The sequence below is a fragment of the Lactuca saligna genome, chromosome 3 (assembly GCF_052625555.1).
Source record: "Lactuca saligna cultivar CGN05327 chromosome 3, ASM5262555v1, whole genome shotgun sequence".
NCBI lineage: Eukaryota > Viridiplantae > Streptophyta > Magnoliopsida > Asterales > Asteraceae > Lactuca > Lactuca saligna.
In genome coordinates, this window is record NC_136419.1 from 33,017,770 (window position 1) to 33,085,688 (window position 67,919).

Consider the following 67,919-nt stretch of genomic DNA (forward strand, 5'->3'; position numbering starts at 1 on the left):
TTTACTCAAGTGTGGACCATTGCATATTTCACATCCAACTCTAATACCATGTATTGACTGGTCCATCTTTGTCATCTGGTCCATAGTATTCAACGTTGCTAGCACAACAGCCATGTCTTTTGATGTTCCACAACCAATTCCCCTTGTCCCATCATGTCTTGGATTATGGTACTCACGAGAATGCTTGGAGAATTCTTCAATTAACATCTTGATTTCACCCGGATTTTTCTTAGTAAGTAGTCCTTGGGAATCAAGGAGTTACCTCATCATGACATTCATCCCATCACAGAATATGGGCACTTCTTGTTATATGTTAAGGTCATTTTGAGGGAAGTTTCTTAGTAACCCTTTATATCACTCCCATGCCTCATAAAGTGACTCATCCGGTTGTTGCTCAAAGTTGGTTATTGCCTTCTTGAGTTTAGATATCTTTGATGGTGAGCAGAATTGTTCTAGGAATTTCTCACACATCTGTGCCCAAGTAGTAATTGCACCGGGTGGAAGTGCCTTCAACCAATCCTTCGTAGCTCCCTTAAAAGTGACGAAAATCATCCTTAACAAGACAGTCTCTCTAAGAACATTCGGGACATTAAAATAGTCTGCAATTTCATTGACCTCATCTAAGTGTTTGTAAGCATCCTCATGATCCTTTCCAGAAAATGGTACATCCTTTAGCACAGTAAGAATGTGTCCTTTTATCTTGAATGTTGTTGCTGTTGGAATTGCATGTTGTACTAAACTAGGACTAGCATCGTATCTTATTTGCTTCTTATATGCTCCTATGGAGATATCCGTAATGTTTTCCATTTTATTTCATAGCTCGTCTTTGGTTTCACTCCTTTCTAATTCGAACTCGGGTTCGGATTCTTGTGGACTAGGTATTAGATCAAAGCCTTCAACCTTGCTTTTGTTTTTCGAAGGTGTACTTGACTCTCCCACGTTCTTCCCTTTCTTCTTTCCAAATAATGATTTAAGATCTTTGAAAGCTGGTGTTTGGTTTACTCCTTCGTCCTTGTTCTTCTTTTTGTGAAGGGATGACTCAGGATCTTCAAGCGGTGGTACCAATGATGTGTTGGATCCTCGGGTCATGAACTGCAATAAAAACAAAAATAAAAACGTAAATAGGAGCAAAAACTAACTAAAAATTGATGGGTTTTGGTCATAAGACATCCTATGTGCTCATACAAACCCTAATGCTTGGATCTAGGTTTCTCTATTGTACATGCTTTGAATCCAAGACTATAAACCCTAATTCTAGCATACAAGTAATCATATTAATATGTAATAGGTTTAAGATCATACCTTGATTGTTATGTAGCAATAACAATCGCAATTCCTCCTTGTATTGACTTTGGAAGGCTTAGAGTCACAAGTGTCACTCCTCTAATGGCTTACAAACACCATAAGCAAGAGGATGAAGAGGAGAGAGGTTGGAGGCTGCCAAAAACGTGTGTAAACCCTTACAAGAACATTAGCCACGTTTTTTAGCCTTAAGGGGTCTTTATATAGTTGGGCTATTAGGGTTATCTAACAAGGAAACCCTAATTTGGATGCTTAAGCCCTAAGCAACCCATAGACTTCTTTAATTAAGCCCATGGACGATTTCCTTATGGGTTTCCCATTAGAATTCGTCCATCCCTTAATACAAGGCAATCCATGGCCCAAATTGCAATTATCCTATAATTACAATTCCAGTCCCTTAAGTTTAATTAATCTCTTTTAGTCACAAAACTAATTACCAATTAATTATTGACTAATATTAATTAAACAATATGATTTCTCCTTTAATATATTATTCTCATAATACATTAATAAATCATATTTAATCCTTACTCTCCATAAATCATCCTATCAAGTTGCTTTGGTGAAGGCAACCCAAAAGGACCATGCACCATCGGGTCAAGTACATACCAAAATAGTTATGGACTTAGACACTAATCCAACAGTCTCCCACTTGGATAAGTCTAACAACTATTCTGCGTATGACTTCAGATCCCGATCTGCAATCGTAGCTTTCCAAAGCCGCTGTCAACTCTAATCCTATCAGATACCCGTGTCCTTAGATAAGGGATCATATATTCCTCCATTCTTGATATCGTCTGAGATATGATTTCTAATCATTCTCTTTGTACTACTTCTCGATTTCTGATTTATGACGACAGACTAATTGAACAAATCAAATTAGCCCTAGCCCGGCCGAGCATTTACGTATGTCATCACTAAACCATCGATGGGCCCAAAGATATCGCTTCTATCCTACCTTGGATAAAAGGAACGGATAAACTTTGATACAATGCTTGCTTGCACTCACTAACCAAATCACACACAACAATATCTTTTATAACACCAAGTTACTAGTGCGTTTACATATTATCAATGTGCAACCTATTAGCAAGATACAACTCACACATCTCGGTTTCAAGAATATAAGATGTTATCGTCTAACTAATCACTCGAGATAGTGATCCAAGTGAGCGTGGGTTTAATCCAATGCTCAAATCATATTCATAAGCACTCATGAACATTGCAGCAAACATTTGCTTATGTCTAATACTCTTTTAGACAATCCACACACCAATTCACGACAGTCTTCATTCATATCTACTTCCAACATATGAACGACTGTGGCCCGTTTGAATAATTCGATTATTCTTAATAAACTCAATTATTCTGGAAGTCAAAACATGCAAGGTGAAACACAAGAATAATACTAATCCCATATGGCCTCAAACCTTTGAGTATAAACAAAACACGTTTTATTTATCATCATATCGATTACTCATTATTTGTCGTTTCGGGTAATCAACTTCTTACTTGAATTCCAACACTTGTCCCATGCTCCTAGCATGCACACAATGTTTACCTATGGTTCTTACTTTTGTTAAATAGACAAATTGAACACATTTCCAATCATTCTCATTTTACAACTCCAAATCCATTTTCTTAAGTGTAAGAATATCAAATTCTTGTTACTTATAGAATATACTAGATTCAAACACTTTATGCAACGATCCTTTTGTAATGTCACTGCACCAAAGTCTCAAAGACTATTGCCAATGATATTACAAAGTCCTCTATTGGAGATTGTTACAAGACAATTCCTTAGATGTGATGTCTCTCACTCAAAGTACATTCCTTTGAACATCCTTTTGCATAAAAGTTTCTAATCTAGACATAGATTTTCAATATTCAATTCCCAATATAGATACATTTCCATACTTTCCATATGACAACTCATTTCTTAATAGAATCTTTTCTATTCATCGCAATGTCAATATGGTCCATCCAATATGGAAACATTTCCATAATTTCCAATACTATACTTCCAACTACTCACAAGCGACCAATCCTCGTCGAACTTTGGATTGTCCTTTGATAGTTGTTTAATTATTTTAGTCAAAACTGATTCTAGTCCCTTTTCCCTCTCAATGCGCTAGACATTTGGAAAATTTAAGAATGGTCAAACATTAAAGCATTTGCAATCGATCCTATACCCGAAGCGTATGGGACATGATGCACAACGTTTTATTTGCTATGTTCTCAAAATTCGAATTGTGAAGAGGAATGCCGTAATCATAATCGAAATTTTAAGAACACACTATGTACCTTTGACTAAATTTATTAACATTTCACAACCTAATCCTTTATATTTGAAATGAAGCAAAATATTCTCTCCCTTAATTATAGCAAAACAACCTTTCAACTCTTACAACTTTGCAAAGTATGACTCTTGTTTTCTATAATTAATATTGCCAATTATGCAATACTTGCCTTAATAATCATACAATCATAACATTTATGCTCCCACTATCATGATGATTATTATAAAACATAACACTTATGCTCCCACTAGCTTCGACATGTATTCATAAACATCTTAACTTTCAGAAAAAATACCTATTGAATTTCTTAAGTCCATGTTTCTAATACTTAGTGCTTTGATAATATTTTATCAAGGCTTCTTGAACTTATACACCTTTGCCTTAGATAGTTCATATGTGTGTCTTAACAATTAAGACTAACTGCCAAACCTCACAATTCAAATTATGGAAAGGGATGCCGTAACCATGATCGAATTCGAGAATGCAATTTTACAACCACTATCTTTTAAAATCTCTCTTAGTGAAAGCATTTTCTCACAATCATTTTCATGAAGGAGGAAATCTTATGACACTTAGATTTAAACGGTGTATGTGTTCCTATCCATGTGAATTTGTTAAAACCAAAGTTCACGACAAATTCAAACTCATATGGATCGAACTTTCTTAATCTTGATTTCTTGCCTTATGGTAGCACAGCTGCCCACCACGTCTTCCAAGTAGTTAAGCAGCTCACCCTTTCCTATCAATGTACTTTCCATTGATCAAGGTCCTTGCCTTTTATGCATTCAAATGAGAACTCATAGGACTCATATGCATAATTAACTTGATTGGATTGGCATAGAAACAAAATAATGTCTTCACGATAGGTTGTAAACCTCAAATCGTGTGCTAGTGATGATCAATAAGGTTTATTTGATTTGTTCTTGAAACCTTTCAAGACCATTAAGACTCCCACTGACTCCTTGACATATAAGATTCTCTTGTCAAAACATTTCTTGACAAACAAATATTCAAGAGTTAGTGTAGCTTTTATCAAAACAAAACACTTCATAATTTTGGTCTTAGTTGGTCTTTGTCTTATCCAAGACATCACAACTTTCCACAATTGATGAATGTTATAAACCTTCTTAACACTATTCACTCAATGTCACAATCTTAACTTTAAGACTTGTTATTGGAACGAAGTATGATTGTCTTCTTGATTTGACCATTTCATCAATCTTTGATTCCTCTTCTTGGACATACAATTGTACAAAGACTCACTTAGAGGATCAATTGAGATATGGTTCTTAATCATTAAGACCTATCATAAAGCATAAAAGCTACTCTCCCTTCTTCTTAGAATGGAGAAACTCTTATCTTTCTGCCTACTTGATTCTTCTTATTCATTTTGCTATTGATCAAAACCCTTTAATTAATTCAAAATTACACTTAATCTTGTAAGTGTCGTCATATTTACTAAGCCTTTAGTAAATCATAACGAATATCTTTGTTACTCTTATGGTGGACTTGATCAACACACAACTTTGTGTACTCGATCTCCTAGTCCTTCACTTGACACTTTGTCAATGAATTAGTCCAATTTCCAAATACGAAATTTCTCATTCATCATGCAACCAAGTTGCATGATTCCAAGTTTCTGTCCAATTGAAACTTGGGCGATGAGAAACTCTCCCTATTTGGTAAATTCTCGACATTTCCATAAATAACATAACTAAGAATCATATCCATTCGTTGTAGAAATATGTAAACATCAATTTTCACATAACGATTTCATTGCAAGGAAGTAAACAAATAAATAAGTCAAACAAAATTTATTTTATTTATAAAAGCAGCGGAAAAACATTTGTCCTTGCAAAATCTATTGAAAACTATGTAAAAAGAAAATTTCTAACAACTCTATCATAACTATTTAAGTTCAAAATCCAATCTTCAAGTCCATGAGATCGAGATCCATCTCTTGTGATTAGATTCATCTTGCTCTCTTATCAAGCTTCCTTTCTTTTCACCGATCCTACAAAACATTCAAATGTAATCTTATCACATCATGTATTAAGAATCAATGAATAGGAACTTAATGGAGTTAGATAGTGGATTCTTACCTAAAGCGTAGTCATACTTTTGACTCTCCCATCTCTTAGATCTCTTAGGTAAATAGGGCAACTTCGTCTCCAATGCCCCTTCTCTTGGCAATAAAAGCAAATTGACTCCTTTGGAACAACACATGGAACTACTTCAGACATCGCCTTTCTCTTATGATCAAACTTTTCGATCATTGCATGTCTTTCATTGCCATTGTCTATATCCATAGAGGTCTTGAAGGCAGATTCACCAATCAACTTTGCTTTTCTATTGTGCTAAACCATTGTTGATTCAGCAGCAATAAGCATGTAGGTGAGATCTATAAGTGTCACGTCGTGGTTCATCATATAGTACTCTCTTACGAACTCACTATACGAGTTAGGAAGTGACTGAAGAACCCAATCAACAGCCATCGTTTCACCGACAACGGATCCCATCATTCTTAATCTATCAATGTGTGACTTCATCCCTAAGACGTGTGCACATACCGACTTGCCCTCTTTATGTTCACTTGCCAAAAGGGCTTGAGTGATATTGAACCTTTCAATTTCACAATCTTGTGGGTTAGGGAGAATAATTGGAGGAGGAGGAGGAAGTGAAGCATGATTTCTTGTTCCTCGATCGAATCGTGGAATATCATCTTCATGTGGAATGCTTGTTCCACGGGATTTGAGAAGACCATAGTTGTCGAACTTTGACATCGGGAGAAAGAACGAATTCAAGTTAGTTAATTGATTGAGTCCTTGGTAAATCACCCAAATGAAATTCCAAGGCTAGGACCCAACACAATATCCTACAACTCGGGAGAGGGATGTCGTAACCCAAATTGCAGAACATTTGAAGGTAAGTGAATGACGATTCACTAGTTTCCACCATGAAAAACGAAAAAGAAATTTAAGTTTTAAATCTATGAAAACTCCTAGATCCTTTGAGATTCATTGAACATTTCAATGGCATGTTTAAATCTCGATATGCCCCTCTAGTTTGTGACTGGGATGCTGAGGATCACAAAGCGGGTGTGAATAACCATGCAAACTACATGGTGCCCTCACATGTTACAATCACCTATTCGATGTGCCGGTAAACCACACACGCTCCACCGAACTATGACAAACATTGAGTCACCCTTTGCTACCTTTGCTTAGAACCATTTAGTGTGCCGGTAAACCACACACGCTCCACTAACGTCTTCGCAAGGGCACAAAGTGTAATTTCATGGAATTGCATCAATTCACTTTTACCTAAGTAACTAAGATTGGGAATTTGAAAAACATTTAGTTACTTTGTATTTCATTATACTTATAATGGAAGGTTTCGTCCTATTCTACCCGTTCGGCTAACGACCCTCCACTAGTCAAGAGTGTGGTGGGTAAGAGTGGATACCCATTCAATCGCCATTTTATAGGCAATTTCCTTAAACACCCCTTATAGACCAGTTTCGTGAATGAGGCCTACTAACGGTAAGACTGACTTTTACTCATACATATATATAATGTTAGACTTTTAATGTTATATATAGTATAGAGTGTATTTTATACTTTTAAAAATACTATATGGTTAACTTTAACAATTACACTTTTAATTCAATTAAAAGGTTAACCTAAACTTTTATGGATTTATTAAACCTCTTTTAATTATACTCCTTAATTAATTAATAAAACCATAAGGGTGTGATTTGAACTTTTCAAAACATTACTAGGGTTTTAGAATTTAACATTCCTAATTAAACTTTTAATCAACTTTTAAATTCCAAAACTTGAGGGCAAGTTTTGAAACCTTTTTCAAAACATTAGGGTTTTAACTATTTAAATTTTAAAACTTCAAAACTTTTGGGTTCAAATTTAAACTATAAAACCTAAAGGGGAAATGTGAAACTTTTCATAACAACAATGATCAAATAACAAATAATTTTAAATTAACATTTAGTTACATAATTATCCATATTTGATTTGTTTAATGATTTCTTGCAAAACAATTTATCAATTTACTCAAAATAATTAATCAATTATCTTATAAGGAAACAATTATCTTGTTAATTGATAAATATCTTTAATTAGATCAAGAATATAGTCATATATATCATAAAATCGGATTTATATTGATCTAACATGATAAGGTAACTATCCATATGCAAAAACAGCAAGAAATCCCGAGATAAGCATTATCTGACGCTCGAACTCGCCGAGTACCACACTGTACTCGCCGAGTTGAGGTCTACTCGCCGAGTTCCTCAGCCATAAAGCCCAAAAAACGATTTTCTAGTTATACAATGCATCAATACAATTGAAACCAAGCTAGGCTCTGATACCACTGATGGGTTTTGGTCATAAGACATCCTATGTGCTCATACAAACCCTAATGCTTGGATCTAGGTTTCTCTATTGTACATGCTTTGAATCCAAGACTATAAACCCTAATTCTAGCATACAAGTAATCATATTAATATGTAATTAGGTTTAAGATCATACCTTGATTTTTATGTAGCAATAACAATCGCAATTCCTCCTTGTATTGACTTTGGAAGGCTTAGAGTCACAAGTATCACTCCTCTAATGGCTTACAAACACCATAAGCAAGAGGATGAAGAGGAGAGAGGTTGGAGGCTGCCAAAAACATGTGTAAACCCTTACAAGAACATTAGCCACGTTTTTGAGCCTTAAGGGGTCTTTATATAGTTGGGCTATTAGGGTTATCTAACAAGGAAACCCTAATTTGGATGCTTAAGCCCTAAGCAACCCATAGACTTCTTTAATTAAGCCCATGGACGATTTCCTTATGGGTTTCCCATTAGAATTCGTCCATCCCTTAATACAAGGCAATCCATGGCCCAAATTGCAATTATCCTATAATTACAATTCCAGTCCCTTAAGTTTAATTAATCTCTTTTAGTCACAAAACTAATTACCAATTAATTATTGACTAATATTAATTAAACAATATGATTACTCCTTTAATATATTATTCTCATAATACATTAATAAATCATATTTAATCCTTACTCTCCATAAATCATCCTATCAAGTTGCTTTGGTGAAGGCAACCCAAAAGGACCATGCACCATCGGGTCAAGTACATACCAAAATAGTTATGGACTTAGACACTAATACAACAAAAATTTCCTACTGAATGGCCACCAGGGCATAGTAAAGATCACCACCTCGTGTTGTCGCTGAAAATCTAAACAAAAAAGAAAAACGAAGAATAACGAAAAACCAGTGAACTCACATCATGAGTTTAAGGCTCATGTCGTGAGTTTAGTATTGAAGCAAAAACTAAGCTGAAAATTTAGCTTTTTGCAGATTTTACCCCACAAAAAAGGATAGATTATCCTAAAGCAAATAAATTATCAATCAAATAAACCGTTCCCCGGTAACGGCTCCAAAAACTTGATGCGTCAGAACAGCTACACCTAATTTTACCTCATAATCTACCAGCTATTCGACCCCTGGCAGTGTACCCCTTAGCAAATAGTATAACACAAAATTCGGGCATCGAACACAAGGAACGATTTTAATTAAGTAATCTACTTACTATGAAATTAACCTAAAATTCTAGCAAAGTAATTGGTTTATATCTACTTTTGCAAGTTTAGATAAACTTAGATTATTAACAACTAATTCAATCAATTATAAAAGCTCTTGTGTTAGTTCGAATCCACTTTCCCTCATTATTTAGTTATTAATTAAGGATAATTCTCGTTGGTTTCCAATTAATATGTTATTAGCAATTCAAGTCCAAATTTACTATTGTTGAATTAATTCATGTAGATCTATGCTTAGTCATACATATTATCACAAAATCAATTATTAAAGGATTGGAGCTACGTAGATTGATTAAGTAAACACAATATTATGATCACAAGATATGTTCTCTAGCACAGCCAAAACTAATACCTTGATTACTTAACTAAGATTGGTTAGATCCTAGCTCTAGCAATTCAATGGTCACTAAATTACTAGGTGTCAAGTTCATGCAATTCAATATTCACTAACTACATAGAACATGAGTTTAAGCAATCCTAAGTACCCAAGTCTAACATGCTAGGTATAAACAATCAACACAAGCAAATACTAACCTAAAAGAATCCAAAATCAAATTACTAGTACATGAGTTCCAGCTTCATCTAGCTAACAGGAGTAGCTAGATTTAGCTACTAATAGTCACAAATAAACAAATAGTCTTCATAATCAAAAGCATAGTAATGTACTAAATTGAAAAGTTAAGTATGTTCTTCTTCTTCCTCCTTGGTGTATTACCAAGTTTCTAGCCTTTAAAACTCTGAAAATCGTCTTTTGGTAACTCTTCTCTCACCAGCCAACCTCCAAAAATCGTGAGGATCAAGGATATTTATCGCTTCTGATTTTTTCCCTCCTTACGTCGTGAGTTCGAATGTATCCGTATGCAACACGAATTATTTGGCTTCCGGATGTTTATCTTCTAGAATCACCATGCTCACGTCGTGAGACTTTGCTTCTCACATTGTGAGTACACCTTTTTGCTGAATTTTTCATCTCTTAAGCTTTCAACCTCCAAAGTTCCGGTTCATGTAACTTTTAGTCCTTATTCTTCAAAATGACTTCTTTTGGCTGAAAAATACAATTTAATCCTATAAGTATCATTTATCTATGAAAATAACCAAATTATTAGTCAAAATGTATTAAAAAATTTCCTAAAAATATGTATAAATATGGCAATATCAACAAGTCTTTTTCTAACATAGTGATCTTAAGCTTTTTGTCTTCTAGTCTTCCTCTCACATGGTACAACTCTTGGGTCGCTATGTTCTTTTCATCTAAGGCTTTGTTGTAGTCTGTAAGGACGGCAACAGGTCATTAAGTCTTTCTAAGTAAGTTTCACAATCATGCATGTTGTAATCATTAGACTAAATCATAATTTTTACCTGCTCGACGATGTTGAGAGTTCCATCTTTTTCCATGTAGCAATAATTTCCTCTGGAGGTTCGTTGATCCGTCTTCCTCACTCGTTACCACCATGCATATTTTCCCTTTTCCCTTTCTTCTTATTTTTTTCAATCTCTTCATCTTCATCACCCGAGGACCGCACTTGATGATTTGTTCTCACTTTAACAACATAAGTTCTTGCCTTTTTCTTTTTCCTCCATTTCTTGAGCCATTCTAAGGTAGAATGCCTTATCTTTTACCATGTTTTCTTTGCAGTCTTTGGCAAAGTGGTTTTCTTTATGACACTTATGGAAAACAATGACTCCATCTTTCTCTTCGGTAGTGGTACCAAAGTATGAAGGTTTGTTGGTCTGCGGTGTCTCTTTTGAAGGAGAATTTTACAGCTGTGATTGATGATGAGGATTTCTAGGATATCTTGGATGGTTAATCTGCGGGTTGAAATTGCGATTGAAAGGGGGTTTGGTGAACTGTTGTTTTTTATGAAAGGATGGTGGTGGGAGTCTGTTGAACTGTTTTCTGACCAGGGCAATGGCATTATGAAACTCTACTTCATCATCAAGTTCTACATCAGCTTCATACAATTGTGACGCCTTGTCATATGAGTGTGGGTATGATGATTATGTAGGATATGTGTACTGAGGAGTTTTGAACTGTGGAGTTTGAGCCATCAAATCAAGTTGTCCACCAAGATCTGCACATTCCTTTAACACCATCGATTCTTGAGCTTGAAGTTCACCACATATCTTGAACAGTGAGAGAGTTTGGACTTTTCTATCTCCTTAGACTATCATCTTAGCTGTAGTATAATGTCTACCCAGACCATTCAGAAACTATAGGTTTGTTTCGTGGTTGGCTCTTACAGTGCCAGCGTTTGAAAGTTTCGTGACGATGAGGTTGAATATCTTGAAGGAGTCATCAAGGCTTTCACTAGGTAAGGCTTTAATGTTGGTGAACTCATTGAGAGCTGTTGTAAACTTCTTGTCTTGAGCTTGTTCAGACCCTTGATAGAGATTTTTTAGAACATCCCAGATCTCTTTAGCAGACTCACATTTGATAATGATGTCAAAGTTGTCAGGAGCAACACCACACAAGATTTCGTAGAAGGTTGTTGCATCTTTCTACATCTTCTCTAAGTCATTGTTGGTAGGTATGTTCATGGTTGCTTGACCACCACCAAGTCTTTCTTGAGCACAGTCTGCTGCAACAGGAGTGAGAATAAGGACATGAAGTCCTTCTTTTATAGCTCTCCACACATCTCTATCGAGCCTCTTTAGATATATTTCCATTCTTTGGGACCAGTGATGATATTCACTTGAAACAAGTATTGGGGCTCTATTAGAACCACCAACAATGTTTGAAACATTTATAGAATAAGCTTGTGCCATTTTTTTTTTTAATTTTCTTATGAGCTTTAGTGGTATAAAAGGCCTTTTAAATCAGAGTTTTTTGGAACAAAAGCATCGATTTTGAAAGGAATTAAAAGGCAACAACTTTGGCTCTAATACCAATTGTTGAGAGAAAAACTTGAACAAATGTTAGTATAAGATAATAAGTTGAAGAATTAAAGTTAATCTCAATGGATCTTGTTAGCTCAACAATAATAATAGTTAGATTGCAGAAATGTAAGGAAAATAAATAGCAACAAGTTTATATCAATAACCAGTAAACAAATAGACATCAGTTTGAATCGTAACAAGGTTTGCATGCAAACACAAGTTAGTTTAAGATGAACAACACAAGTGAAGAGGGACTCGGTTAAGTATCAATTAAAATAACTTAAAATAAAGAGATGAACAATCTAATATTGATAAATATTCAGTGATTGATAGATTGATAGTTGGTAAATTGGTAAGGATTACATGAAGTGGGAAGCTCTATTTATAGAGTCCTAAAAGTTACATCAAAATAGTAAAATAATCTAAAAGTAACTGACTACGGTGACCATGAATGGTTCACCAGATAATAAATACAAGAAATGTCAGTTAAAGTAACTTAAACTATCTTCATGCAGAACATCACTCTACAGTTCATCTTCAACTCTACAGTTCTTCAACATACAAAAACATTCTCCGGTAGTAGCTTCTTTGCGGTATCACCAAGTGCAAAAGTTTGTGGTTCCTTTTAGCTGAAGAGAGTCACTTATTGTTTCAACAAAATCCAGAAGTGGCGAATCAATCGAAATCCTTATACATAAACTCCCAACCGTGGAACTAGCCGACTTGCGGCTCAAAGCATTAGTGACCACATTCACTTTTCCTGGATGGTAAAGGATCTCACGGTCATAATCCTTGACCAAATCAAGCCACCTATGCTATCTCATGTTCAAATTCGGCTAATCCATGAGATATCTCAAATTCTTGTGATTCGTGTAGATAGTACACCGGACCCCACACAAATAATGTCCCGAAATCTTGAAAGCAAACACCACTGTTCCCAACTCCAAATCATGTGTCGGATATCAAACCTCATGTGGCTTCAGCTGCTGAGAAGCATAAGCAATAACTCTCCCCCGCTGCATAATAACTGCCCCCCAGATGCATCACAATATACCAAAAAATTCTCAGCACCTTCAAGGAGGGTCAACACTGGACCTCACATAAATTATGCCTCAGAGTCTCGAATGTAGCCTGGTGCTCAGGGGCCCATTAGAAATCTATGCCCTTCCTCGTCATACAAGTGAGGGGTACAACAACCTTGGAGAAATCCTGAATGAATCTCCGATAATACCCTACCAATCCCAGAAAACTCCTGATATCCAAGGGAGACTTCAGAACCTCCCACTGCATAACAACCTCAATCTTGGTCGGCTCGACAAATATCCTGTTCTAGTTAACGAGGTGTCCTAAGAACTGGACCTCCCATAACCAAAAATCACACTTCGAGAACTTGGCATACAATTATTACCGCCTCAAAACTCCCAGAAGCTCTCAAAGGTGCTCCTCATGTTGCTCCCTAGTCTTGGAATAAACCAAGATATCATCTATTAAAAAAAAATGATTGAGCGATCGAGCATCGGCCTGCACACTCGCATTGGTGAGTCCGAACGACATCACCACAAACTCATAATGATCATAGTGAGTCCGAAACACCCTCTTCTCCACGTCCTCCTATCTAACCCTCATCTGATGATACCCTGACCTCAAATCGGTATTGGAGAATCAAGATGCACCATGCAGATGATCGAATAGATCATCAATCTGCGGAAGTGGGTAACGGTTTTCTCTGTTATCTTTTTCAACTCCTGATAATCAATACACATGCAATGAGACCCATCATTCTTCTTCACGAACAAGATTGGTGCTCTCCAGGGCTAACTGCTCATTCTGATAAACTGTTTGTCCAACAACTCCTGAATCGGAGAGGACAACTCTTGAATCTATGGTGGTGCCAATCGGTATGACGCCTTATCAATCGGGGCAACACCAGGGACCAAATTGATCTTGAACTCAACCTTCCTCTCAGGATGCACACTAGGAAATTCCTCCGGAAAACACATCAGGAACTCTCTAACCATGGGCACATCCGAAAACAAAACCTCCTTCCCAACTCAGGTGTCGACCACATATGTAATATAACCCATACACCCATGTTGTAGATACTATCGAGCCTTGGCACTAGAACAGAAGGTTGATCCAATCATGATACCCTCTCCATAAATAATTAGTTCTCCCCCATTTGGGGTTCGAACTACCACCTGCTGACCAAAAAAGCAAGATCACAGAAAATCAAACATCACAAATAAAAAAGATAGCTGAAAAAAAAACTAAAACTCACACCAGAAGGTACAAATGAAAAGAAGAAGCTTTTAGCTGTTGTAGAAATTCTCACCGATAGATTTCCTTTTTCTTTTTGTGTTTGTTGCCTCCTCCCGTCAGCCTCGATATCAGTTTGGCCCTAGCAAACACACACAAATGACATGAGAGGAATCCAGAAGCCCTATGGGTTCCATATATGACGCAAAATCGAAGAATCGAGGAACTGAATAGGAAATATATGAGAGGGTTCAATTGAGAAAAAAAAGGTTAAGAATGGGGGAATCATTCTCAGCCAATCATTTATTTTTGCCGCAAAAGGCTCCAACGTACCGGCGGAAATAGGAAACGAATGCACATGTGTTTTCCAACATAACATATTTCCTTAAACTATGCTTAATATATACAAAAACATAGTTTTTTTCGTTTTTTTTTTTTAATTTTTATAAGCTATTTTTATCAAAAAATAATTTTAAATATACCAAAATTCATGATATTTTATTCTCTACAAATAGACATCCATATTGATATAGTTTTAAGATAAAATAAAAATAAAATTCTTTTTTTATATTTTCAGCTATCGTTATTTATAAATGAATAACAATGCATCAGGTTTTATTACAGTACATTCGTTATTCACTTATGAATAAAAAGTATGATTTTTTTTACAATTTAAGTATCATTCATATATGAATATAGCATATAATAAACATAGTATATTCATATTTTAATATTGGACGATGAATTCACTTGTGAATATTAACATAGTATATTCACTTGTGAATATTAGATGGTATATTCACTTATGAGTATTAAATGATATTTCATATGTGAATATTACATAGTATTACATGGTATATCACATGTGAATATTATAGAATATATTCACTTGTGAATATTAGATGATATATTCACTTATGAATATTACACAGTATATTCACATATGAATATTAGAAGGTATATTCACTTATGAATATTGAAGGTATTTTGACAAATATATAAAATTTTGTTATGTTATTCACATATGAATAACATACAAACTTGCATATTTGTTTTGTGTTTTTAATAATCATATACTGATTCAGATGAGAAAACATATTCATATGTGAATATAACGTGATAATTTAGTTTATGCATTTCATCAAACAGTTGGAGTGCAAACAAGTTAACTATTTTAAAAATGTTAAAAACATCAAGTTATCAATTTCAAATCATCATATACTTCCGATTTCGACTTCAGATGCGACATCCTATCTCTGATCGATTTCTCAATTTGATTTTGATTTCCAAAAATCCGATTGGGAACCTGTGAGTACTGATTCTAAGTCCATCAATGTCGACTGTGATTGCGAGTCCATAACTCCGATTCCAATTTCATGAACAGCGAAGAAATTCCAATTTAGTTGAAGAAATCTGGATGATTATTGAAGGTTGGAGGAAAATTTTTGATGGTGAACGAACAGTTATCGAATTCTCTATAGTTACGTATTTGAGATCGAAGGTTATTACGATATTTACAAGTTTGTCATCGTGTCTTTTATGCTTAGATTATATGAATGGCTGAGAATGATTCTCTCATTCTCAACTTTTTTTATTTTCTCAATTGAACCCACTTATATATATATATATATATATATATATATATATATATATATATATATATATATATATATATATATATATATATATATATATATATATATTTCCAAAGATTAATCACCCTAAGTTTTGAGAATGCTTGGTGGTGAAGGAAAGATTGAGTAATTGGATTTTTAAACAAAAAAAATTGAAATATGAGATCATGTATTCTATATGAGCTTAGACCATGTCCGTATTATTTACTTGATATTTTATCCACTAACATCCTATTGTCGATGAATTCTTCTTTTTAGTCTAAGTTAAAAGTAAAGAAAACAAAACTACCCCAATTTATACGTTGGGTTTGACTTTTGTTAACCGCTGATTGTTGTTTATCGTAATTTAAAAGATAATATATCTGAAAGTGACATTACCCAAAAGCAAAACACAATATTGCCGTATATTATAAGAAGGGTATGAGTCGAAAGTTTTTTTTCACTTTTTTGGGCCTATTTTTCTTTTTTTCACCTAAATCCAAGGAATGGGTGGGAAGTTTCTCTCACTATTTTGTTTTTTTGTTTTTTTAAATAAAATTAATTTTTTTTTATGATTTATAATTTGTAAATTAATACTAAAAATAAAAGAATTTCATTAAATAAAATAAAATTTACATTAAACTTAATATTTAAATAAGTAGAAAATTTAAAAAAAAAAAACAAAAAAAAAAAAAAAACAAACAAACAAACAAACAAACAAAAATACGTCACTCGGAATCATCCTCGTCATCGATCTCATCGTCTTCATCATTCTCCCGAGCGTCACTCTCATCATCAGAATCTTCGCTCTCAACGAACATATCATAATACTCGTCTGATTCGTTAAAGAAATCATCGTGAGAAAATTCTATCGGCGGCTGAATATGAATCCTATAAATGTGTTCTATCAAATCAGCACGAAGTGCGTGATGAATGTCGCGATTATGTACTTCTCTTCTATTCACCCTATACTCTTGTGTATCGACGGCTATTCCTTTGACATTTGGCAAAACTTCATTTTCGTTGTACCGACATATCGCTCTTCCTTCGTCTTCAATAATCATATTATGCAATATAATACATGCATACATTACATTTTTTTTGGAAACAGCCAATAATATTATTAACACTCACCCAAATAGCAAGTAACTATAGGGGAGAAGTAAAAGCAAAACATAACAAAGTTTTCAAACAGAGAAAGGAGAAAAACAAAAATCTTCCCAAGTACACATATTTCCTTTGCCTTTACACTTAAGCCATGTAAATACCAAAGACTTGATATTTTCCACTACCCTTGAAGGGTAAATGAACTTCGCCTGGAATAACTGATCGTTTCGAGCCCTCCATAAGTTCTAAAGGAGCCCATAGCAAATTGCAGTGATACTATCCCTCTCTTTTCGGCTTCTACCTTGGTTAGCTGCAAAATGGATCACCTCCTAAATACTTTGAAATTTAACCTGATGTAATCCACACCACCCAAGTATATAATTTGTGATAGAAATGGCGTATGGGCATCTTACCAAGATGTGATTTACATCTTCCAAACCATCAATACAAGAGTTGCAGGAATACATGTCTACATTAACGCCTCTGTGGGATAGAGCCACGGCTGAGGGTATCTTACCCATAGCAGCCCGCCAAATGAAAGTGGTTACTTTTATTGGAATGATCTTACTCTAATCGATTTGAAGAGGGTTAATAATGAGTGATGGTTTCTTCTCAATCTTTTTTCTCAAGACATCCACTTTGAATTTCCCATCAAACGTCAGTATGCAAGCGATTTGGTCTTCACTCGATTGGAGATGCATAGAAGCAATACACCTGGTGAGATTCTCCAAGTCAGTGGACAGCCCAACAACCACAGGATCTGACTTCCACTTCCCATAAACTTTTCACTTCATATGACCTTGCCCCGACTACTAGTACTTGCCACTGTCTCTTAAGTACACCAAATGTTCGCTCTACATCCTACCTAGCCGACTCTTGCGCCTCTTTAAACTTTTTCCTTTTCGGGTCGTCAGGACATGTAAACGATTTCACAAAAACAGACAATGGAGGATATATATTGTCAATAAGATAGCATCCACGCTTATATGCTACCTCATTTGCTTGAAAATGTACATCGTGCAACTTTCCAAGGTAGATATCGTTGAATATCGCCGACTGGTCTAGCACATTGATGTCATTGTTTGCACCAGCTGGACCAAAGAATGCATGTCATATCCAAAGATCATGCGATGCGATAGCCTCTAGATCAATCGTCGACTCTTTGTGGTCGCCTCTCATGTGCTGACCACGCCATGTGTTGGGGCATAATGGTCAACTCCAATGCATGCAATCGATACTACCAAACATTCCAGGGAATCTATGCTTGCCTTCATGCACCGTGTACAATTGGTGGATATTGTTCATAGTTAGTTTGCACAAATATCGTTTCCCATAAACCAAATAGATCGTTTTGCAGAACTTGTACACACACTCCTGCACAGTACGCCCTGACATCCTAAAATACTCGTCTCATCTGTCTGCGCCTATTCCATATGCTAACTGACGAATTACAGTCGTGCATTTTTGAATGGAAGGTAAACCTTTTATCCGCTTCGCATCCATTTTCTATTGGAAATATGGAAAGCGGTCTTCAAAATCGCCAACAATACGTAAGAATAGTTCCTTCCTCATCCAGAACCGACATCGGAACTTTAAAGCATAGATAGCGTCATCTGCAAAGTAATCTTCTATAAGACGATCGTGTCCGGCTTCACGATTTCTACGCAACCGCGGCTTTCTTGGCTTTAATCGTGCACGTGATGTTTCACCTAGTCGGTTTTGAAAGTATGCAACCGTTTTCGCTATGATGGAACCGATAAACTTAGCCTCCTCTAGAGCCGTCGAATCGAATGATGAAGATGATGACATTTTGATTAATATTTTTTGGAGAGAATTATAAGGTATCGGTTAAAAAAATAGTTGAATGTTGTGGTATTTATAGCCTTTTGAATCAAAAAAAGAAAAGAAAAAAAGGAAAAAAAAATTAATGGACCAATAGAATAAGAGTGAGAATATGGCATCCTCATCCCCCACCCTCCTCCCCGCACCTCCTTCCCTGCACCGACGGTGCGGTATTCCCGCTTGCGGGACTCTTCCCACACCCTTACCCGCATACCATACCGTCCGGCCTAAGGAAACTACTGTAAGAAAATTGAAAGAATTGAAAGTTACAAGCAATTTCTTGTTAGAAGGACGGACAATTTTGTTATTGACATATTCAAACCAAAGTGTGAAATTCAAACATAAGTGTCCCGTAGTCAGGAGAGGTACATAGCAATGTTATGAGCGAATAAATAACGTCTAATTATAAACTTGAAAAGTAACCTTATAGATTTTCACCTTTTTGTATGCCGGAACAAAGGTGTCGGGAAATAAAAAGACATTTAAATCATAAGATGAATCAAAGTGTCTAATATCATCCGTTATACCCACCACATATCACATATGTGGTGGGTGTCATATCAACACCACATTCTCAAACCACTACCATGGGATACCTACCACTAACACACCACTTCACCTTGTTTTTTTTTATTTAAATTTAATTTAAAAATACATTAAAATCATTTTTTAATACTAGTTTTTCCATTAAATTAAAATACCAAATTACATTAAATAAAAACTACATAAATTGAAATTTAAAAAAAAAACTAACAATAAAAATAAAAATTACATTACTTAAAATTAAAAAAATAAAAAAAATAAAAACGTTAAAAAAAACTAAAATTTTTAACCATAAATAAAATAAACTACTCCATACGCCTACGTCGGGCTCGAACCGACTCTTTCATCTCTTGGAAAAGTTCCAAGTCTTCTTCCTCGAGGTCGTCCGCTTTCATTTTCAAGATTTCTATATCGTTTTTGTTTGGAGCGTCGCTTATGCCTCTTGAAATGATGATTGTGCTTCGATCACTTTTTGTTCCATCCGAGTAATTACCTCGGCCTTCGTTTCTTGAGGTTGCACATATCGATCAAAATTATCGTCAAACATATCCATAACACTAGAATTCGAAGATGTTGACACCACTTTTTTTTCTTTACTTCTTCCAACGGGCTGATGAGGTGGTTGGTCGTTTTCAAGATCTAGCGGATCGTAGTTCATATCGATGTGTGTTTGGTCGTCCGATTGTTGGGAAGTTGCATCGGGGTTTCTCGAACGCTTTGAACCGGAAGATTGCGAAGTTAGTTCAATTTGCTCTTTCCATTTTGGGGTGTCTTTCAATTTTAGTCATGGTTTCATATACGGAAAAGCTTTGCATGTTGGCGTTGTTTTTTCAAATTGTTCCATGGCCGCCTTGAAAATATCAAAATTGTTCGAACCGCTTTTGCGTATGTTTCGGAGCTTGTTGTAGATTCCTCCAAACTCGGTGCATTTTAGTCGAATATCTCGCCATTTCGAAGTAATTTGATCAGCGTTTCGAGTTTCACTTTCCATTAACTCATAGAAAATGGCTCAAACTTTTTTCCAAAAACTTCCGTAAGACTGACTATCGCCTACAATTGGATCTTCAGAAGCTGCCACCCATGCCTCCGCTAACTTTTCTTCTTCTTCTTTTGTCCATGGAACCCTTTCTTGGGCGGTAGTAGGTCGGGCCGGTTTTTTCCCTTTTTTCTTTTTTGGTTGAGGTGGTGGTGAAGGTTGCGTTTCTGCAATAAAATCCGGTGAAAGTGGTGGTTGTGAGCTTGGTGGTTGTGAAATTGGAGGTTGTTGTTGTGACGATTGTTGTAGTTGTTGAAATTGTTTGTATTGTTGTGAAATTTGTTGTTGTTGGAAAGACGGAAAATGTTGATATTGTTATTAAAAAAGTGGTGTTTGTTGGATAGTGGAACCGGTTTGAAGTAGATTGAGAAAACCGCCTTGAGGTGACTCTATAATCGGGAATTGGCGAGGTATTGTATCTAACGCAAAAACGTTATCGGGTTTGCGATTTCTGTAATTTGGAGGGGTATTTTGGTTGGGATCCATGTTTTTTGGTTGTGAAGATTTAATATGTAGATTGTGTATAGAGATAGAAAAAAATAGTGTAAAAAAATAATGAGTAAATATGTTGTATTTATAGGTAAATATATAGTTTAATTTTTTTTTTTTTTTAAAGAAACTAGTCGTTCAACGGCTAGTGTAAAGTTCAAATCGTGAGCTGCAATCCAATTGGTCATACGAGTCTGTTGTCCCGAACACGAGTGGTCACGGAAACGAGCCACCATGAAACAACGGGATGGTATGCACACCCGTTGTTCGTGGCCAACTCAATTACGGGTCTTCTCGTTATATGTATACCACTTGGCCTAATGATGATTCGTTATGATCCGTTCAAAAAAAGAAAAGATTCTTTGTTATGAAACACTAAAAAAATGAGACTAATGGTTTGAATTTCACATGCTTTTACCTTGAGACAACATTATAAAAAATAAAAATAAATAATAATAATAATAAAAGCAATATAAATTAGTGATCTATTTAGAATAGAATTATTTACATCTTATTACACACCATATGAAAAACTTAAGAGTAATTATTATGCGATAACATATGAAAAATTGGCGTAAAATTGAAGCAGTAATTTTCATAAGAATGTTTTTGGATTTCAAATTCTTAGAATTAACAAAGTCCAATCTCTTCCAACCCATTTGGGATCCTACTATTATATCAATTTTTCTGTTTTCTTTTCATTACTATCATTCTCATTGCACAAGTAAGTTAACTACTTCCAACCCAAATAAAACTTTTATGTTAAGATAAATACAAACTAATTAAAATCATACAAACTAACTTACAAAATATTAAAAACACACAAAAATAATTCACAAACTAATTAAAATCATACAAAATTATTTTTATACAAGTTTTATGTATGAAATACAACTAATTAAAGCTTGAACCTCTTGGAACGATTGGTACCACCCGGGCCTGATACAAACAATACTCTTATACAAACTTTTATTGACTCCATCCACTTATACAAACAATTTTATTGACTCCAAAATTGATACCGCTCCCTCCAAAATTTTATTGACTCCATCCACTTATACAAACAATACTCTTATATTCTTTTTATTTCAAACTTTTTTATATTTTTTTATTAGTATAATTGAATAAGTTTGTATAATTATTTCGTATATTTATAGATTCATTGATGAATCTAAAATTTTATTATGTGTAAATAAAGAATTCTTGATTGTTATCACGTGTATTGAAATGTATGCACATCTAATTCTAAACATGCCGCACAACTAGTCCTAACAATGGAGTGGATTTTGATCCTGATACGCTTCAAACCCGTGCAAAGTTAATGGGTTTGGATCATATTTTATGATTCATTTACCCGTTAACAATCCGTACACTTTAACCCTTTTATTAAAAGGGTCGTATATGAATCACTATTTATCGATTTGTTTATGATCTGACCCGTTTAAAAATTTAAAGTATGAATTTATTATTTATAAGTTATAATACATTTATCAATCTTCACAATGTACATGTTCAGGGAGTTGGTCGTTCCACTTCACAATTCAATCGACTCCTAAGTCCCAATATAATCGACTCTAACATACATTGTTTTAGAAGAAAAGGCTTCAATCGATATTCAACATTCAAGAACAAGAAGAAAAGACTACAATCGAGTGATCGACAATTCCACAATCCACAATCAAGTGTGTTATTGTATTGAAATCGACATATTGAAACATTCAAGAACAAGAAGAAAAGACTACAATCGAGTGATCGACAATTCCACAATCCACAATCAAGTGTGCTATTGTATTGAAATCGACATATTGAAAATTTGAAATCGTTTGTTAATTGTTGTTACTATAATTGAAGTTTATTTTGGAACGAATGTTTTTTGGTTTTGGTGATCATCTCATATGTGTTTTAGTGTATAATTATGGCCTAAACTTAATATTGTAAATGGGTCGGGTAAAAGGGTTGATCCGTTGATCCTATGGATAAGAGTATGAGTTTAATCATTTAAAATCCTACGGGTTGCGGGTCGGTTTGGATCAACATTTGAAAAGGTCTACGCACAAGTCGCACTCTTAATCCACAACAAAATTAAAAATAACACGATGATTAATATTATAAGATTTCGAAATATCATAAAAAATATCAAATATTGCTTTCAAAGAACATGTTCTCAATCAACATCTCAAACTCAACTGTTAGCAATTAATTAACCACAAAAGTTGTTAACGCCCAAGGAACACCATCCTTGAATATTCTTGAATACACTCGTTTGAATTACGAGGATAAGCTGGTTTGAATTATATTTTATCTTTAACGAGTGAAAAATAATAGTATAAGAAAAAGTGCTGAAAATTACAACAAATGTCTTTTGATGTATTCAACCTCCAAACCTTTTATTCATAATATTATATTATAGTGTAATAAAATAAATTTATGATCATATTTGACATACCGATTAGGTGACAACTTTCGATCAAAACCCGTAACCCGATACTAACTCAACCCGAAAATAGACGGGTTTAGATTGAGATTTTTGATCCGCCAAATCGTCAACTCGATAATCCGCTAACCCATTTATTTTATAGGTTGGGTTGGGTTACCTATTTAGGTTCACGCGTGAACCCACCAACTTATATATATATATATATATATATATATATATATATATATATATATATATATATATATATATATATATATATATATATATATATATAGTTGTCAAAATCGCGATCCTGATCGTAGGATCGTACGATCCTACGATCCTAGGTATGAAAAACGATCCGGATCGTAAAATGATCGTATTTGGGGTAGGATCGTAGGATCGAGATCCGATCCGATCCTACCTTCCTTTATTTTTATTTTTTATTTATTTATTTATTTATTTATTTATTTTTTTTGCAAATGATTTTTTTTTACCACTTTATGCCTTTTATCCTTTACCAATCTACCATTTATCATTTTTTATTGTGATTTATGATTAATATTTTGAAGTTTTTATAACTTTTGAATGAAAAACTAAATGTTTGAAATAGTTTTCATGATTAAATATTATAAATTAAAATTATATTCTATTTTGTGGGATCTTAAGATCTCGATCCTGATCTTGCAAACCCAAAATCGATCCTAGGTAGGATCCCGATTTTGACAACCTTGATATATATATATATATATATATATATATATATATATATATATATATATATATATATATATATATATATTACATTTAAAAAAATAGATATATTTAATTATTAATCAAATCTGATATCCTTTTGTATTCGTAATATTTCGTATCATTGTATTCCTTCTATATGCGTATGTATCTAGTGTGTGTCTGCGACGCCTATCAAAAAAGAAAAAAAAAAAAAAAAACATGTCGTCATTAATAGATACTTACAAGTCATGAACGAAAAACGCACTCATCTTGTATGAATGTTTTTATTTTTCAATTTTATGTTAGATGTTAATGACTTTATGAATTTATGTCGAAAACATATTTTTATGTTAATTGCTTTATGACTTTATGTTAAAACAAACTTCACTTTTGAAAGTGCATTGTTTATTTATTAAATGAGTTATATGGATTGTGTGACCCCGCTAACTTGTAAACCCGCGAACCCATATACTTAAACGGGTTATATGGGTTGAGTTGGGTTGAGGTTTCTATCCCACCAACTTTTGACCTGCCAACCCATATATTATTTGGGTTGGCTTGAGTTTATGTTTTCTAATTGTTAACCTGTGACCTGCCAATTTGAACCCAACCCGATTATCATTCCTAATACCAATCATTTATAATAAACTTATCAAAAAATAGGACCAAAAGTATTTTAGATCAACGCGAGTATTTCTTATTATATGTATTGTCCATCATGCTTCGTGCATAATTACTACAAAAACTACCTTATGTTTTTTTTTATATATAAATATATAATTATTGAGCTGCTTGATATATTCACACTAGAAGTTGAATAACAAATGATGAATCGCAATACAAATTTACCTAACGGTATGGCCGTATGACTACTTTGCAAAAAATAAAAAAATAAATAAAAAGGAAATATTACAACTTACGATTTAGAAAATTATTTCAAATGTATGATATCAAATCAAATCCACATGACTTAAAGTGGCCTATGAATGAGCCCAGAACCAACTAAGCCCAATATGATGCCAAAATGCTTAAACAAGTCTCATAATGAGGCTAGAGTCAACCGTACATAAATCATGGTTTTATGACAAATAACTTAAATTATATTAGTTAGTTTGAAAATAAAACCAACATTTTGACTAATCATTTTTTTCAATTAAAACCATAGTTTATGGGTTCTATTTGATAGTTTTAGCAGGATAACAGGCATGAACATGTTAAAGTGTCAGATTTAATCATGATATATATATATATATATATATATATATATATATATATATATATATATATATATATATATATATATATATATATATATATATATATATATATATATATATAATGTAAATATTCAAAATTGAACACAATCGATTTTTTATCTGAAACTTGAAAAATCAAACCTATCTGAAATTGATTTCTGAAATCCACCACCGTTTCAGTTGTCTGGAAATGTGGTTTTTGTCGGAAGTAGCTCCGAAAATGAATTTTGGCAAGTAGGAGTTGATTTCTGAAAATCAAATCAACAACGATTCTTTTCATGTGGCTTAAGTTTCTCGTATCCATCTTCATTTAGAATTTGTGGTTCGATATAGGTTTTTGAAGATGAAATTAATCTATTTTTCGGGTTTATATGTGTTTGAAGTCCATTTTGTTTATTTTTGTTTTGTTTTCTGTTTCATCTTTCAAAAATCAATGGTTCTAAAGATATCGGTTCCAGAACTCCATTTTGGTGGTTGTAAGTAGTGGTCTTTGAAAGTGAAGAAAGGATGTGAGCAGGAATCAAAATTTTGATATGGGGTAGATATATTGTAGGTATCTAATATCAGACATTAAAAAATATGTTATAATCTATTTAGTTGAGTGTACAATAACATGAAACATGTTTACAAATAATATATTTTTTTATATATATACATTTTTTGAGGGTACTGTAGTACCCCCAACGCCCCATCTAGCTCCACCACTAGATAAAGAAGTGAAAAATTAGACTGTTTCACAGGGATAGACCGTATTGTTTTAACTTTAAATAATAATAAAAACATAAAACTTATAAAAAAAAAATAAACACATCAGAATAATCTAGCCATTTTAAGTCTCGCATGGATGTAATGCAACAAAACCACTACGCACGTACGGTCCGAATAAAAAATAGAGACAAAACATACATATTGCCCAAACCATGATCGATTCATGTAATTTACTCTCTTTATTATTAAATCCTTTGGTTTACTAGACCTGATTTTGGGTTGACTTATATGAAGTCGACTAGTTTCTTGATAGATAAAAAAGAAGTTTGATAGAGCCCTTTTGTGACAACTTGTTTTTGGAAGATAGACCTTTATAGAATCATGCCAGAATTGCGTTTGTAGTATATTACCTCTTCTTGGGTTAGTTTAGGACTATAATCTATAAGAATATATTACAATACGCTGCAAATACTGAAAATAGGTAAATGTCATGTCAAATTATAGGGTGCATTAGGTTGTTCGAAAATTTTCCAGTTTTATAGGAAAAAATTTCAAGAAAACAAAAATTTTGAAAACACGTTTGATTTGTTCAGTTTTCCAAAAATTTCCAAGAAAATGGAAATTTTCAGTTTTCCAAATTGTTTGTAAATTAGAAAAGTGATTTTTACAATTTTCCAAATTTCTAAGATGGAAAATGAAAACTCCCCCGATTTCAATCAAACATGTTTTCTAAAATTTTCATTGAAAATTAAAAATGAGAACTCAACTCTATTTTCTGAAAACATTTTCTTAGAAAATGAAAACAATTTTCAACAACCAAACGCATTCTAAATGTTTTTATTTTCCTGGTGGAATGTTATATATAAATACTTAAATAAGACATATATTGATACATTTTATGAACAATAGGTACTTTCACATTTATATATATATATATATATATATATATATATATATATATATATATATATATATATATATATATATATATATATATATATATATATTGGACCAGATTGACAATACTTGCTTCTGACCACTTTTATATTTTATATTTTGTTTTTTTGTTTTTGTTATTTATCTGATTTTATCTCTATAATAGATAACACGTCATGACCATGTGTTATCTCCTCAAACAACCCACCGCCCATACACACTTTTCTTGATGTTCCCCACCGCTTCCTATTCTATAATCCAACAATCTACTAACTGCCATCCATTCTTATCTGCATCATCACACCAACAAAATGGATGAAATATAAGTTCAGATCGTGTCGGATCATCGATTGATGCTTATGTGTAACCATAGTTTGGTGAACTTTACCATTTTCATTTAGTATCCACAGAAATACAAGATCAAATCTTCGGATTTAAACAAGTTATACTCAAGAACAGATCAATAGCTGTGTGCGTGTGTTGAAAACAGAAATCGGAAAAATGGTCGGTCGGAGACACTTACTGTTGCTATTAATCAAACCGTGTGTTATTATTGATTATCTCAAAGATACGATACATATGAACCTAATATATATAGGTTAGATAAATACAATTAGGTACCCTCTAATTTAAGTAAAATACAATGCAACACATAAACTTAGTCTAACATTCCCCCGCAAGCTAAGGACGGGGAACGACCTGTAGCTTGGAGCGTAAAAAGAGAAATCTTTGAGAAGACAAAGGTTTGGTAAAAACATCAGCGATCTGATCAGCAGTAGAAATGAACTGAACACATAATTGACAAGAAGCCACACGTTCACGAACAAAGTGAAAATCCACTTCAACATGTTTGGTGCGAGCATGAAAAACCGGATTAGCAGCTAGATAGGTAGCACCAAGATTGTCACACCAAAGTGTAGGACGTTGAACTGTAACTCCCAATTCATGGAGAAGAGCTTTCAACCAGACTAATTCAGCCACCGTATCTGCAAGGGCTTTGTACTCCGACTCGGTTGAAGATCTTGAGACAGTACGCTGTTTGCGGGCAGTCCATGAGATCAAGTTCGATCCCAAATATATAGCAAATCCTCCCGTGGAACGTCGATCATCAGGGCATCCTGCCCAGTCTGAATCCGAGAAGGCATGTAAAGAATCAAATGTAGAGTATTGCCAATGAACATCCGTAAAGGCTTGGAGAGAGGAACCCGAATCATGCCTAATGAGAAGTCCAAAATCAGTCGTGCCCTGTAAGTACCGCAAGATACATTTGACAGCGGACCAATGGTTTTCGGTAGGAGCATGCATGAATTGACACACTTTGTTGACGGCATAAGCAATGTCAGGACGAGAGATACTAGCATACTGAAGAGCTCCAACAAGTTGTCTATAGATAGTCGGATCTGGCAAGAGAGGACTGTCACCAATAGATAAGACCTGAGTGGTGGTCATTGGAGATTGGACCGGTTTGCAATCCTTGAGACCCGAACGATGAAGAATATCCAAAATATACTTCCATTGGGACAATATGAGGTTAGAATTACGAGAAACGACCTCAATGCCCAAGAAGTAATGCAGTTGACCAAGGTCTTTAATGGAAAAAGTAGAACCCAACTGTTGAATGAGGTGAGCAATCATCGCATCATTATTACCAGTAATAATGATATCATCCACGTAGACTAGAATGTAAATTCGAGTCCGACCTGTTTTCAGAATAAATAAAGATGGGTCAGTGCGAGACCCCGAAAAACCAAAGCGATGCAACACAGTGGACAAGCGTTGAAACCAAGCTCGTGGAGCTTGCTTGAGACCATACAAAGACTTGTGAAGAAGGCACACATGACCAGGTTTAGAAGGATCAACAAATCCTTGTGGCTGCCGAATGTAAACGGTTTCTTTTAAGTCACCATGCAAAAATGCATTCTGAACATCCAATTGCCTGATTGACCATTTTTGAGTTACAGCAAGAGAGAGGACAACCCGAATTGTGGTGGCTTTGATCACAGGACTAAAAGTTTCATGATAGTCAACACCCGCTTGTTGTTTGAAACCCTTTGCTACAAGTCGTGCTTTGTAGCGAGAAATATTGCCCTCGGGGTCTCGCTTAAGTTTATAAACCCATTTGGAATCTATGATGTTGGCATGAGGAACTGGAGGGACAAGAGTCCAAGTACCATTTTTGATAAGAGCAGTGTATTCCTCTGACATGGCATTCCGCCATTCCTGAGATTTGCTCGCAACCGAAAATGAGGTAGGTTCGGTAATAGAAGCAGTAGCATGATATGCCGAGGGGCTATAAGGTGTAGTCCGTTTTTGGGTTGGGGCGTAAATGTGGGGGACGGGTGCGTGGAGGAGGAGGTGGCGTGGCATCAGGAGAGGTATCAAACGACTCAGTCGAGGTAGTTTCTGTGGTGATAGGTGGCGATGCTGCCAAAGGAGTAGTTATAGGAGATGCAGGAGGTGTGGTTGGAGGTGAGTCGTCAATAGTAGTAGTAAAAGTAGGATCGGGTACAAAACTTGGGAGAGATGAAACATACGTAGCGGCAGGAGTGGTACTAGGAGGAGGTGGGCGTTTGAACGGAAAAACATTCTCATTAAATCGAACATGGCGAGCAATGTAGATTCGATCCGTAGAGGTGTCAAGGCATCGGTAACCATGGTGTAGTGGGCTATAACCAAGAAATGTACAAGGAGCAGATCGGAAATCCATTTTGTATCTATTGTACGGGCGAAGGTGTGGAAAACATTCACATCCAAAAACCCGAAGAAAGGTGTAGTCAGGTTTTCGACTGAAGACATGTTGGTAAGGTGATCTATTGGATAAGGTTCGAGATGGTAAGCGATTGATAAGATACACGGCTGTCTCAAAAGCAAACTGCCAAAATTGTTGGGGAAGATTGGCATGAGCAAGGAGAGTAAGGCCAGTTTCAACCACGTGACGATGACGTCGCTCAACAAAACCATTTTGCTCGCTAGTATGAGGGCATGAGCGACGATGAATGATCCCAAGTGATGAGAAAAAGGAAGATAGATTGCGAAATTCCCCTCCCCAATCGGTTTGAACACTTTTGAGTTTGGTATTGAATTGTCGTTCTACCATCTTGACAAAGTTAGTGAAAGTTTGAAAAACATCAGATTTATGTGTCAATGGGAAAAACCACATATAGCGAGAGTGATGATCAACACAAAGTAAAAAGAACCGACAACCATAAAATGATAAAGTAGGTGAGGGACCCCAAACATCACAATAAATTAAATCTAAAATATTATTGCTTCGAAAAGATGAACTAGGTAAAGAAAGTTTGGAAGATTTTCCTAACTGACAAGCAGAACATAAATCTAAACAATGTTTTGTAGAAACAGGAAGCGAACAACTAGAAACAATAGTGTCAAAAACACGTTGATGTGGATGACCAAGGCGGTGGTGCCAGATTCTTGAGGAAGCTTTAGTTGTTGTGAGAGCCAACTTTGTTAAAGACTTGAAACTTGGAAGATGAAGCGAGTAGAGACCGTTATTACTTGGTCCCATGAGAAGAGTGGTGCGAGTACGTTCGTCCTTCATAACAAAGAAAGAGGAGTGAAATTCAAAGAAAACATTGTTGTCTTGACAAAATTGTTGAACAGATAAGAGATTTTTCTTGACATTAGGAACATGAAGAATATTGGAAAGATTAAAGGTTTTATTAGATGAATAACATTTTGAGGATCCAATATGAAGAATAGGAAGAGAGTTACCATCACCAACATGAAGAGAATCAGGACCACGATAGAACTCGGAGGTGTCAAGGTTGGACAGATCTGGTGTGGTGTGGGAGTTTGCACCTGTGTCAGGGAACCAAGTAGTGCCGGAAGTAGAGACATTGTCAGCAAAGGTTGCGAAATTTGCCTGCAAATTCGGTTTTGACGAGTTACTTGCATCTTGGTTATTTGGACACTGGGATGGAAGATGGCCAATACCACAACGGTTGCAATGACCAAATACAGTGTTTTGTGTGGAGGCCCAAGAGAATTTCCTGGAGGGACCTGAGTTGGCACCATGAGATCGATTCTGAAAATTCCAACGTGAATTATTCCCACGCGAGTTTCCTCAACGATTTCCTCTGTAGTTGTTGTTTGGGGGCCGTGAGGCATAGAAAGCTTGAGGAGTTGCACTTTGTGGAGCAATCGGATTAAGTTGGAAGCCAAGCTGGGACGCCATGCTTTGTAGAGACTGAAGTTGGCTTTGAAAATTGTTAATGTTGAGTGATGTTTCTGTTGAAGCAGCAAACACATGTGGCTGTGATGCAGGGGCAGCAGTAAGATTTTTATTTATCATATAATCATGATCACTCAAAAGGGCATGTAGCTCAATGAAGGTAACAGGTGGGTGACGACGAGCTAAGAGGGTAGACTTGAGTCCGTTATACTCTTCACGTAGCCCAGAAATAACAAGAAGAACCAGATCCTTGTCTTTAACAGGTTCACCAATATTAGCAAGTGCAGTAGCATATTCTTGTGCACGTGCAAGATAGACAAGAGGAGTTTCATCGCCTTTCATGGTGAGTTTTAGCAACTGGGTTTTTAATGTATACTCTCTTGAAGAATTGGTTGGGGCATAAACACGTTCTAATTGTAGCCATAGATCTCGTGAGGTAGTACCCTGAACATGCTGGAAGGAAGCCTTTGAGATGGTAGAGATGATTATCATACGGACATGAGCATCATTAGAAATCCAACGAGAGTAACTAGGATTGTCTGTAATTGTCTCTCCTGTGCCGACTTTGGGCTCAGGGCATGGTATTGTACCATCGACATAACCGAACAGATTGTTGGAGACGAGAAAGGGTTTTAGCATGGCCTTCCAATACCCATAGTTTGTGGGTGTGAGGGTAAAAGCGAATTTATGAGAATTATGAGAAGTTTTCTCCTGTGTAGTGAAAGCAGCAATGGTCGCCATGAAGTTTCTTGACAGATCAGTGATTAGGGTTTATCTTGCGTAAGAGGCTGTTGTGAGGATGCCGCCGATAAGGTAAAGATTAACTTGGCTCTGATACCAAATCAAACCGTGTGTTATTATTGATTATCTCAAAGATACGATACATATGAACCTAATATATATAGGTTAGATAAATACAATTAGGTACCCTCTAATTTAAGTAAAATACAATGCAACACATAAACTTAGTCTACCACAACCGGTGGAACATGAATCAAGGTCGCAATTGCATCACTTCAGTTGCAGAACACAGTCCACCGCCTGAATTTCTTCCCAAACTTCTTTCACCTTCTTCAGAGATCTCAAATACAGGTCGTCAGACTTTGTACCGCTTCTTCATACCATCTGCACAAAATCGATTCATAGTTCTTATGGAAAAAAAAACCCTTGGTATTGAAGTTAGGAGTAGAAATAGACACCTTTGTGCTGGCAATCATGTGTTAGAGTACCTGCAACCATCGTGGGAGAGGTCGGTATGTGCTAGGGTTCAATTTAGGGGATTATGTTTGTTTCTTCACAAAGAACCCAATAACAACACCACCGATACTACTATTGGAATCGTCGACGTTCGATTGCAGTTCGTTTCCTCTATGATTTCCACATACACTAAAGCAGCTACCTTCCGGTCACCATCCCAGCCAGAATTAATTGACAACAGGTCTGGAATGGCTTCAACTAAAAAACCTTATATAAATAGAAATAAAGAACTGCTACTTTACCCATTTCTTCGTGTTTTTTTGTTGCCAAGTTTTACAATTTCGTTTGGTTTTTTTCAGTATACATCTATTAAAGCTTGGAAATAAGTGAAAAGGAACCAGGACGATCGGTATCAACGCCACAAACCCAGGGTATGGATGGGCATGAATGTTGAGAAGGTATTTGGTTGATCCATTGGAGATGTGGTGGCCAGCAAACCTACCTCAGGTTTCGCTCTTTAGTTCAGTAACATTTTATTTTAATATTTACAATTAGTTAGTTACTATTTTATAATAATTAATGATTAATCAATGAATGTATGCATATTCTACTTTATAGCATATTCCACATCGTGAAATAATTTTACTTTTTTTATAGCATTGTATGTTCTATCCAAAAAGACGCAAATGTCCTTTTTTATGTTCCACATGGTTAAATAAATTTTCTTTTTTGTACAGATGAAAGACCCTTGGGTCTGCACATTTGAAATGCATGCTGCTGACCTCATCCATGAACCTTCAAATAAAATCGCTTTGGGAACACGTTTACATGTACATTTCTATTTTTTGTCACATTTTCAGGTGTTTCCTTTTATTAAAAAAGTAAAAGTAAATTCTCTTCAATCTTGGATCATGTAGGAAAAACTATGTTGTTCATGGCTTCATGCATATCCAACTTTATCTGAACTCATTGATGAACTATTCAAATCAGCCAAAGCAAAACAATCTTTTCATCCTTTTGTTATATACAAAAACTAATATAAAATGTAAATAATTAAACCCCTTAATCAATTTGCAGCTCATTGCATTCTAGGTTAATCTCTTGAACTCAATTTTTTGTATTTGCAATATATTACCATAACCATTTTATAAATTTGTGTCCACAACTAGTGCGTATCATCCCTAAATTTTCCCTGTTTATGTGCTCTGAATCTTGAAACTGATCTTAAATTAATTAACTGAATCTCCATAAATTCCTTGATTTGTATGACGGAGAGGCTTTATTAGCTTAAATTATGTGAAACCTCTTTATATATAAATTGAATTATGGGATTTTAGAAGCTACATACTCCGATTCAATGACATATTAGGATGGCTTGGTGTATTTAATTGCATACAATATTTAAGAGCTGGTGTGTGTATCTCTGGTGGTAATTGTAGATTTAATCATCCAATTTACAATGGCCAAGTAAACCAACAGTTTGCAGGTAATCCATGATGTATTTTCCAAATATCAGGCTTTGGTTTTTCTTTTCTTCCAATTTTACCCTTTTACCTGATTTTCTGTTGTATGGAGTTTTCATTCAGAGTTACACTCCACATGATTACATTTTTTAATTCATAGTATAATCATCAAATTACTCATGGAAACTCATCAAGCAAAATACTATATATCTGCTTAAGGTCAATTATCAGAAAGATCTCTGCACTTTTGGATCACTCTTATCAATCAGATCGATACCATTCTTGAGGTATGGTTGAATTTTTTTAATGGGAGAAGATGATGATTGGGGATGCCAATGTGGTTGTCAATGGTGCAACTGTGAATCTTGGCTTGTGTGATATTGTTGGTAAACTTATGAAATCTTTATAGATAATTAAAAATCTATCAACTTTATAATATTTTTTATTAATTAATATATTAATGGTGAGAAATTAACATTCTCTGAACAGGACAAGAGGATTATAGCAAACTCGGGGAGTTAATAAATAAATTAATGTCTAAATGTGAGAAAATGACCATTTTACCCTTGCTATATAGATCTCCAGGATGATAAATAGTTCTTTGTAAAGTACCCTGGTGCAACTCCCATAACTAATGCTCAGGTAAAAATTATCAGATAAACTTTGTGAGATAATAAATAGCAATGTATTTTGAATGTAGTTTAAAAAGGAATCAATTTTTACTATTATATCACATTTTTGTTGTCATCTTTAAATCACCTATTTTGTATTGACAAGTCTTTCATATTTCAAATTTTTTGATGATTTTATCTTTGATGTTGTAGGTGCTTTCAATTCACCAATCTGTTTTATTGTTGAAAGTTTCTTGTTGTTTTGGAATAATTTCAATTGTTGGACTTTTATTTCTAGCTTGAGCCCTGATGTCCTTATTAGTGGTTGGATTGTGTTGAATTGAAATCTAACCCCGTAAAGCAGGGACACTTCCTTAGTTTATACGAAGTTAGATGCCAAATAAATTATAATATATGCTTTAATAATTAATATTCTATTTTTCATATTTAAAATTAGAACCAATGTTTTTCAGCTACTCAAAAAGTGTGTATTTCAGTTTAGTCCCAAAAAAACTTTAAATTTGAAAACATAAGTTCCCAATACGGGTTTTTGGTAAATGGTACGAAACTTGCTTACTATAAAGATGTAAATAATGAGAACTTATTATTACTAGATGATAACTGAGGATAATAATTAAATATAAAGTTAACAATCACTAGTGTGGCATATGTGTAAGTTCATGAATTCGTCACACTTAAAGACAGAATATACATGTATGTTGTATTGACGTTTTGCAAATTGAAAAGAGAAACGTAATGAGATTCACAAAACTCCACGTTTTCTCTTGGTTTTCAAAACTCAAAAAACGTGAGCATGATTTGATGAAATTTTAATGTTGTGAAGTGACATTTTAATCAATATCTATTTGGTTTTTTATAAATTGTATCATTACCTTATAATTATAAGCACGTACGAAAAACAAAAAAATGTACGATAAAATGACAATGATTATGACCCCTTGGTTTTCAAAACCTATCTAATATTTTCTTACCAAAAGGCATTTGACACGGTAATATCATGTGTGTTGAAAATATGTTTCTCTCCAAAAAAGGTTGAGGGTTCAATTTTAATGGTGGACAAATGTATGATTTAGGAGTAAGATTTTAAATATGTGCGAGTTAGCCACTTTCAAAGAAATTCTAATGTTTTCTTAATCTGAAACTTAATTGGTTTTATTCTAAACGAAGTCATTACATAGATAAAGACATGTAAGAAGAAGACATTTACATTTAAATTTGACTTTGAGAAGGCTTTTGTTAGCTTCAACTGGAGGTACCTAGATTCAGTCTTACAACAAATGGATTTTAGGGTTAACTTCCATACATAGATTCATGGATGCTTATTGTCAGCAAGGGTCTCAACGCTTATACATGGATCTGCAACTTCAAAATTATGTATGGAACGGGGGATAGACAAGGTGTCACACCCCCAAACTAGAATGACGGAAACATTCAGGGGTGGGTGACTTCATGTAGTACCACAATAGTTGAATATTGTAAAGAAAGTAACACAACCATCATATATATAACAAAAACTTACATTGTTGCGTAATACATGTTTCAAAAGAATATTACAAATATGATGATTTTAAATGTTTTAATAATAGACGCCTTAGCGTTCCTTCTCTAAAAGCTGGTGGTTACCTGTATTACTGATTCTCTGAGAAATACAAGTACTTTCGAAAAAGTGTCAACAATAAAGTTGGTGAGTTCATAAGTGTTTTTGTACTGAAAAATGTATGTCTTTTAGAAGAAAATAGGTGAATGTGGTTTCCGGAAAATTCAATATTTTCTACATATAGTTTGAAAAAGTCCCAAAAGTTGGAGGGCTTTAGTATCTTTCGTGCTCAAATGATGAAGGTGAATTTATACTCAAAATAATGTAAATACTGAATGTATTCATGAGTCTCGTAAATCAAACTTATTTTTATACTTTCGTGTGAGTTTTATAATCATGCTATTGACACAAACTGCCTGTAACAACGTTCTTCAGACATTATAGTGTTATGATATTTGTCACCCCAGACCTGCCAGTTTAACTGTAGCTAACAGTTTAGGTGCGGACTTGTCAATCCCGTATAGATCTATACGCAAGTATCACACTCTCCCTCCAAGAGATTATGGTTTATAATACAGGATTTGAAATGCATACTTGAGAGTACGTTGAAGCTGAATATCTCACAACACTTAGTATAAATAGATTTACGAAAAAGAAAGTTTATATTTCATTGCGGATGAAAGTATTTCATTTTTCACAATGTTTACATAAGAATGTAATGAATAACCCGCAAACTATACCCATTATAGTTTTTCCGAAAGTGTGTTCCATTTGGTGATAATAACTCGATGAAATACTAACTTTTTATGCAAAGTAAAATGTTGATATCGAGGCATTTTAATAATATAGATGTTGTATTTAAATCTATATAAAGCGATATGTTTTCTCGTATTACACTTGTATCCACCCCTAAAACATGAAAAAGACGTGAAAAGTAGGGGTATGAACTCACTTGTTCGGTTTGAAGAGAGTGAGACTAGAATCGAGCTGAACATCGACTGCGGAAAACTATGTCTTCGGATTCTTCGGGGATCTCAATAGCGTAAAACCTTCGTCGGGGTTCGGGTATGGAATAAAGGGTGTCGGGATAGTCTCTGGAGCTTAAGAGAGTGTAAGAGTGAGAGGAGAGTTGAGAAATGTGTGCCAAAACTCGGGGCTTATGCACTCTATTTATAGTGCTGAAACACCCCATAAGTTGGGCATACTCTAGGGGTACGCTGGGCGTACTTCGGAGTCGTCATCGCTTACGACTCGAGCCTAACTAGCCTGTTGGCCGATGGGACGCAACACTGCGTCTGAGTACGCTGGGCGTACACTAAATTACATGGGCGTAATTTGTATTTCCAACTTCTAAATTCCGTAACTTTCGCGTACGAGCTCTGTTTTTCATGTTTTTTATATCCACGCGTAGGTGAGACTATGCTCTACAACTTTCATTTAGACTCCGTCGGCTAGTTTTGAATTTATTTGTAATAGTATATTTTTAGTAGGCCGGGACTACTAAAGTCTGTTAAAAATCCATAACTTCTTTATCCGACGTCTGTTTTCGTCTGTCTTTTTACCATTGTACTCCTATTGTGGAGACCTTCAACTCTCGTTTAGGCTGCATTGGCTAAAAATCGTTCTATCTTTAATTCGAGTTTTTACATGTCTACCGCTGTAACGAAACTTAGAAAATTCGTAACTTCTTCATACGAAGTCCAATTTGGGCGTTCTTTTTATGCACGTTCACGGTTTAACGTAATCTACGACTTTCGTTTAGATACCTAAGGCTAATATGCACTTTATTGAAATTTCACTTTTTACGTTTAGCAATGTTTTACCGGGTGTGTCGTGGATTTTCAAGTGGTCATAACTTTTTCGTTATAACTCGGATTTGAATGTTCTTTATGTTTTTGGAAACTTTGGCACGTTATCTAACATTTGATGCATCCCAATTTAGATTTTAGCACACTTTATTTTTGAAGCTAATTTCGTTGATTCCAAATAGTTCGTTGTATTTGACTTTTAAATGTTACATTGATTTGAAAAATATAGGGTTGTCACACAAGGCGAACCCTTATCCATATTCTTATATATCACTTGAGTTGAGGGACTACATATGGTGTTGGAAATGGAAAAAGAAAAGGGTATCTTTGAAGGCATTCAACTACCACGACAACAAGGACCGATCATATCATATCTCTAATATGCATATGATGTAATTTTTATGGGTACTTGGTCGATCGAAAATGCAAAGAACATGATCAAAATTCTAAGATGCTTTGAGTTTCATCAGGTCTTAAGGTGAACATGTCCACAAGTAAGCTCTTCGGTTTTGGTACCCAAAACTATGAATTAGGATTGTGACCCAAAGTTTCAATTGCTCAATCGGTTCCCTTCCATTTATCTACCTAGGACTTCTTTTAGAGGCTTCTATGGAAAGAGCAACACATTCGAATCCTATTATCGAACAGTTTCAGGTGGAATTCTTAAAATAGAAAGCATCCACATTGTCCTTTGGTGGTCATTTACCATTATGCAACGTATTTATAGTCAACTTTGGTTCCCTATAATTTTCCATGTATAAACCTCATGTTAAGGTTAATAAAAGCCTTAAAAAATCGGGATGAGTTTATTTTTTTAGGGGGGGAGATATGGAATCGAAAAATATGGCATGGATTTCTTGGGAAAAGTTCTTAAAGACACAACATAGCCCTAATGGGGAAGTAGTGGTGGATATTTAAGAATTTTCCAAACAGTGTGTGGGATGAGGAGATTAAATCAATCTACGGACCTCATTTGGTGATAATAACTCGACGAGTCGTATGGGTTTTAGCCAAAGATATGTTTGCGTGTATACCCGTCGAGTTGCAAGGAGGAAACTCGATGGGTGGCCTTAAGGTTTGACCGGGATTCGAAGGAACTCGATGAGTCACCCCGATGACTCGACGAGTTGGAATGTGCTTCAAGGACTCGGCGAGTAGCCGGGTGTACTCGGCGAGTAGCCGGGTGTACTCGGCGAGTTTAGGTCAACATGGACTGCTGACCTTGACCGAGGACTTTGACCTTAATGAGGATTTGACTATTGGTTTATGGAGTGCCTTATAGGGCTAAGGACTTATGAGTATATTGTGCCATGGTTATAGGTGGTGGAGCTTGTGATGAGTGATCCGATAGTTGGAGCTACCTTCCGAGTCGACATCTGCGAGGTGAGTTATCATCACTATATCGATAGGGTCTGCGGCACCAAGGTCGACCCTTTAGTTGTTATTGTTATAATATGCTACATGTGATATGATCTGTCTGATTGGAATTAGGGGAGACAGTATGTTATGCCTTTATGATCCGTAGGGATTGGTATGTTAGTGACCTGCTAGGTCGGTGCTCTAGTTACGAGAGAATTCTATGATTGATGATCAGTGAGATAGATATGCTTGATGTTTGTATATGCTTGTCTAAGATAGTATGCGCACATGTTTATTTCCTTGTGGGTTGGGTTGAGGCGGTCCTGCTTTGTGCTGAAGGCCAACATACCCTATAAGCGGTACAGGGAGACTGTAGGCCACGTGGCGGACCAGTCATGCCGAAGGCTCGAGATAGATCCAGATAGACTGTAGGCCCAGTAGGGCGGACTAGTCAGGCCGATGGCCCAGTATGCATGTTGATCGATTGATCATTATTGACATGGTTTCTGTCAGTTCGGTATTGGTATTTTGGGGGTAGCTCAGTAAGCCCTCAGGCTTACAGTTTTCAGTTTATTGTTTCAGGTACTTCAGGAGATCGAGGGAAGGCGAAGGCGTGACCGTACCGCTCCTCATCCTTATGATATGTTTTGGGACACTCTGATGATAAATGATTGGAAATGTTTTGTAAAAACGATTACTATTTGTTTCTTTTGTTAAAATTAAAAGTTTAAATTTGGTGTAAATTTGATGGATGTTACATATAACATCTAGTTAATCACCATCATCGGATTTGGGGTTCAAACCCAAAACCTAGGTTCAGTTTTTAGAGAAGAATAAGAGATTTGTACATCGATTCAACTGTGGAGATCCCTATATTGGATTGTCTGCTTTTCTTCTTCAATTTGAAACCCTAAAATGATTCATCTTCATTAAGATCGCCATCAGAGATCTCTCCTCTTCTCAAATAGTGATCCTCTAGCTAACGGGGGGTAGACTCCTCTATCTAGCTATTATCTTTTATTTTTTTTGGTAAAAATGGGTCCTAACATTCCATTTTCTCATTCCTAGCTAGTTAAAAGGGAAGCTCTTTATTTTACACTTTGACCTCAACGTAAACTTCCTCCTAGCCAATCAATCATTTGATTAGATCAACACTAACCATCAAGTTTGCATGTTGGCAAAACGAGTCCCTCAACTCATTCTCCATCTTTAAAGTTTAAATTTTATACTTATTTTTAATTCTTATATTATATATTGAACTCTTCATGATAAATATTAATTTAATTAAATTAATTAATTAATTAAAATTTTAAATGACCCCTAATAAGATGTTACAAATAATTTATCTTAATTGTGTTCATTCGAAACCCTTTATCTTCTAACAAAGTATTACATGTAACCAATATTGCATTTAACTATGTTTTAGTTTTTATAATCAAGACAACATCATCTGTAAAAAAACATACACCATGGTACATCTCCTTGTATCTCATGAGATACCTCATCCATAATCATGAAGAAGATGTAAGGGCCAAGTGTTAAACCTTGACGGAGCCCAATCTCAACAAAAAAAAACTTTGTATCGCCAACTACACTTTGGATACATGTTGTAGACCGACAATACATATCTCGGATAGACCTAATATAACATCATGAGACCTTCTAGGCTCTAAAGTCTTCCTGATCATCTCATTAATACCTTGAACATAATTCATACCAAGACATAAATAATGATTTTTATTATAAAAATGTTATTTAACAAAATAATACATATTTATGTGTACTTGTTTTTTATGATATATGTATGAAAATTAAATTTGAAATTTTTGGTGTATCATTAGTACCTTAAAACATAACTTTTAATTAAAAGTAGAAAAATAAACAAAAATTCAAACTATATGACAGTTCATTTTTAAATGGTGTTTAATGATAAGAAATATAAAATAATGTAGAAATAATATCACATATAGAAAGAATAAAATAATAAATAAAAGCCAATAATACACCCCTTTTGATGTAAGTTCTCTATTAACAAACATCCATAAATAATCAATTACAAAAGTTATGGGAGCCTACGATGACAGAGTTTTAAAAGTAAGTTAGAATCAATTTGTAACAAGAGGTTGAATATATATATATATATATATATATATATATATATATATATATATATATATATATATATATATATATATATATATATATATATATATATGATAGAGTAAAAACTTGTAGTAATAAACTTTTTAATGAGAGTTTCGTCTTTGAACGTCTGATTTATTTCTTGTATAAGGAATTGTTTGACAAATATACATATACCAATTGACTAATAATTAGGGTTACTTATTTAGCAATTTATTTAATGAAGTACATTTTTTTGTTTATCAACTTATTCAAACTATGTTTCAATTTATTATAAAATTTGCTAATAACATGTGTTAATTTTGGTAAAAAAAAAAAATACTACATTATTACAACATAAACTGATACAGTAATGTATAAATTGGTATCACATAAATTTTATTTTGTAAATCGATAAAAAGAAAATATTTCTTCATATTTAAGTTTGTAGCAATTGCTAGAGCACGGGAGAATGAAGAGTAATGATTTCAGCAAGAGCAGCCGGACGGACTATCTTAGAGAAGCTGGTAAAGTAAAGACAGACTCGTTCCCATGGTTCGATCCTTCCCAGTAAAACGCGGCGTGTTCGAATTCTGATCGCTTTCGTCCTCGGAGGGACTTCCCGAATGACCGTACCGAGGAATTCTACCGTACTCCGTGCAGCTATTGTTCGTGAAGCAGCTTACTTTCCTTTCATTCCAATATGGCATACTACTGAATCAGAATCAGGATCTTCCAGGCAAGAAATAGGCACTTGTTCTTACCTATCTAAACTCTATTTTGGCTTGCTATAAGATTAGTAAGACGGCAAAACAATGCTCACACACGCATTTCACGCTTCAAGAACCAAGAAAGACTCAAACAAACTCGCTCTCGCTTATATATATATATATATATATATATATATATATATATATATATATATATATATATATATATATAAAGTAGGGAGTCATCAAAACTAGGTATAAATTTAATATTTCCGCGCACATCATTAGACAATGGGAGATGATGTATCCACATAGATTTGTGATCCTTCCACCGAAAAAATAATATATTGACAATTGTACCACTATTTTATTTTGTAAATATATACTTAAAGAGATGGTAGGCTTTGTAGATCATTCAGAATTTCTTTCGGTGGGAGATGAATCAACATCTTTTAACGTTTTTCAGTCTTAAATCTGAGATCCTTGCAAAAATTAAGTGATTTCATTAGCATCTGATGTATCAAGAGAAATGGCCGATTTGGTAAGGACGTGTTTCGATTCGAAGGAAAACCCAGAAGTTCATGTGTTTAAGGCTGATCTTCCTGGGATCAAAAAACAAGAAGTCAAGGTGCATCTACAAGGCGACGAGATTCTACAAATCAACGGCTAGAAAAATATAGAGAGAAAAGATAAAAACAATACATGGCATTATTTCAAACGAAGAAGTGAGAAGTTCACAAAAAGGTTCAGGTTGTCGGAGAATGCTAGATGGATCAGGTGAAAGCGGCGTTGGAAAACAGAGTACTCGTGATTACTGTGCCCAAGGAAGAAGTGAAGAAGCCAGATTTTAAATCCATTAAAATCGTTGGTTAAAAATCCACTAGTCTATAAAATTCGACATGATTAAGGGTGTATATTATTTGAGTTTAGCTGGCAGTGTTTGCTCTGTGTGTCAATAACTCTGATCTGATATCCTTTTCTGTTTGCTTTGTCCACTATGTGTTTGATGAAATGCATAGCAGGACTAATATATCTATAGCAAGAAAAACCAAATCTTTAAATCCCTGTTTGGTATCAACTATCAAATAATCATCCTTGGTGCGACCCTAGTGGTGCCCCGGGATCTCGGGTCACTGCTCCGATTCCGGTATGTAGTTAAAAAAAATTATGTTTTTTTATGTTTTTTCTATTAGGTGCACCAGCTTAAAATACGGGTACCACTACTAATTTAGATTTTTTCGGAAAAAAAATATTAGCATCACCCCTACTAAAACCTTCTGCGTCCGCCACTGCCTTGGTGATTGAGAAAAAAATTAAAAAATTCTTATTTGGTGGTCAGAGGAAGCAGTCAAGTCGGCTGAAGATACAGATGCAGATGCAGCAACGAATGGGGAAGAAGCGGATGTATATCCTGTGTTGTTTGGAGTTCTTGTCGTGAATTTTAGGAAACAAAAGCAGGATTTCCGTTTTTGAAGTTTTTTACAAATTAAAATTAAGGGTATAGTTGTCAATTCAGTGAAAATAGCAAAAACTTCAAATGGAAATATCAGTTCCCTTAGACAATGGGCGAGTCAAAATATAGAAGCTGGGCCACGGAACCGTGTAAGGACTGTTGGTCCTATGGAATATAGAAATATCGTGGTCAAACATATTGACTCTTCAAACCATATTCCAATATTACCCTTTGGCTTCGTCAATATATACTTATTATCAAATACGATTAAACTTGCTTCATATAATAATAACATATCTTATAAAATAAATAAGCTGTTGAATCGAACCATTATTGTGGTAACTATAAATAGTTTAGTAATTTAAAAAAATATTTATAAGTAAACCTTATGCAGAATTAATATATTTTTATTTTAAAAGACATATCTTTACTTGTTTATAATAAAGATTTAAAAAATCAAAACACATATATTTATAAAATAAAAATGATTTGGCTGAAATGATGTTCTTAGGGTGAATTTGAGTTATTTCAGTGATCCTGATTAACTTATTTGTATTTCGGTAAATCATTAAAGGATTGTTTGATAGCAAATGTACAATTGAGTGCTCAACGACTTGTATGAATGATACATAGGTTTCAATATGAGATTGCTCAAATGATATGTTAATATCATTTTAACTTTCAAATAAAAAATCATTTATGTATAGAATTATAATTTTTTAAAAATTACAAAACACATTCAAATCAATCAAATTCATGGATATCCCCCCTCAAAAAAAAAAAAAAAAAATGCAATTCCAACTCAAAATCCAAGAATCGTATAAACCTAATCTTCAAAACTTAAGAATTAAATAAACCTAATCTTCATCTCAAAACTCATAGATTTCAAAACATATTCCAAATAACAAAGAACCAGATAAATTTAATCTTCAAACCTACTCTCCTAATCTTAAAATAGTTAGGAGAAAGTTGTGTTTTAGAAACAACGGCGATGATCGTGGAGGTGACAGCGGTTATGATAGAAAAGTTAGATAAACCTTAGCCTCAATCTTTTTTTTTTTCTCTTTTTCTATTTGGTATTTATTTTCTTGTTTTTCTAGTTCAACCCTAACACACACACACACAATATGGTAGTGGTGACGACGACGACGGTGGAGTTTAAGGGCGTCAATGACGATGATGGAGGACAACGACATTGATGGTGGAAAGATGTTGATGAAGAATTTTATTCAGATAAAGACGAGTAATCAGTGTAAATTCTCATTAGGTGATTGATTTAGATTCATTTTTCCATTTGAATAGTGCATATGACTCTAATCAATTCAAAAGTTAAAATTAAACAAATCGAACACTCTTTAATGGCTTAACTATTAAGAGACTATCAACCATGCTCTAATCAATCCACACCCAAAAGTAATTTGGGGGACTAAAACATAATCTTCTAAACGTGTGGGTTAATGGAATTATCATATTTGAAATTTTGATTAAGTTTCCAACAATTATATAACTTCTTAGTAGAAAAAAAATGGTAAAGTGAGGAGACCAATACAAATTACACAAAAAGTTTCTTTTAAAACCGAAGTCGCACAACCTACTCAAAAACAAATTAAAAAGATCAGTCAATCCACTTGAATTATAAATTATAAACAGTAAACACTCATATAATGGGTAGCAGGGTAGGCGAAATTACCTCTCGTCTCATAACTGTTGGAAACTTAAATTTAATAATGTTACTTTTTTTTTTTTTTTTTTCAGAATAAAAAATCAAATAAAATCTATCGAGTAAAGTTAATTTGAATAAAATGTTAAAATAAGCTAAGCGTGAGGAAACCCTTTTTACTCATGGAGGGATTATTAAATGGTTGTGGTCTCCCCCAACCTCCTTTTTCCCTTTTCAACTCTTTTTGTGAGAGTCAAAATGATGTTCCCACCAATCCCTCCTTGATTTTGAGTCTGCGTTCTTCATTCCCCATTTCCACAAAATCAATCCCTAAAAGCCCAATGAATCAAAAAGCAGTTTGATCAAATTCACAACATATAAAAGCTTTCCTTCTGTTTTTGTTTTGTTCAGTTTACAAGAATCGACTGTCATCGATGGTGTTCAAGTGCTCTCTGTTTCTTCTGATCTTCTGCTTTCTGGGTTCTACTTTCGGAGTTCATCATGCTCGCACCCATCTTCAGAATCTAAATCCAAATGCTTCTTCACTTCTCGCCGGAATCGAAATACCTAATCATTCAAGCTTTAATGGAATCTCGGATTCTTCTTCTTCTTCTTCAGATTGCGGCTTCTCCTCACCGGAGAAAACAGAAACATCAGACGGAAGAGAAACAGGTAGGAATGAATTTGAATCGGTCAAACTCCACCTGAAACACCGATCACCGGGTCAAACTTCCATGCCCGCTAAAGAATCATTATTCCATTCGGCCGCAAGTGATGTCAACAGGATCCAAACGCTTCACAAAAGGATCCTAGAGAAGAAGATTCGCAACACCGTTATGAATCCGAAGAAGCACGATGAAAGTTCTGCCGTAAAGCTGAAGCTTGCAGTAGAAGAAGCGCCGGCGGTGGTGGAGAGTTACGCCGGAAAGCTTATGGGTACTCTGAAATCAGGGGTAACACTCGGTTCTGGAGAGTATTTCATGGATGTTTTTCTGGGTACGCCTCCTAAACACTACTCCCTTATACTCGATACTGGTAGCGATTTGAATTGGATCCAATGTACACCCTGCCACGATTGCTTCGAACAAACAGGACCCCATTACGATCCCCAACAATCATCATCTTACCGGAATATCAGTTGCCATGATCGCCGGTGCAGCCTTGTTTCATCCCCGGAACCTTCCAGACCTTGCAAAGCTGAAGATGAATCTCAATCATGCCCTTATTTTTACTGGTACGGCGACAGTTCCAACACCACCGGCGATTTCGCCACAGAGACTTTCACAGTGAACTTGACCACCAATGTCGATGGGCATAAACAACAGCACAAGGAGGTCCAGGTAAATAATGTCATGTTCGGCTGCGGCCATTGGAACCGAGGTCTATTTCATGGTGCTGCTGGATTGCTAGGGCTCGGACGAGGCCCACTATCCTTCGCCTCTCAACTCCAATCTTTATACGGCCATTCCTTTTCCTATTGTCTTGTTGATCGAGACAGCAACTCCAGCGTCAGCAGCAAGTTGATTTTCGGAGAAGACAAGGGTCTTTTGAATCACCCGGAATTAAATTTCACTTCATTGATCGGCGGCAAAGAAGCTCCGGTCGACGTTTTCTACTACGTTCACATCAAATCCGTGATCGTCGCCGGAGAAACCCTGGATATACCTGAACACACATGGGATTTAACGGCAGATGGATTTGGGGGAACCATCATCGATTCCGGAACTACTCTTAGTTACTTTGCTGATCCTGCTTACAACATCATCAAGAAAGCATTCATGGAGAAAGTTAAAGGCTACCCTTTGGTTAACGATTTCCCAATCCTTGAACCCTGTTATAACGTTTCTGGGATTGCGGATTATAAAAAAGATTTGCCATCTTTTGGGATCCTGTTCAACGATGGCGCAGTGTGGAATTTCCCTGTTGACAATTATTTCATCAAACTTGAACCCGAAGAGATTGTGTGCTTGGCAGTTTTGGGGACACCACGATCTTCTTTATCGATTATTGGCAATTATCAGCAGCAGAACTTTCATATCATGTATGATACGAAGAAATCTAGGCTCGGATTTGCTCCAACAAGGTGTGCAGATGTTTAATTTAAAAGGTGAAACATTTGTCGAGAAGTTTGTAAACAAAATAGCGATGAAGCGATGAAGGGCTTTCTTTCTTTTTTTTTTTTTAATTCTTTTTTTCATTTTTCCGGCCTAGAAGTCGAGAATGGCCGGGACATAGATTTTAATTTTAACACTTGATCGACGATAAAATTGTATCATGGACAATATAATTATAAACTTAATACAGTCCCTATTTTTCATTTAATGGATTCTTTTAGGTGTATTACATTGTTGTGTTTGGATGTGTTGCTAAAGTGATTGCAACTTGAAGTCACGTTAAATAATTATATGGGTTCTGTTTTTTAACTTTGATAAGACGATTATTAGATTATCATTTTTTGATAGTGAACTTTTAAGTTGCAATAACCATTTTGCAACTTGCAGCGTCCATGAGAAAACTTTTGGAAACTTACAGCAACTATCAAGTATAGTATCCCGATACCACCAAAGAAAATACAAAAATGACATTAACAAAAAGAAAATACAAAAATGACATTAACAAAACCACTAATAGCAGATGGGTTAGTTGAAATCCATACTTTTGTCCGAACAAAATTAAGGTCAAAAGTTTTCTTTGGTGTTAGTTTGATTTAGTTTTCTGTGACGATGTGATGATTTTATCTTTTGGATTTTTATTTTTTATATCTTTTATTTAATTTACCATTTTTCTAAATATATATGTAAAAAGAATCAATCCCATCCAAACCTACTACTAACTCACTCACCTAATTTCCTACTCTTCTCTCTATCGAACCACCATTGTCGTCGGAACCATTGTCATCGTCGGACCACCATTCTCGTTGACCATCACCATCGCTGGACCACAACCCCTTGTCGGTCTAACACATGAGATGTTCCTACCCAACTACCACCCACTTCTAGCATATGTTCGTCAACAGTGGAGAAAACCGGTTAGACCACTAGCTCCGACGAAAGCGCTTACACGTCGGGAATAAGAGAGATAGATTAAGGAAACCTGTCAGACCTTTGTCCTTCTCATCAAACCTCTCCCATTCTCAATGAAACTTCACTCTTCGCATCACAAACCTAAAATCCAAATCGATGGAGATAACGACGTTAGGGTTTTTAATGACCACCATTCCAGATCCAGCTCCGATTAGGGTTATCGACTTCATCCCCCATCGTCTCCACCACCACCAACCTCTGATCTAAAAGCCGTCGTCACCTACAGAAAACCTTAATCGATCTAAATTCACCGTCACCTGAATAACTAGGGTTTTGTCACCATCGATACTATGCAACCCTAGCACCGTCAATCTGATTTACAATGTCATCTTTGTCATTCCCCTTCTCTGACAACAATCTATGTGTAATCAGAAACCATATCGTCGTCGATCTTTGGGTCCTCAGTCTCCAGAAGCATCTTCAGAAAGCTTCGATAAAACCACATACTCTGATTTAGGTTTTCAGTGACAGGGGTTTTAAGATTTGGAAGGACAAATCTCCAGCAAAGTAGGTGGTGACGGTCGTTGGTCACATTTCCGATAATGAAGGAAGAGGGAGAGAGACGGGATTGAAAGTAGGTTAAAGTTTGGCCAGGTTGTTAAAGGATTGGTGTATAATTTCTTTCTTTTTTTTCATTTTAATCAAGAAAACTCTAAAATAAATAAAAATAAATAAAGTAAAAAGTAAATAGAGAGGCAAAGAAGGTTATTACTGATGGGTTTTGTAGGTTGTAAATATTTGCATGAGGTGGAAAATAACTTAACTCTTAAGTTCACATGCAACCTAATTGGATCTATGTTTTCACTATTAATAACAATAAACTATGAACATCAAGAACCCTAAAGGAACTTTATAATAATTGAAAATAAGCATAAAGTTAGGGTTTACATACCTTTTGATTATTATAGTAAATAACCAAACAAAATTCATTCTTGAAAGCCTTGGAAAGCAATCACCAAAAGTTTAGTGCCTCTAATTGTTTGTACCAGAACCCTAGAATGAAGAGGAAAAAGAGAAGAGAAAAAGAAATTTCATTCCTATGCATGTAAGTAGAGACATGAACGAAAATTATGAGCTAAGAGGTCCTATTTATAGTTTTGGTAATTTGCAGTCAAAACAAGATTTGAATTGATTAAATAATAGACTTAATCCTAATTTAAATCATTTCCTTTTAGACATCTAGGAGACTTCCAGAAACCCTAGGAACCCCTCCAAAACCATCCATCCCATAGAGGGTTCTAGAATTGTTTCTTTTGTTTAACTATTGAATAATTACATGCAATTCATCCTTTGGACCTTTAATTAATTCCAATTAATTTTGATTAATAATTAATTAATCTTAATTGATTTTTTATTAATTTATTAACTATATAAATTAACAAATCAATTATTCAACTATTTTCACATATTAATTTATTATAAAAAATTAACAGATCAATTATCTATTTCCAATTAATATATTAATCACATAATATATTAACAAATTATTTCTCTCTCTCTCTCTCTCTCTCTCTCTCTCTCTCTCTTCAAATATAATTTCTAGCTATTTCTGGTTATGAGGGTAACCTAAAAAGGACTTTGTTTCTATTTGCAAGTTTATACCAATTTAGTTATGAGCTTAGACACCTTAATCCAACGGTCTCCCACTTGGATAAGTCTATAACTACAATTACAAGTATAACCAAACAGTAGAGAGTGCTTTCCAAAGCCATTGTTGAAATCTGATCTAATCATACATTGGCACTAAGATAAGAGATCAAATATTCCTTGGTTCTACAAGATATCGTATGGACATGAGACATAGATCAGAATCAATCTCATAGTCCAAGATTTTGTTTCTCGATTTCCTAATTTATGAAACTGAATTCAAACTACTAATTGAACACATCAATTTACTATAAACAATTCCATGGTAATGAAGGTTTAAATTCAAGGTACACTACTTGAACACTTCTCTTTCATTAAATTTTCTAACTCACATGTAGACTTTTTAACCATCTCTCATTATGAAAATTTGCCATATTCCCAAATGACCATTAATTATGATCAAGAATCATCTCAATCTAGAATCAGGTCACTATGGTCTGTCCAAATTAATATCATACTTCTAACTGTTCACAAGCAACCAATCTTTGTTATTACCTTAGAATTTCCTTGATAATTGCTTAACAACTTTAGTCACACAAAATTCTAATCAGTTTCCTCACAATGCTCTGAGCATTTGAAAAATTAGAATAAGTGAATATTATAGCATATTTAATTGATCATATATCCGAAGCATATGGAACCTGATTCATTATGTCTCACATAAGGATTTGATATTTTTTCAATTTCTTGCTATAATATTTCTATATATCGAATTTCCTATGTTGAACCATTTCAACATCATATTCATATATGTCTATGACTAAGTTCTGTTAAACTAGACGATCTAAACATTTAGATTTGAAAAGAAGTATGAGTGCCCTCTCCCTTAAGTCTACTATAGCGAAACAATTCTCAAAATTTTCAATTTGCAAATTGAAAAAAAATTCGCTACGAACATTATTGTCAACATGCAATACTAGCATAATAATTATGCTCCCACTAGCTTTTACATGTACCCAAAAATCAACTGGACTTCTAGAAATCAATACTCTTGACTTTCTTACTTAAGTACAAATTTCTGTTACGTGATGCTTAAATAAGTCTCCAACTATACTTCTTAAGCTTATACACCTTTATTGGATAGCATGTGTGTGTTTAAACCCTTTCAAAACTTATAGATATATGTCTTGAAAGTTCAAACAATTCCTTGTCATTCCTCACAAATCGAAATATGAAAAGGGATGTTGTAATCATATTGTGAATTTGAGAATGCAACTAACATAACCAATATCCATATTGATCTTTATTAGATCTTTAAATCTACCAGCGAAAGTATTTCCTCACAATCATTCTCAATAATTAGAGCGAAAACTTTGCCACCTAGATTTTATGGTGCATACGTTCTCATCCATGTGAATCTATCATTTCCAATCTACCATCACAAGAAAAGGTTTTGGTTTTCCTTCCTGGATTGAACTTTGTTATTCTAAATTTATTACCCTATGGTAGCACAAGGGCTAACAGTGCTTCCATGTTGTCACCAAGTCACCCATGTTGATCAATACACTTTCATTGACCAACACGCTTTTCTTTTGTAGTTAAATGAAAATAGAACTCATAAGCATTTCTAACTCAACTAGAAGCGTAAAGAAATAAGAATGTGTCAACCAAAAATGATAGGTTATCAACCTCAGGTCTCGTGCTAGTGATAACTAAAAGGTTTATTATCACTTGACTCTTGAAACTCTCAATATTAATATGATTCCCACGGACTTCTTGACATATGAGTTTTATCTCAAGGAACGTTCTTTGATGAGCTAAAACATATATTCAAAAGTTCGTTTGGATTCTCGACAAAAAAACACTTCATATAATAGGTTTCAGTTTATCTTTTGTTTCTCGATTAATGAAAATATCACAACTCCAATTCTATATGTGCTAGAGTAAGAAAACATTTTTACTCCACATATTTTGAGGTGTTTTCAACCTTCTTAGTTTGAAAAGAGTTTCAAGATATGATTCATAGTTACTAGAGCATGAATCTACAACTTCATTAAGAATGAAGTATAACTCGTCTCCTGATCAACCTATTTCCAACAATATCTTATTCCTCTTTTTAGTCATATAATCGCACTAAGATGTTCTTCGATGATCAATTGCGATATAAATCCACAATCACTAAGATGATCATAAAACATGATTCTAAAGTATTATCCTTTCCTTTCATATTGCAGAAATTTTTATCTTTCTGCCTAATAAATTATTCTTATTCGTTCTATTACTCTTTGAATCCTTTCAAACTATTATAATTATGTTTAATCTTAAAAACACAACCATACTTACTGAAGCATCAATAAAACATGACGAATAGAGTTATCGTCCTCTGTGGTGCATCTAAATAGCCCATATCCACATGTACTAGATCCATTAGTCCTTCACTTGCCTCACATAAACATGTGAACAATGAATTAGCCATAATTTTCCAAAGAACAAGATTGTTGTTCATCACAAAATTTGAATTGTGTAACTCCAAGTTTCTATCCAATTTGAAACTTGGTGATGATAATTCTTTTCACTTAGTCAATTATGACAATACCACAGGCGATATCATAAGAGTCAAATTCACAATTAATATTGATATTATTATAAATGTAACCAACACTTTCATAAATGTCATTACAAGGAAATATAAAATAAGGCAAGCAGACAAACCAAATTTTCACTTTTAGTGAAAATAAATGAAAATTTGGAACTTGTCCTTAAAACGCATAAAATGAAAACTATGTTTCCAAACATATCTAAGAAGTAATAACAATCTATAAAATTTTTGTAACTCCTAAGTACTAGCTCCAAATTTTGATCATCGAACCATGTAACCAATGTCCATTTCTCATGATCAGATTTAGCTCACCTTGCTCAAGCTTCTTTCTTTCTCTTAGCTCCTTTAATACCATAAAAATATGATCATCACATTATGTATTAATAGTTTATGAATAGGAAGTTATAAAACAATGAAGTCAGATAATGGATATACCTGAAGAGAGTCACATGAATTGACTTTTACTATCTATAAGACCTTTTAGGTATTTTAGGCAGCTTCATTTCCAATGTCTCTTCAATTGGCAGAAGAAACAAATGGACTCATTGGGATGAACACATGGAATTGTCCTAGAACTACCTTGTGGCACGTACTTGAGTGTACGCTCATCGTACTCGAATACGTGCTTGTGACGCAGACATGATGGCCTCATTCCTGGCCACCATTCCCAGACACCAAACCCTCCTAACCCTAAATCTTTGTCCTTATAGCTGGAGAGTGCATTTGTGTAACGACGTGAATTTTCAAAATAAATTTTCATTTTTAATCATATAATCTTCATAACATATTTCAGAAAACATCATTCATTTAGTTACATAACATAACTCTGAGTTTAATCAGTTAATAATCCAGGATCCTCGAAACATAATTCTTTCTCTGGTGTGTACAATCAAGTCGGTTCTGTTCCTCGATCTGAGAAAACCTGAAACACATAACACATAACATGGTAAGCACGAAGCTTAGTGAGTTCCCCAAAATATCACGCACAAGTAATTAGCCGCTCGAGGCTATAGCTCTGTAAGACCTTCCGGTTAATGTGTCTCAGTAGAACCCTCCAGTCCTATAGCTCGTTGGACCCTCCGGTCCGGTCTGGTTCGTTGGACCCTTCGGTCCGGTCTCGTTGAGAGCCTTCCGGCCTCATAGTTCGTTGGACCCTCCGGTCCGGTCTATTTAGCACATAGCATGAAATCACACAGATAAAATGCATAACTCTAGCAAGCACATAAGACCCTCTGGTCACACATAATTACCACTCTAGGTAAAGTATAGTGTTAAGACTCACCTGGTGGCTAGTAGGTAATAGATAACACTCAAAAACCCTGGACTAGCCTCCGCCTACACATTAGACAAGCATCGCGATCATTATTCGCCTTATTACTCATTTACTCCTTAAGTCCTCTTTTCCCCTTTTTACCCTCAGGATGGGTAAAAGTCTATTTTACCCCTCCTTGGTCCCTCCTGCCCCTTATTGACTCACCCAGTAAGTCAACAGAAAGCCAGACCGAGTCAACAACCATGATTGACCTGTTCGTCGAGTCCACTCGTATTCTCCACGTTCTTCCTAGCGTTCACTCATATCACTGAGTTGACTCTTAACTCGATGAGTTAACACTGGGTCCAGGTTACTAGGCCATACCCGCTACGACACTTCAAGTCATTCCATGGACTCGGTGAGTTGGCCCCATCAGATTTCTCATTCAGCCACCTGAGGTCAGATCTGTAACTCTAACTCATAGATCTAACCTCCTAATACTCAAAATTCATGTAAAGGTCTGATCTTGATATCCATGCATGGTATATGTTGGATTAGTGTCTAAGTCCATAACTATTTTGGTATGTACTTGACCCGATTATGAGCATGGTCCTTTTGGGTTGCCTTCACCATAGCAATATGTAGGATGAATTAAGGAGAGAAAGGTTTAAATATGATTTATTAATATATTATGAGAATAATATATTAAAGGAGAAATCATATTGTTTAATTAATATTAGTCAAGAATTAATTAAGTATTAATTTTGTGGCTAAAAGAGATTAATTAAATTTAGGGGACTGGACTGCAATTATTGGATAATTGAGTTATTGGGCTAAGGAATGCTAAAGGAATAAGGGGTGAACGAAATTATGATGGAAGCCCATCATATTTTCGTCCATAGCCTTGTCCAGAAGGTTCCATGGGCTGCTTAGAGTTTAAGTTGTCCATTAGGGTTTTGACTGAAACCCTAGCAGCCCACACAAGTATATAAAGGACCCCTTAGGCTCCAAAAACGTGAACAACTGATTCTTTAGGGTTTCTAGTTGTTTTTGGGCAGCCTCCTTTCTTCTCCTCTTCATCCAAGTTGCATAAGGTGTTTGTGACTCCATTAGAGGTGCAGCACTTGAGGCACTAAGCTCTTAAAGCCAATTCATGCAAGGAATTGATTGTTATTGCTATATAACAATCAAAAGTAATTATATAAACCCTAATTCAGTTTATAATATGTTAGATCTAAGTTTATTAGTCTTGGATTCAAAGCATGTACAATAGAGAAACCTAGATCCAAGCATTAGGGTTTGTATGAGCACATAGGATTGTTCTTATGCATAAAACCCATCAGTGGTATCAGAGCCTTGATTGGTTTCAATTGTATGTGATGCTTAACTACTTTATTTGCTGAAAAATCGATTTTTAGCCTCTGCCCGACCTGACTCGGTGAGTCAGTGGATGAACTCGGGGAGTCTGTCCCTGACTCGGCGAGTCCAGGGGTCAGACAGAGGGAATTCCGGGTTTTTGCTGCTGTTTTGACTTGGATTTGATACCTAATTCGTTCTTTTGAAGTTAAAATCCGATTTTTATCTTAAATTAGTGATCATCCTTGCCAAAACAATAGATAATTTCAAATCTTTTAAATATTGGTTGTTTATGTGATAATTATGGATTATTTAAAGTTATTTGGTAATTATCTAGTGACTAAAATAAGATTAGGTCAAATATAGATAATTATGAAATTAATTGTTTAATTTGAATTATTTGTTGTTTGATCCCTAACGTTTTGAAATGTTTCAAAACTTGCCCTCAAGTTTTGGAATCTAAAAGTTGATTAAAAGTTTAATTTTGAAATGTTAAATTCTAAAACCCTAGTAATTTGAAAAGTTCAAATCACACCCTTATGGTTTTGTTAATTAATTAAAGTGTATAATTAAAAGTGATTTAATAAACCCATAAAGTTTTTGGTTTACATTTAATTAAATTAAAAGTATAATTTACTAAGTTAAACCACCTAGTATTTTAAAAGTGTAAAATACACCCTATACTATATATAACATTAAAAGTCTATTATTATATATGTATGAGTAAACAGTTAGTCTTACCGTTAGTAGGCCTCATTCACGAAGCTGGTCTATAAGGGGTGTTTAAGGAAATTGCCTATAAAATGGCGATTGAATGGGTATCCACTCTTACCCACCGCACTCTTGACTAGTGGAGGGTCGTTAGCCGAACGGGTAGGATAGGATAGAAACCTTCCATTATAAGTATAATGAAGTACAAAGTAACTAAATGCTTTTACAAATTCCCAAATCATAGTTACTTTAGGAAAAATGTGAAATTGTATGCTAACCCATGGAATTACACTTCGTACCCTTGTCAAACGTTAGTGGAGCGTGTGTGGTTAACCGGCACACTAATTTGGGGATGACATTGGTGGCGAAGGGCGGCTCGATGCTTATCATAGATCAATGGAGCGTGTGTGGCTAACCGGCACATTGATTAGGTGATAGTAGCATTGGGCGCACCACGTGATTCGTATGGTTATTCACACCTTGTTTGTGATCCTCGGCATCCCTGTCACAAATAGTAGGGCATAATCGAGATTAGACATGCCATTGAAAAGTTCAATGAATCTCAAAAGATCTAGGAGTTTCAATTCATTTAAAACTTAAACTTCCTTTCGTTTTTCATGGTGGAAATTGGTAAATCGTCATTTACCTACCTTCAAATATTTTGCAACTAGATTACGGCATCCCTCTTCTAGGTTGTAGAGTATTGTGTTGGATCCTAGCTTGATGTTTCATTTGGGTGTTACATCAAGAATTCTAATCAACATAACTTGAATTTTCTCCCGTTTTGTAGATGTCTGAATCTTACAATGGTCTTCCTAAATCCTTTGGAACAAGCTTTCCAAATGAAGATGACGTTCCGAGATACGATCAAGGAAATGAGAGTCACGCTTCACTTCCTCCACCTCCTCCAATTATTCTCCCTGACCCACAAGTTCAAAGGCTTGAAAAGTTCAAGCTCACTCAATCCCTTTTGGCGAGTAAACACGAAGATGGGAAACCTGTGTGTGCACACGTCTTAGAGATGAAGTCACACATTGATAGGTTAAGCATGTTGGGTGTCGAGATTTCAAGCAAGTTGGTTGTTGACTGGGTTCTTCAGTCACTTCCTGAATCATATAGTGAGTTCGTTAGAGAGTACTATATGATGGACCACAACGTGACCCTAATTGATCTCACCTATTTGCTTATAGCTGCTGAATCAGCAATGGTTTGGCGTGCTGGTCAAGCAAATTTGTATAGTGAATCAAACTCCCAAACTTCAATGGACACTGGCAACATTGGAAGTCCAGAAAGAACTAAGTCTGTGATTGTCCGATGTGTTGTGCCAAAGGAGTCCATTTGCTTTTATTGCCAAGAGAAGGGGCATTGGAGATGAAGTTGCCCTAACTACCTGAGAGATCTAAGAGATGGGAGAGTCAAGACGTATGGCTCTACTTCAGGTAAAATCCATTATCTAACTCTTTTGAGTTCCTATTCTAGATTCTTAATACATGATGTGATAAGATTACATTTTGATGTTTTGTAGGATCGAAGAAAAGAGAGGAAGCTTGAGAAAAGAAGTGAGCTGAATCTAATCATGAAGAAATGGATTTCGATCGCATTACTTGAAGAATGGATTCTTGAGCTACTACTTGGAGTTAGAATAGATGGTTAAGAAATATGTAACAACATAGTTTTTCAATTGAATTACATTGTAAGGACAAATTTTTTCCGCAATAAAATGAATTTTGATTTTATCTTATTTATTTATCCTTGCGATGGCATGCATGAAAAATTGATGTTTGAATGTTTCTATTATTAGCAATAATGGATTTGATTCTTAATTGTATTATTTGTGGAAGTGTCAAGAGTTTACCAAGTAAGGAGAGTTTCTCATCCCCCAAGTTTCAATTGGACAGAAACTTGGAATCATGCAATGTGTATTGTATGATGAATGAAAAACCTTCACATTTGGGAAACTTAGACTAATTCTTTGGCAAAGTGTCAATTGAAGGACAAGGAGATCAAGTACACAAGGTTGTGTGTTGATCAAGTCCACCACAAGAGTGACAAAGATATTCGTCATGATTTACTAAAGCTTAGTAAATATGATTATACTTATAAGATTAAGTATAATTCTGAGTTGATTGAAAAAGTTTCAATGAATAGTAGAACAAATAAAGAAGAATGAAGTAGGCAGAAAGATAAAAGTTTCTCTATTCTAAGAAGAAGGGAGAGTACCTTTTATTGTGTTTTATGATAAGTCTTAAAGATTAAGAACCGTGTCTCAATAGATCCTCTAAGTGAGTCTTAGTGCAATTGCATGTCTAAGAAGAGGTATCAAGTATTGTAGAAATGGTTAAATCAATAAGTCAATCATACTTCGTTCCAATATCAAGTCTTAGAGTCAAGTTTGTAACATTGAGTGAAAAGTCTTAAGTAGGTTTATAACACTCATCAAATGTGGAATTTGGAAAAGTTTTCTTATTCTTGCACATTTGAAATTGGTAAGTTGTGCTGTCTTGGATAAGACAAAGACCAACTAGGACCAATTGTGTGAAGTCTTTTGTCTTGATAAGAACTACACTAACTCTTGAGTATTTGCTTTGTCAAGAAATGTTTCTTGACAATAGAATCTTATATGTCAAGGAGTCAGTGGGAGTCTAAATGTCTTGAAAGTTTTCAAGAACAAATCAAGAATAAACCTTATCGATCATCACTAGCACACGACTTGAGGTTTACAATCTATCGTGCTGACATTATTTTGTTTCTGTGCCATTCCAATTGAGTTAATTGTGTATATGAGTTCTATGAGTTCTCATTTGAATACATACTAAAGCCTTAGTCAAAGGAAAGTACATTGATATGTAAGGATAAGTTACTAAACTACTTGGAAGACATGGTGGGCACTCGTGTTACCATAGGGCAAGAAATCAAGATTAAGAAAGTTCAGTCCATATGAGTTTGGATTTGTCGCGAACCTTGGTTTTGGCAAATTCACATGGATAGGAACTCATACACCATAAAATCTAAGTGTCATAAGATTCTCTCCTTCATGAAAATGATTGTGAGGAAATGCTTTCACTAAGAGAGATTTTAAGAAGATATCGATTGTGAAAATTGTATTCTCAAATTCAATTATGGTTACGGCATCCCTTTCCATAGTTCGAATTGTGAGATTTGGCATTTAGTTTGAACATTTGGAACTTAGTAACATAAGTTCTAAATTGTTTAAACACACATATGAGCTATCTAAGGCAAAGGTGTATAAGTTTTAGAAGCTTAGATAAAAGCTTATTGAAGCATTTGGTATTAGAAATATGAATTTCATAAATTCAATAGGCATTGTTTTCTGGAAGTTCATTTGTTTTCTGAATACATGTCAAACCTAGTGGGAGCATAAATGTTATGCTTATATGATAATCATCATGATAGTGGGAGCATAAGAGTTATACTTGTATGATTATTATGGCAAGTATTGCATGTTAGCAATATTAATTATAGAAAAACAAAGATTCAATTTGCAAAGTTGCATGGTTGAAAAGTTGTTTTGCTATAATTAAGGGAGAGAATATTATACTTCGTTTCAAAATCTAAAGCTTAGATTGAGAAACTTTAATAAATTTAGTCAAAGGATACATAGTGTGTTCTCAAATTTCGATTATGATTACGGCATCCCTCTTCATAGTTCGAATTGTGAGAACATGACACATAAAATACTATGGCAAAAGATTGGTAAAGTATCATATCTTTATGTAAGACATTATGCATCATGTCCCATACGCTTCGGGTATAGGATCGATTGCAAATGTTATAATATTTGACCATTCTAAAATTTTCTAAATGCCTAGCGCATTAAGAGGGAAAAAGGACTAGAATTGGTTTTGACTAAAATAATTAAACAACTATCAAAGGACGATCCAAAGTTCGTTGAGGATTGGTCGCTTGTGAGTAGTTGGAAGTATGGTATTGGATGGACCATATTGACATTATTATGAATAGATAAGATTCTATTAAGAATGAGTTGTCATATGGCAAATGTGGAAATGTTTCCATATTGGGAGTTGGATATTAAGAATCTATGTCTAGATTAGAAACTTTTATGCAAGAAGGATGTTCAAAGGAATGTACTTTGAATGTGAGACTTCACATCTATGGAATTGTCTTGTAACAATTTCTAAGAAAGTACTTTGTAATTTCATTAGCTAAGTCTTGGTGACTTTTGTGCTATGATTTTGCAAAGGGATCATTGCATAAAATGTTAGAATCTAGCATATTCTAGTAGTGGCAAGAACCTTGTGTTCTTACACTAACAATGGGGATTAAGGAATTGTGAAATGAGCATCATTGAAAAAGTTTTTCAATTGATCTATTTCACAAAGCATGGACCATAGGAAACAAGGTGTGCATGCTTAGAGCATGGGACAATCGTTGTTGTAATTCAAGTAATGAGTTGATTATCCGAAACATTAAATGATAAATAATGAGTAATCAATATGGTGGATAAATAGAAGGGTTTTATTTACTCTCACAAGTTTGGGGCCATATAGGATTAAGTATTGTTGTTATGTTTCAGTTTGCATGTTTTGACTTCCCGAATAACTAGGTTATTCAAACATCCACAGTCGGTCATACGTTGGGAGTAGGTATGAATAAAGACTGTCATGAATCTGTCTGTAGATTGTCTGAAGTGTTTAGACATGGCATAAGTTTGTTGCAGAGTTCATGAGTGCTTTGATAAGATTAGAGTATTGGATTAAACCCACGCTCACTTGGATCACTTCATGGTTTTATCATGAGTGATTAGTGAGACGATAATATTGTATATTCTTGAAGCCGAGATGTGTGAGTTGTTATTTGTTGGTCAGTTACACATTGATAATAAGTAAACGCACCAGTAACTTGGTGTTATAAAACTTATTGTTGTGTGTGATTCGATCAGTAAATGCAAGCGAGCATTTGAGTCAAAGTTTATCCATTCCTTTTACCCAAAGTGGGATAAAAGCGATATCTATGGGCCTCTCGATGATTTAATGATGACACCTAAGCGCTTGGCCAAGTCGGGACTAAGTTGATGTGTTCAATTGTAGTCTGTTGTCAGTCATCATAAATCGGAAGTCGGGAAACAGTATAGAGAGAATGATTGAAATTCATGTCTTATGTCTATACGATATCTTGAGAATGGAGGAATATATAATCCCTTATCTAGAGGACACGCTGTCTGATAAGATCAGAGTTGACAACGGCTTTTGAAAGCTACGATTGCTGATCAGGTTCTGAAGTCATACGGAAAATAGTTATTAGACTTATCCAAGTGGGAGACTGTTGGATTAGTGTCTAAGTCCATAACTATTTTGGTATGTACTTGACCCGATTATGAGCATGGTCCTTTTGGGTTGCCTTCACCATAGCAATATGTAGGATGAATTAAGGAGAGAAAGGTTTAAATATGATTTATTAATATATTATGAGAATAATATATTAAAGGAGAAATCATATTGTTTAATTAATATTAGTCAAGAATTAATTAAGTATTAATTTTGTGGCTAAAAGAGATTAATTAAATTTAGGGGACTAGACTGCAATTATTGGATAATTGAGTTATTGGGCTAAGGAATGCTAAAGGAATAAGGGGTGAACGAAATTATGATGGAAGCCCATCATATTTTCGTCCATAGCCTTATCCAGAAGGTTCCATGGGCTGCTTAGAGTTTAAGTTGTCCATTAGGGTTTTGACTGAAACCCTAGCAGCCCACACAAGTATATAAAGGACCCCTTAGGCTCCAAAAACGTGAACAACTGATTCTTTAGGGTTTCTAGTCGTTTTTGGGCAGCCTCCTTTCTTTTCCTCTTCATCCAAGTTGCATAAGGTGTTTGTGACTCCATTAGAGGTGCAGCACTTGAGGCACTAAGCTCTTAAAGCCAATTCAAGCAAGGAATTGATTGTTATTGCTATATAACAATCAAAGGTAATTATATAAACCCTAATTCAGTTTATAATATGTTAGATCTAAGTTTATTAGTCTTGGATTCAAAGCATGTACAATAGAGAAACCTAGATCCAAGCATTAGGGTTTGTATGAGCACATAGGATTGTTCTTATGCATAAAACCCATCAGTATATTACGCTCTATATGTTATTTAGAATCCATTAAAGCTCCATATATTCAAAACCCCATGGTTGCACAACAATGGCTTCCTACTTTCTGACTCTCTGGACCTTAAAAGGTCCGAATCTATAGCATACTCAGAAGAGAGGGGGGTTTGATGCACCCAAAACCCCACAAAATGATAGGAGCCCTAACTTCTTATACTCAAGGGATCTATTCAATAAATTAGAAAAGGTAAGGACTTCATACCTAGATCTGATGTTGAAGATGGAGATGAAGTAGATCCACAGGCTCTCTTCTTGATCCTTGCAACACCCTTTATATTCTTCCCAAGGAATGACCTCAAATGAGCCCTTTTCCCTCTCTTGCCCACCAATGGCTCTAGGGTTTCTCTTAAGTGACGAAGGGCACTGATGGGGGGGGGGGGGGATATGGAGGCTATAAGTGCCTTTAAATATACCTAGGCCCGAGAAAATTAGGGTTTCTGCCAACAGCGCTGACTCGACGAGTCATCCCTCCGACTCGGCGAGTCCATTCATTTTCCGTGTCACCAATTCACGATCCTACTCGACAAGTTGAGGCACCAACTCGTCGAGTCACCCAAGCAAACTCATACTTACATATAGAAATGTTATACCTCGGAAATCAGGATGTTACAATTCTCCGCAGCAAGAATTAGATTTCGCCTTTGAAATCGCTCCTTAACTACACAAATATTGAATCCAACAACCCGAAAGGCACTACTGAAAGGATCTCATACCACACCGATATCTTTTCCATGGAAACCTGAATCCACACCGAAATTCCCAAGTCTGGAACAAAACTAACCCTTCTTCTTCTAAGATACCCCTTTCTAACCTTCCCATAATTTGGAACTCTAGTGGCCTGGCCCGCCGTTAGGCCTCCCACTCAAGCTATCACCATGCTACTCGCTCCTCGAATCATCAAACCCTGATAACTCACTGCTCCTCATATTCTCATAAGACAAAATCCAACAATCATCTACCGATTACTCATACCAAACGTACAAAACGATCTGAATCACACCCCAAGGAACGAAAGGGTTCACCTCCCACCAAGGCTCATCCACTGAACTACCATCCGAACCCACCCGAACAGTAAACTTTCAACACCCTATTCTTCGACATAAGAACAAAATGATCATGCTCGCCAGAAGTCCTCAAACATCTAAAAATCGTAATCCTTCACTTTCCTCCAGATATCTCTTTTTAAAATTTAGCACCTGGTCTACTCTCGACCTCACAGTTGGACCTACAAAGGTTACCCACTACATGCCCAACACGTCTCACCGCCTTCCTTATCACAAGAACTATCTTAGTCCATTGTGACACACAAGTCACAGAGTTATTTTCGCCCCAAACGAATACAACAATCCCATTTGAAGATCGACTCAACCCCGACCTCTATCGTATGCCGCACATAGTTCCATGCATCTCGCGGTACCTCCCGTACCCGAGTACCGACCTACAATGGTCTAAGACATTAGATGAAAAACAATACCCTTCAACATGGAACCCACCTCAGAATCCAGAATCTCATCTCGCCTACTCATCGTACCATCAGAGCTAAACTCAAACTCAAGAGTTTGGTTTGACCTAGAGTTGGAACCATTCGTCCCAATGAAGCACTCAACTCATGACTCATGATCCGTAACCCACGTGTATACCACTTTTCCACTTCCCTTTGGTGGCAACAATCACAACTCAATTCAGAATATAATTATTCGCGACAAATATGGGGACCACAGTCTCGCCCCTGGTTCGACCATCCGGCTCCCAACCACTCAAAGCTACCCAAGCCTAAAACTTTGCTGCTTCATGCTCTAATCAGAGAGTACTTCATCACAACAATCTCTTGCTGACTAGTGAGTACTACGGCTCCCAACAGTATCACAACAACCTCTCGCTGACTAGTGAGTATTGCGGCTCCCCACAGTATCACAACAACCTCTCGCTGACTAGTGAGTATTATGGCTCCATATAGCATCACAACAACCTCTCTCTGACTAGTGAGTACTATATCCCCCCGTAGCATCACAACAACCTCTCGCTGACTAGTGAGTACTACGACTCCCCTTAGCATCACAACAACCTCTCACTGAATTGTGAGTACTACGACTCCCTGTAGCATCACAACAACCTCTCACTGACTAGTGAGTACTACGGCTCCCCGTAGCATCACAACAACCTCTTGCTGCAATCCATTTTTTTAAATAATCTCACTTGCTTCCATTAGCCGAAGGGCTCCCACTAGAACCATAGATACATGATACACCACTTACCGTCTCAAACTCAAGACCCAAAATAATCCGAAATTCAAGGCATTAAACTCGGATGCCTCGGTACACCATCACAGATCCTCACGATGTCTTGCCTCAGCCACTAATCTCCTACTTACGACATCATACTCTGATACGCAAGGCATCCCTACAGAATTCCTTACACTACCAATCTTCCTGTCACACAACCCAAAATTTCGGAATATTACAATTCTCAATTTGAAACACGAAGAAATGGTCAATGACTCAGAAAATTTTGACGATAATCTGAAACTCCCTCCTATAATGCTCAGAAATCATGAAAGCATACTCATAACGACCCAGAAGTTGGTTGCCTAATCAACCTTTGCCCTTCCCAACTGCAAATACCAGCCCATACATTGCACCAGAAATTCTCAACCGCCGAACTAACCTTATGGGTCAACCTCCTCGAATTCACCATTATAACCTTGAAGAACTCTCAACCACCACAAGGTCTTAGACCAATAGCCACCTGCCGTGGAGATACTCATCCTTTCTCGAACACGCACAACATGAATTACCTTGCTCTGCACCTCGCTTCGACCACCAATAACCATGGTCTCATGAATCCGTTCCATAGGTCTCTATATCCAGTTCTCCAACCGCTCTTGAACAAATCTCTCATCCCTTCAATAAAATACCCGGTTCTCCCCCACTTAGGGTTTGACCCAACACTGATTGGCGCATTAAGAATCTATCCTACAGATTGTTTCTACCAGTAATATCGCACCTACCCTTGGAAGGTGTTGCGCAACACTCGATGATCTCCCTGCTAGAGATCAAGCAACTCCAAATACCTTGAATCTCAGATGAAATCCTCGGAAACTTCTTATCATGACTGCCTCTAGTCATTCAGAATCTCATACCATCCCATTACCGGACATCTCAACTGTCAAATAGTAACCCTGACTCTCAGTCTGGAAATAATGAACTATCATACCCCTCATCCTTAACTCCTCAACCAACGTTCCATCACGTGAGTTATCATAAGAGAGGATACCTCATTATTACACCTGATACCCATCATAAACAATAAGAGCCACCGCCCCGATATACTCCCATTAGTCGTATGACGCTGCAGTTAATACATGCCCTACTATACTCAAATAGAGTGCATCCTTGTCCTTGACTATCTCAGTCCTCACTGACAACCTGCTCATGCTATATCGTTACCTCGCGGCAGACATACTGCCCAAATACTCTGGTGGAAGATCACCATCAATGCTAATCTTCTGGGTTTACCCTCAAGCTTGGAAACTGAAATCTCAACACCTCTTATGTTTCCCCACAGGAAGCGGAAATAGCACCACTCATGTAACGACCATAAAATTTGAGCCAAATTAAAAAAATTTAATTCATTCAAAACCATTAAGTTCATACATTTGTTTTCAAAATAGTTTAAACATCAGAGTATTTCCCAGAACCATATCACATAAGTCATAAAAATGAGGAGCGGTACGATCATGCCTTCGCCTTGCCACGGTCTCCTGATGTACCTGAAACAATACACTAAAATTGTAAGCCCGGAAGCTTAGTGAGTTACCCCCAAAATACCAACCACAATACCAACACATAACATATCATATCGTAAACAGGACAGCCATGCATATCGAGTCTACAATATGACTGGTCCGCCTGCACCAGGCCTTCAGTCCACCCGATCCATTCTCTCTCCGAGTCTACAGTATGACTGGTCTGCCAGCACCGGGCCTACAGTCTTTCTGGTCCACTCTCTCCGTGCCTCGCACGTCTGGTCCGCCCTCTTGGGGCCTTCAGCCTATCCGGACCGCTCGTCGGGCCTTCGGGCTAGCCGATCTTCCCTAGGTATGTCGGCCTACAGCACAAAGCACGACCCGCCTCAACCCAACCCCAGTCCAACAACCATGTGCATATAAACATATAATCATATAGCAATTCACAACTAATCAACCGATCTAGCAGATCACATAACATAGCAACATCCTAACCAAGAAACCGACCTAACCGGTCACTAGCATGGCATCATCCTACATACCGGATACCGACATTAACCACGTCTCTAACATATACCATCCTAACTACCAAGATACAGACATAGCAAAGCAATAACATAGCAAACAACTACTCGGATTCCCATCCGATAAAGAGTCGGCCTTGGTGCCTTAGACCCTGTCGATATAGTGAGGATAACTTACCTGCAACTGCCGACTTGAAGAAATAAGACCACGCTGCTCCGACCACCAGCACGAACTCCACCACTGATCATTACCAAATACTTTTAATCCAGGCCACCAATAGTCAGTCTGTACATCATAGTAAATTTTACTTGTACCGGGATGTATTGACAGTTTAGACTTATGGGCTTCATCTAAAATCTCCTGTCTAATCCACCAATCTTTGGAATCCATAGCCGATTCTTAAATATCTTCAATCCTCGTGGATCATCAAGTAAAACATCAGCATAATGTACCATCCCTTCTTTTTTCACATTTTCTGGACTTAGGACCTCTACTTTCCATTTCTCTAATTCATCAAGAATAGTGAACTTTACTGTAGTGTGAGTAATAGTATAACACATACTATTACGATAAACCTTTCTGCTAAGTGCATCGACAACTACATTGGCTTTTCCAGGATGGTACAATATTTCACAATCATAATCTTTGATCAGCTCCATGGCTCATTGTTGTCTCATATTCAAAGTTTGTTAACTGAATATATACTTGAGACTTTTGTGGTCAGTAAACAATTGGTATTTTGTACCAAAAAGATAATGCCTCCAAATTTTTAGGTCAAATACCACTGCAACGAGTTCGAGATCATGATTGGGGTAATTCTTTTCATACTCTTTTATTTGTCTTGAGGCATAAGCTATAACTTTACCACGTTGCATCAACAGACAACCGAGTCCCAACCTTGAAGCATCGCTATATACAGAGAAATCATTATCACCTTCCGGGAGTGATAAGATTGGCGCATGAGTCAAAAGATCTTTTAAAGTTGGGATAGCTTTCTCTAGGGCTTCACCCCATTCGAACTTCACTTCCTTCCACGTAAGACTCGTGAGAGGTACGACTATACGAGAAAAGTCTTTAATGAATCTCCGGTAATAACCCGCCAGACCCAAGAAACTGTGAATTTCAGAAGCATTACGGGGCGCTTCCTAATTTTGAATGGTTTCGATTTTGGTAGGATCTACGTATACACCGTCACCAGAAATAACATGGCCGAGAAATTGAACTTGGTGAAGCCAAAATTCAGATTTCAAGAATTTAGCATATAGTTTCTCCTTTCGAACAAGTTCTAATACCGCACGTATATGAATGGCATGATCTGCTTCAGACTTGGAATATATTAGAATATTGTCAATGAATACGATGACAGATTTATCGAGCATTGGGTGACACACACGATTCATCATATCCATGAATACAGCAGGGGAATTTGTCATACCGAAAGGCATGACTAGGAATTCATAATGTCCATATCGAGTATGAAAAGCAGTCTTCGGTACATCCTGCTCGTGCACTTTCAACTAATGATAGTCAGATCTCAAATCAATCTTTGAGAAATAGCTAACACCCTTAAGTTGATCTAATAAATCGTCAATGTGAGGTAGTGGATAGTTGTTCTTGATAGTCACCTTATTTAGCTCACAGTAATCAATACACATTCGCATCGAATTGTCTTTCTTCTTGACAACAATAGTGGAGCACCCCAAGGAGAGGTACTCGGTCGAATAAAGCCTTTGTCAAGTAATTCCTACAGTTGA

At 35.6% G+C, this 67,919-nt stretch overlaps 1 protein-coding gene, 1 long non-coding RNA gene and 1 other non-coding gene across 6 annotated transcripts; all 3 read left to right on the plus strand.

Annotated features, from left to right (window-relative positions):
• The first annotated feature begins 316 nt into the window (after window positions 1–316).
• On the plus strand, window positions 317–423 carry LOC145038205 (small nucleolar RNA R71). The gene has a single exon (XR_013679268.1). It is a non-coding gene; the product is annotated as a small nucleolar RNA R71 (small nucleolar RNA).
• Window positions 424–32,180: 31,757 nt separating this feature from the next.
• Window positions 32,181–34,961, plus strand: LOC145035067 (uncharacterized). Of its 4 annotated transcripts, none has more exons than XR_013678301.1 (5): window positions 32,181–32,669; window positions 32,788–32,935; window positions 33,166–33,258; window positions 33,868–34,277; window positions 34,381–34,662. It is a non-coding gene; the product is annotated as an uncharacterized LOC145035067 (long non-coding RNA). The 4 variants fall into 4 exon arrangements; XR_013678303.1 differs by having other exon boundaries at window positions 32,187–32,669; window positions 34,111–34,277; XR_013678300.1 differs by adding an exon at window positions 34,716–34,961 and having other exon boundaries at window positions 32,545–32,669; window positions 33,166–34,277; window positions 34,381–34,533.
• Window positions 34,962–45,408: 10,447 nt separating this feature from the next.
• Window positions 45,409–47,493, plus strand: LOC145035068 (protein ASPARTIC PROTEASE IN GUARD CELL 1-like). The gene has a single exon (XM_078983645.1). It carries the CDS (start codon window positions 45,606–45,608, stop codon window positions 47,268–47,270), a length of 1,665 nt encoding a protein of 554 aa, XP_078839771.1. The 5' UTR covers window positions 45,409–45,605; the 3' UTR covers window positions 47,271–47,493.
• Window positions 47,494–67,919: the final 20,426 nt, after the last annotated feature.

What these genes read in the sequence shown, in the direction of transcription:
- LOC145035068 (XM_078983645.1), top strand. Translation starts at nt 45,606, where the DNA reads ATGGTGTTCAAGTGCTCTCTGTTTCTTCTGATCTTCTGCTTTCTGGGT.